Here is a 72,089-nt window from a genome sequence, read left to right on the forward strand (position 1 = left end):
AGGGATTAGCTTTATACTCAGAGAAGTCACATTAGTAATATGAATATGTTGCTCTGGGAGCTGGAGCAGCATTAATCCATCCGGAATGTGTGCAACTCAATATTAGGAAAGTGTTCCTACTGTTTGGCATACACAGTGTATTTTACAATCTTATATCAGCTGGTATGTACCATAGTTGTCTAATATAATATGTTGTATGTATCCATGGATCATTTTTGATTCTTACTTAGTTTAATTAACAAATTAAATAATTTTATCCTCTCAATTTATTTATCCCCTCCAATACACATATCCTCTCAATGTATTTATCCCCTCCAATACACATATCCTCTCAATTTATTTATCCCCTCCAATACACATATCCTCTCAATTTATTTATCCCCTCCAATACACATATCCTCTCAATTTATTTATCCCCTCCAATACACAAATCCTCTCAATTTATTTATCCCTTCCAATACACATATCCTCTCAATTTATTTATCCCCTCCAATACACATATCCTCTCAATTTATTTATCCCCTCCAATACACATATCCTCTCAATTTATTTATCCCTTCCAATACACATATCCTCTCAATTTATTTATCCCCTCCAATACACATATCCTCTCAATTTATTTATCCCCACCAATACACATATCCTCTCAATTTATTTATCCCCTCCAATACACATATCCTCTCAATTTATTTATCCTCTCCAATACACATATCCTCTCAATGTATGTATCCCCTCCAATACACATATCCTCTCAATTTATTTATTCCCTCCAATACACATATCATCTCAATTTATTTATCCTCTCCAATACACATATCCTCTCAATTTATTTATCCCCTCCAATACGCATATCCTCTCAATTTATTTATCCCCTCCAATACACATATCCTCTCAATTTATTTATCCTCTCCAATACACATATCCTCTCAATTTATTTATCCCCTCCAATACACATATCCTCTCAATTTATTTATCCCCTCCAATACACATATCCTCTCAATTTATTTATCCCCTCCAATACACATATCCTCTCAATTTATTTATCCCCTCCAATACACATATCCTCTCAATTTATTTATCCCCTCCGATACACGTATCCTCTCCAATACATTTATCCTCTCCAATACATGTATCCTCTCAATTTATTTATCCTCTCCAATACACGTATCCTCTCAATTTATTTATCCTCTCTAATATATTTATCCTCTCCAATACATTTATCCTCTATAATATATATGTATCCTCTCTAATACATTTATCATCTCCAATACATTTATCCTCTATAATATATGTATCCTCTCTAATATATTTATCCTTTCTAATACATTTATCCTCTATAATATATATGTATCCTCTCTAATACATTTATCATCTCCAATATATTTATCCTCTCTAGTATATTTATCCTCTCCAATATATTTAATTAATAACTTCTGCAAACTGTCTAGAACAATTTAGTGAACCATCATCGTAACATCATTGTGTAATGCTAATGTTAACATCCAAAAAGCTTGTGCCCAATGCACAAACAGCACTGTTTCCTACTGTTGAAATACTCATGTTTGTCTAATAGAGCTTCACTCTGACAAGAGGGGTTTGATGTCTACAGCTCTCATGTTTCCAGATGGATGTTCACAGAGAGAACGGGACTGTCTGTCACTCTGTAATAATCAACTCCAGTACATTTTGTTAGAGAGGCATTCTCAGTTTTAAATCATTTGTCACAGAGGTCGAATAATAAATAGCCCAGATCTGAGCCCCTTTGGGCTGTTTTCAACTCTCTGCTTAAGATGTAATATTGAGAAAGTGAGTAGGATTGTTATTCTGTTTATTTATCATTCTCTCTCTCTCTCTAAGCCCCTGTCCTACCGTGTAAGTCGACCAAACACACACACACACACACACACACACTCACCTACCTACCTATTGTGATTTCTGTCCTGGTCCCGGCCTAATTGGCAATTAAACAGTGTTCACAAAGCAATCAGACGGCGGCCAGGACAGCTGCGATGGAGGGAAAGTGAGCTTGTTAATAATTTTACAAGCTTTAACTTTCAGATATATTTTAGAGGAGCGGCATTGTAATGAGCTAAATGGCGTCATTGTGTTTTTTATTTTAATTCTGTAAAACTTTTGATTGGGCCTAAGAGGTGGTTTGATTGGGCCTAAGAGGTGGTTTGATTGGGCCTAAGAGGTGGTTTGATTGGGCCTAAGAGGTGGTTTGATTGTTCCTAAGAGGTGGTTTTCTATGCCAAAGAGCTCTCTTTTGTGTAAGTGTTTAAATGTATGTGTACATGTTTGTGTGTGTGTGGGTGGATGTGTGGGTGGATGTGTGGGTGGGTAGGTGGGTGGGTGGGTGGGTGGTTGTGGATGTGTGTGAAGGTGTGTATTTTGTGTGGGTGTGTATTGTTTGAGTGTTTGTTTTTGTTTGGGTGGGTGGGTGGGTGGGTTGGGTGGGTGTGTTGGTGATCATTCTGGTGAATAAACTGTGTGTTACCCCTGACTTTTTTTACACGGTTGAAAATAGCAATAATTATTCTTGAGTTGAAAGGGATTGTATCTTTTAGTAAACGGTGCGTGCATGTTAGCGATAGAGAATTGTTGTTGAGGGGAGGGGTGTATGTTACCACATTGAAATAAAGTGTATTTTCTGTGGATCCTGCTCTGCTTAATATATTTTCTTTGAAGTTATTTTTAATTGTGTTGCACGGATGGGGGATAATTAGGAAACAGACATTAAATGCAGACTTTAGCAGGGTTGAGTCTTAGTCATAAAGACGCTATTAGGAGAAGAAGCTTGGCATCACTGTGCTAAAGTTATATACAGTACCACTCTCCCCTCTCAATGTGGGCCATATGCTAAAGTTATATACAGTACAACTCTCCCCTCTCAATGTGGGCCATATGCTAAAGTTATAGACAGTACCACTCTCCCCTCTCAATGTGGGCCATATGCTAAAGTTATATACAGTACAACTCTCCCCTCTCAATGTGGGCCATATGCTAAAGTTATAGACAGTACCACTCTCCCCTCTCAATGTGGGCCATATGCTAAAGTTATATACAGTACCACTCTCCCCTCTCAATGTGGGCCATATGCTAAAGTTATATACAGTACAACTCTCCCCTCTCAATGTGGGCCATATGCTAAAGTTATATACAGTACCACTTTCCCTCTCAATGTGGGCCATATGCTAAAGTTATATACAGTACAACTCTCCCCTCTCAATGTGGGCCATATGCTAAAGGTATATACAGTACCACTCTCCCCTCTCAATGTGGGCCATATGCTAAAGTTATATACAGTACCACTCTCCCCTCTCAATGTGGGCCATATGTTAAAGTTATATACAGTACCACTCTCCCCTCTCAATGTGGGCCATATGCTAAAGTTATAGACAGTACCACTCTCCCCTCTCAATGTGGGCCATATGTTAAAGTTATATACAGTACCACTCTCCCCTCTCAATGTGGGCCATATGCTAAAGTAATATACAGTACAACTCTCCCCTCTCAATGTGGGCCATATGCTAAAGTTATATATAGTACCACTCTCCCCTCTCAATGTGGGCCATATGCTAAAGTTATATACAGTACAACTCTCCCCTCTCAATGTGGGCCATATGTTAAAGTTATATACAGTACCACTCTCCCCTCTCAATGTGGGCCATATGCTAAAGTTATAGACAGTACCACTGTCCCCTCTCAATGTGGGCCATATGTTTAAGTTATATACAGTACCACTCTCCCCTCTCAATGTGGGCCATATGCTACAGTCAGATTACTCTCTTCCTGCATTACATTTTGATGTCATCTTTCCTCCTTCATTATATGTCCCCAAGTTTATTGAAGCACAATGAATGCATTACTTACTGAATTCATTTATGAATTCATTAATTGATCAATCAATAGACAAATCAATCAAGCCATACTTGTATGCTATATTTTTGAATGAGAAGATACAGAAGATTGAAGTCGTTGGAAGGGTTGCCAGCTTTGCGTTCTGAGAGATAAGGCTGAAAAGAAAAGGTGGATTTCAGATGAAAAACAAACATTTCGGCAACTGTTCAGGCTTCCCTCATGTCATTTGTCATTGAGTGTAATGACTTAGGCTCTATGCCCATTCTACCTCTAAAAACCCTAATGGAACTGAATCACTGTTAGTTATATTTTATATCGTGTGCTTTGAAAGCCCATATAACTGCTCCTCTTGCCAAAGCAGTCATTTGCTAGTCACTAGAAAATAAAATGACAAATGCACTGAAACAGTCTCATTCATTTAGGGAGTTGAGCTTTTCGCCAGATACGCATTGCCTCTGAAAATATAACAAATCATTAGGTCAAAATATCCAAATCTACTGTTGCTTTTGAGGAAACATTCAAATGATCAGAGATGATTTTCTTCTCCCACATCACTTTGATATTCTTGTGACATTGATGAGAACATAGACTGTTCTACTGAAAGGGAAAGAGAACTGACTATTTAATTTCCCCTACTGCCAGATAAAAATGCTGCTAAAATACTTTGGTCTTCATTTGTGTAGGCCTTTTACAATAGACAAAATGCACCTGTATATGCCTTACAATGTCCTCATAAGCACAATGTAAATTACAAATAATGTCCCTGCCTGCCAGCTTACATCAACAAACATAGGCCGACATGTGGTTTGACATATCAGCCTGCGGTGGTTGACATTTTCATCTCTGGATGTCTACGTGGGTTAATATGGGAGTTTTACAAGGCTTTCAAATGTATGTAGTCCATATACATACCAAGGACTATGCACCAACGTCTCTCCAAGGATGTCTGCTATTTCAAATGACACATCAGCTTCACTAGACGCTTGTATATCACTGGCCCTGGGTCAAGAGTGGTGGGGAGCAGAGTGGTTTGTTGCCCTGGCAATTCACAGACAGTGTTAAAATAAACAAGGCAATCTATATTGAAAACACAAGGCAGTGTCGACAAGCAAGGCGGAGCAAACTGGTGGCAATCAGTCCCATCCTGCGGCTTTCGGTGTTAGAGTGGCCACAAATCTAATTTCCTGTTCCCACCGCTGCCGTGGCGGTGTCAAGATGCCAATTCCGACATCAAACTGTGTCCTCTTGGGCACGGCGACACTGGCAGAATTAAAATGGGTGGAAAAACAACCACAACCTAAATCAAGAAGAAAGAGCACAATGATTTTAGAATGTGATTTTAGAATGTGATCGCATAAGCAGAGTCCCTTTTTTTCTTTGATTGATTTATGGATTTACAGTTGAAAGTCAGAAGTTTAAAAACACTTAGGTTGGAGTCGTTAAAACTCGTTTTTCGACCACTCCATAAATTTTGTGTTAACAAAAGTGAAATTTACATACACTAACTTGACAGTGCCTTTAACTTCTTGAAACTCCCCAACCCGGATCCGGGTTTGTGACTAAAGCCTCAGGCTCATTAGCATAACGCAACGTTAACGATTTCTGAAAATCGCAAATAAAATTAAAATAATGCGTTTGCTCTCAAGCTTAGCCTTTTCTTAACAACACTGTCATCTCAGATTTTCAAAATATGCTTTTGAACCATAGAAATTGACTAATTTGTGTAAGAGTATGCAAAGCTAGCATAGCATTTTGTGTAGCATGTAGCACGCAACATTTTCACAAAAACCAGATAACCAAATAAATAAAATAATTTACCTTTGAAGAGCTTCTGATGTTTTCAATGAGGAGAGTCTCAGTCACATACCAAATGCGCAGTGTTTCCTGAAAGCGTCTGTGTGTAGGAGAAATCGTTCCGTTTTCTACATTGCGTCTGGCTACCAAAACGAACCGAAAATGCAGTCACCTACAACGTGAAACTTTTTCCGGATTAACTACATAATATCGACCGAAACATGGCAAACGTTGTTTGGAATCAATCCTCAAGGTGTTTTTTCACATATCTCTTCATTGACATGCAGTTCGTGGAAGCTTGCTTTCCTCTCTGTGTCCCATGGAAAAATACTGGCAGGTGACTTTTGCGCACCAATTTCGGCGCAGGACACCGGGCGGACCCGTGGTAAATGTGGTCTGTTATGGTCAATCTTCCAATGATCTACCCACAAATACGTCACAATGCTGCAGACACCTTGGGGAAACGACAGAAAGGGCAGGCTCGTTCCTCTTGCGTTCACAGCCATATAAGGAGATAATGAAAAACAGAGCCTCAAAAATCCTTGTCATTTCCTGGATGCCATCTCATCTTGGTTTTGCCTGAAGCTCACGTTAAAGGGTACGCACAGAGAAGATCTTTGTATTTCTGGACACGTCAGAGTGTTTTCTTTCGAACGGTAGCAATTATATGCATAGTCGAGCATCTTTTTGTGACAAAATATCTTGTTTAAAACGGGAACGTTTTTCATCCAAAAATGAAATTGCGCCCCCAGAGCATCAACAGGTTAAACAGCTTGGAACATTGGGGCAGCAGGGTAGCCTAGTGTTTAGAGCGTTGGACTAGTAACCGGAAGGTTGCAAAAGTAACCTGACTAAATGAATTCCTCCCCGTAGCACTCACGTCAGTAGCCATGAAGTGGTTTGAAAAGCTGGTCATGGCTCACATCAACACCATCATCCCAGAAATTATGGTGTTCCCAGAATTCCCGCCCTTGGGGAACGTGTACCATGAACAAGTTAATGAAGCCGGTGACTGAGGTGGAATACTCCTTAATACCATCGGAAGAATCCCGGGAACATATTCCAGTCTGTGCTAGCAAAACAGTCCTGTAGCGTAGCATCCGTGTCACCTGACCACTTCCGTATTGAGTGAGTCACTTGTACTTCCTACTTTCTCTTTTTGCTTGGGGCGGCAGTGTAGCCTAGTGGTTAGAGCATTGGACTAGTAACCGAAAGGTTGCAAGTTCAAATACCCGAGCTGACAAGGTACAAATCTGTTGTTCTGCCCCTGAACAGGCAGTTAACCCACTGTTCCTAGGCCATTATTGAAAATAAGAATTTGTTCTTAACTGCGACTCGTTTTACTGTGGATACAGATGCATTTGTACCTGTTTCCTCCAGCATCTTCACAAGGTCCTTTGCTTTTGTTCTGGGATTGATTTGCACTTTTCGCAAAAAGTATGTTAATCTCTAGGAGACAGAACGCTTCTCCTTCCTGAGCGGAATGACGTCTGCGTGGTCCCATGGTGTTGCCTGGTTAAATAAAGGTAAAATTAAAACAAACAAAAAAATTCCAGAAAATGATGTCATGGCTTTAGAAGCTTCTGATAGGCAAAATTAAATTACATAATTTGAGTCAATGGGAGGATGTATTTCAAGGCCGACCTTCAAACTCAGTGCACCTTTGCTTGACATCATTGGAAAATCAAATGAAATCAGCCAAGACCTCAGAAAAATAATTGTAGATCTCCACAAGTCTGGTTTATCCTTGGGAGCAATTTCAAACGCCTGAGGGTATCACGTTCATCTGTACAAACAATAGTACGCAACTATAAACACCATGGGACCATGGTGGCTTGCAAGCCAAAGAATACCATCCCAAACGAGAAGCACGGGGATGGCAGCATCATGTTGTGGGGGTGCTTTGCTGCTGGAGGGACTGGTGCACTTCACAAAATAGATGGCATCATGAGCTAGGAAAATGATGTGGATATATTGAAGCAACATATTAAGACCTGTCAGGAAGTTAAAGCTTGGTCGCAAATGGGTCTTCCAAATAGACAATGACCCCAAGCATACTTCCAAAGTTGTGGCAAAATGGCTTAAGGAAAACAAAGTCAAGGTATTGGAGTGGCCATCACAAAGCCCTGACCTCAATCCCAGAAAATGTGTGGGCAGAACTGAAAAAGTGTGTGTGAGCAAGGAGACCTGCAAACCTGACTCAGTTACACCAGCTCTGTCAGGACGAATGGGCCAAAATTCACCCAACTTATTGTGGGAAGCTTGTGGAAGGCTACCTGAAACGTTTGACCCAAGTTAAACAATTTAAAGTCAATAATACCAAATACTAATTGAGTATATGTAAACTTCTGTGCCACAGAGAATGTGATGAAAGAAATTAAAGCTGCTATAAATCATTCTCTCTTCTATTATTCTGACATTTCACATTCTTAAAATAAAGTGGTGATCCTAACTGACCTAAGACAGGGAATTCTTACTGGGATTAAATGTCAGGAATTTTGAAAAACGGAGTTCAAATGTGTTTGGCTAAGGTGTATGCAAACTTCCGACTTCAACTGTATTTGACCCAGAGGTCTGAACCGGGGAATCTCTGGATTTTTGTTATAGGCTAGAGCTGCTTATCAAAGATGTTCCTGGTCAGGTCACATTATGTCAGGAAAAACATACTTAAAAGGCAATCAATCAACATATCACAGAGTGCAACTCCTTGAGCATCATTCTGAGCTGAAATGGGTTTCGCAATCAGCTCTGATTGTTTTGAGACAGTGCTAAAGCTTGCTCAGTAAAAAGAGATATGATATCTGTGTAATGGGGGACTGCTAGTGTAAATATATGTAGATGACATTTGAAGTAGGCAGAGATAAGTCTGGAGGCGTAGATTCCAATATAGCTAATGTACGTAATGTAATGTATGTGGATGACGATCCGGGTCTATTTGTATGATGATTGCAATGGATGATATCTGGAGATGAGTAACAGTGACAGCCTAATGTATGTAGATGACAAAAGATGCAGCTGATGTATGGGAAAGAAAGATGTGCTCAAGCCAAATGTATGGAAATAGACGTTGAAGTGGCGCATGTCCAGAGACAGAAGAAGATCAGTTGGTTATTGTCCCTTTAACTTCTTCAAACCTCTTAAAGCTAGTGGGCAGAATTTTCACTTTTGGATAAATAGCGTGCCCAATTTCAACTTTCTGCTACTCATGCCAAGAATATAAGATATGTGTCAGGATTTGGCCAGGGTTGTTCCGGGTTTTGGTCAGTAGATGCCCCCATTGTGCTTTTTGTCCCTATGTTTTTCCCTTGATCCCCATTATTATTTGCACCTGTGTCTCGTTTCCCCTGATTGTATTTAAACCCTTTGTTTCCCTCAGTTCTGTGCTCTGTGTTTGTATGTTAGCACCCTGCCCTAGTGTTCTGTGTGCTCTTGTCGATTCCGGGTGACGTTCTTGTGGTATTCTGTTTTTTGTTTTTGTTTATTTTTGGTGAGTTTCTTTTGAGGTCTTTTTGTGTTTTTCCTACCACCTTTTGGATTTGCCATTTTTTGTATTTTAGGATTTTTTCTTTATTAAAAACACCGTCTTAAGTACTGCTGTGTCTGCCTCATCTTCTGGGTTCTGCTGTCTATTCGTGGCTCAGTTGGTTAAGTGACTGTTTCTCACTACGGAGACCCAGGTTCGAAACCGGGTCCTGACAGAAACACAGAGCCAAAAATGAACCCAGAGGCAGCCAGTTCCCAGGACCTTTCTGCCACGCTGTCCCACCACCAGGAGACTGTCCAACGCCACGAAGCCGCCCTGGTTCAGCAAGAGGCCTTAATGGCTAGACATTCTCATCTTCTGTCGGAGATGCTGACTTCCATTAAGCAAATATCTGATCGACTTACCCCGGCAACAGTTCCCGTCCCAGTACCTCAGGTTCACGTACCCATGGCAGTTAACCCCCTGGCTGAACCTCGTCTTCCACCTCCCCAACGGTTCTCAGGTGATCCAAGTGCTTGTAAAGGCTTTCTCACTCAATGTTCTCTCTCCTTTGAGCTGCAACCTCGTCGTTTCCCACCGACCGGTCTAAGATCGCATATATCATCACCCTGCTGTCGGAAAAAGCCCTGGCCTGGGCTACTGCTGTGTGGGATGCCCATAGTTCCTGCTGTGCCAGCTACTCTGCCTTTGCTGAGGAATTCAAACGAGTGTTTCAAGGCCCAAGCAGTGGTTCTGACTCAGCCAAACAGCTCCTGACTCTCCATCAAGGTTGGCGCAGCGTGACGGACTATGCCATCCAGTTCCGCACGGTGGCAGCAGCGAGTGGCTGGAACAACGAGGCGCTCACGGTGTGCTTTCTGAAAGGCCTTTCCGACACTATCCAAGATGAACTGGCCACTCGGGAACCACCGGACAATCTCGAGTCCCTGATCAAGTTGGCCTCACGCATTGACCAGCGTCTGAGAGAGAGAGAACTCAACCGTAGACCTCTAGCCCCTATCAGTCCCAGCTCCGAGTCCCCACCTTTATCATCGCTGGCTCCACCGGAACCCATGCAGATTGGACGCATCTCCCAGGCTGAGAGAGACCGCCGGATGAGGGAGCGACGCTGTCTATATTGCGGCAAACCGGGCCATTTCCGTTCCACGTGTCCCGGGCTCCAGGGAAACGCTCTGTCCCGTACAGACCGGGGGAACTGTAACGGGAAACATAACCTCCTCCCATCCGTCCAACTCCCGTCTGCTCATTCCAGTCACCCTCTCCTGGGACAACCACAAGCTTCACCTTCAAGCCTTGGTAGACTCTGGAGCCGCAGGTAACTTCATGGATGGTGTCTGGGCGAAGGAGAATGGCGTTCCCTCTGAACCTCTAAGTGACCCCATGAGGGTTACTACATTGGATGGAAGCCCTTTGGGATCTGGACTTGTCACTCATGTCACTACCTCCTTGAGACTTTCAGTTTCACAACACCAGGAATTGATGAACTTTCATTTGATCTCCTGTTCCGAGTTCCCTCTCGTCCTTGGATACCCCTGGCTTCACAGCCATAACCCTCACATCGACTGGTCTGTGGGCACTATCAAGCAGTGGGGTCCTACGTGCCAAGCTACTTGTATTTTCCAGAATTCCCGAGTTCTACTCCCGAGTCTTTAGAATCCATCGACCTGACCCGAGTTCCCGAGTGTTACCATGACCTCAAACTGGTGTTTAGCAAACAGAGGGCCACCATGCTACCACCCCATAGACCTTACGATTGCCCCATCGACCTGTTTCCGGGCACTTGCCCCCCAGGGGTCGGATCTTTTCCCTATCTCCACCCGAACGAGCTGCTATGGATACCTACATCAAGGACGCTCTGGAAGCAGGCCTCATGCGTCCATCCACCTCCCCGGCGGGAGCAGGGTTTTTCTTTGTGGCCAAGAAAGACGGTGGATTACGTCCTTGCATCGACTACCGGGGACTCAATGACATAACCGTCCGTAACCGTTACCCGCTACCCCTTATGGCCACAGCCTTCGAGCTGCTCCAGGAAGCAGTTGTTTTCACTAAGCTTGACCTGCGGAACGCATACCATCTTGTGCGGATCAGACCTGGTGACGAGTGGAAGACCGCTTTCAACACGCCTACTGGTCACTATGAATACTTGGTGATGCCCTTCGGCCTGACCAACGCCCCAGCGGTGTTCCAAGCGCTCATAAACGATGTGCTTAGGTATATGCTTAACATATTTGTGTTCGTTTACTTGGATGACATCCTCATCTTTTCGAGCTCCCTTCAAGAACACACTAAGCATGTCAGACACGTACTCAAACGCCTCCTGGACAGCCATCTGTACGTTAAGCCGGAAAAATGTGAATTCCATTCATCCCGAGTACAATTCCTGGATTTGTAGTGGAACCCGGTCGAGTCCAAATGGACCCTAGGAAGGTAGGGGCGGTAGCGGATTGGCCCACCCCCAAATCCGTTAAGGATGTTCAGCGTTTCCTGGGCTTCACAAACTTTTACCGCAAGTTCATCAAGAACTTCAGTTTGGTGGCAGCTCCTCTCTCAGCTTTAACCAAAGGTGGCAATGCAAGGTTTTTGTGGGGAAGAGAAGCTGAGACGGCCTTCCAAGGACTCAAGCAGCGCGTCCTCTCTGCTCCCATCCTGATACTACCGACTACGGATGAACCATTTGTGGTGGAGGTAGACGCATCAGAGGTTGGTGTTGGAGCTGTCCTGTCTCAGAGGGGTGAAGACAAGAAGCTTCATCCGTGCGCTTTCTTCTCACACCGGCTTACCCCGACTGAGAGGAACTACGATGTGGGGATCGTGAACTCCTAGCGGTTAAGATGGCATTGAAGGAATGGAGACACTGGCTCGAGGGGGCTTCTCACCCGTTTCAAGTGCTTACGGACCACAAAAATCTGGAGTATATCCAGCAGGCGAAGCGATTGAACTCTAGACAAGCTAGATGGCCTCTTTTCTTCAATCGATTCCAGTTTATCCTCACCTATCGGCCCGGGTCGAAGAATCTCAAACCGGATGCCCTGTCCCGAGTCTACGCTCCTGCCATTCGAGATGACACGGACATGCCTGTCCTTCCTGCTGCTAAGATTGTGGCTCCGATCTCGTGGCAAGTTGAGGATACCGTGAGACGTGCTCAAGCTAGCGAACCGGACCCTAAAGGAGGCCCTGCCAATCGGTTGTTTGTCCCCAAGGCAGTGAGGACTCAGGTCCTTCTGTGGGGGCACTCCTCTCGCCTCACCTGTCATCCGGGCGTAGGTCGCACCTTGGAGTTCATCCAGCGTAAGTTCTGGTGGCCTACCATAAGAGAAGACGTTGCCACTTTCGTCAATGCCTGCCCCGTGTGCTGCCAGGGCAAATCTTCTCACCTCCGCCCTCAAGGACTCCTTCACCCTTTACCTGTTCCCCACAGACCCTGGTCCCATATCTCATTGGACTTTATTACTGGACTTCCTCCATCCCATGGCAATACTACTATCCTAGTCATAATCGACAGGTTTTCAAAGGCGGCCAGGTTCGTCCCTCTGACTAAGTTACCTTCTGCCAAGGAAACGGCTGAGTTGGTAATTAATCATGTGTTCCGAGTCTTCGGCATTCCTCAAGATGTGGTTTCTGACAGAGGTCCCCAGTTCGCCTCAAGGTTTTGGAAGGCCTTCTGCCAACTCATGGGGGCTTCTGCCAGTCTATCTTCAGGGTACCATCCGGAGTCCAACGGCCAAACAGAGAGGATGAATCAAGAGCTGGAAACCACCCTCCGATGTATGACTCGTGACAACCCGTCCACATGGTCATCCTTTATTGTTTGGGCCGAATACGCGCACAACACCTTGCGCTCCTCCTCCACTGGTATGTCCCCGCACGAGTGTCAGTTTGGCTATGCTCCTCCATTGTTCCCGGACCAGGAGGCAGAAGTCAGAGTGCCTTCAGCCTTGAGGTTCGTCAGACGCTGTCGGCTTATGTGGAGGAAGACCCGTCTTAATCTGATGCGTTCCTCACAGAGGTATCAACAACAAGCCAACAGACGTCGCCGTCCCGGGCCTACCCTGCGCCCCGGCCAGAGAGTCTGGCTTTCCACAAGAGACTTACCTCTACGGGTGGAGTCTCGCAAGCTGTCCCAAAAATACATCGGTCCCTTCAAGGTTGCCAGGAGAGTTAACCCAGTTTCTTATCGCCTACACTTACCCAGATCCCTTAAGATTAATCCCACATTTCATGTGTCATTGTTAAAACCTGTTGTTTTTTCTCCCCTTGACCCGGCAGACAGACCTCCCCCTCCGCCTCGTGTCATTGGAGGCCAGCCGGCTTATACCGTCGACCGGATACTGGATTCCCGCCGGGTGCAGCGGTCCTGGCAGTATCTGGTGGACTGGGAAGGCTACGGTCCTGAGGAGCGCTCCTGGGTTCCTGCCAAAGACATCCTGGACCCTGAACTCATTCGTCAGTTCAGGGTCCTCCACCCTGAGAGAGCTGGTAGGAACGTCAGGAGCCGTTCCTAGGGGGGGGATTCTGTCAGGATTTGGCCAGGGTTGTTCCGGGTTTTGGTCAGTAGATGCCCCCATTGTGCTTTTTGTCCCTATGTTTTTCCCTTGATCCCCATTATTATTTGCACCTGTGTCTCGTTTCCCCTGATTGTATTTAAACCCTTTGTTTCCCTCAGTTCTGTGCTCTGTGTTTGTATGTTAGCACCCTGCCCTAGTGTTCTGTGTGCTCTTGTCGATTCCGGGTGACGTTCTTGTGGTATTCTGTTTTTTGTTTTTGTTTATTTTTGGTGAGTTTCTTTTGAGGTCTTTTTGTGTTTTTCCTACCACCTTTTGGATTTGCCATTTTTTGTATTTTAGGATTTTTTCTTTATTAAATACACCGTCTTAAGTACTGCTGTGTCTGCCTCATCTTCTGGGTTCTGCTGTCTATTCGTGGCTCAGTTGGTTAAGTGACTGTTTCTCACTCCGGAGACCCAGGTACGAAGCCGGGTCCTGACAATATGCATATTATTCATAGATTTGGATAGAAAACACTCTGAAGTTTCTAAAACTGTTTGTATCATGTCTGTGAGTATAAAATAACTTATGTAGCAGGCAAAACCCCGAGGACTAACAATTCAGATTTTTTTTTTTAGGTCTCTGTGTTCTTTGAAATCTCATTGGGAAACAATATTTCTTAGGCACTTGTTTGCAGTTCCTACCGCTTCCACTGGATGTCACTAGTCTTTGGAATTTGGTTGAGGTTATTCCTTTGTGCAATGAAGAAGTACAGCCATCTAGGAACTGGGTAACACTGTTGAGAGTTGCGCAAGACTTGAAAAGTAGCATTGGATTGTTGTCTTCCTGTATTGAACACAGATAGACCCGTCTTCAATTTGCTCGATTATTAATGTTTAAAAATAATGTTCAAAAAAACTGTTTCTAAAACTGTTAGCGTGGGGTGGGGTGTGGCTCTCCGTGGGTGGCTTTTGACAATTTCAGTGTATTTCTCATGTTTAGAAACAAGTTTGGTTCAAATAGGATGTTAACCTGTTGGAACTCTAGGGGCGCAATTTCATTTTTGGATGAAAAACGTTCCCGTTTTAAACAAAATATTTTGTCACAAAAAGATGCTCGACTATGCATATAATTGCTACTGTTCGAAAGAAAACACTCTGACGTGTCCAGAAATACAAAGATCTTCTCTGTGCGTGCCCTTTAACGTGAGCTTCAGGCAAAACCAAGATGAGATGGCATCCAGGAAATGACAAGGATTTTTGAGGCTCTGTTTGTCATGATCTCCTTATATGGCTGTGAACGCAAGAGGAATGAGTCTGCCCTTTCTGTTGTTTCCCCAAGGTGTCTGCAGCATTGTGATGTATTTGTAGGCAGATCATTGGAAGATTGACCATAAGAGACCACATTTACCACGTGTCCGCCCGGTGTCCTGCGCCGAAATTGGTGCGCAAAAGTCACCTGCCAGTATTTTTCCAAACAATACAGAGAGTAAAGCAAGCTTCCACGAACTGCATGTCAATGAAGAGATATGTGAAAAAACACCTTGAGGACTGATTCCAAACAACGTTTGCCATGTTTCGGTCGATATTATGTAGTTAATCCGGAAAAAGTTTTACGTTGTAGGTGACTGCATTTTCGGTTCGTTTCAGTAGCCAGGCGCAATGTAGAAAACGGAACGATTTCTCCTACACACAGACGCTTTCAGGAAACACTGCGCATTTGGTGTGTAACTGAGAGTCTCCTCATTGAAAACATCAGAAGCTCTTCAAAGGTAAATGATTTTATTTATTTGGTTATCTGGTTTTTGTGAAAATGTTGCGTGCTACATGTTATTCAAAATGCATTGCTAGCTTTGCATACTCTTACACAAATTAGTCAATTTCTATGGTTCAAAAGCATATTTTGAAAATCTGAGATGACAGTGTTGTTAAGAAAAGGCTAAGCTTGAGAGCAGATGCATTATTTTCATTTTATTTGCGATTTTCAGAAATCGTTAACGTTACATTATGCTAATGAGCTTCAGGCTATAACTGTATACAGGGTTTTTTCATAGCCAAACGTGAACAAAACGGAGCGATTTGTCTTACACAAATAATATTTTTTTGAAAAACTGCACATTTGCTATGTAACTGAGAGTCTCCTCATTGAAAACATCCGAAGCTCTTCAAAGTTAATGATTTTATTTATTTGGCTATCTGGCTTTTGTGAAAATGTTGCGTGCTACATGCTACACAAAATGCTATGCTAGCTTTGCATACTCTTACACAAATTAGTCAATTTCTATGGTTCAAAAGCATATTTTGAAAATCTGAGATGACAGTGTTGTTAAGAAAAGGCTAAGCTTGAGAGCAAACGCATTATTTTAATTTTTTTTGCGATTTTCAGAAATCGTTAACGTTGCGTTATGCTAATGAGCCTGAGGCTTTAGTCACGATCCCGGATCCGGGATGGGGAGTTTCAAGAAGTTAAGTGCTACATTTATTGAATAGTATATGAATCCAATCAATTTAAATTGGCAATTTGGGTGTAATCAGTTATCTTAATTTCTCATCGATTAAATTATATTTCAACAAAATTGTATTGCAGGAACGCTAATCTTATCTGTTTCTAACAGCATAAACAATATCACTATCAAAATCATATTTCTTGTGCTTTTTGAAGTGGAATGACCCAAAGGATAAACAGTGAGAAATAATGTAGAAAAAAATAGGGTATTGTGTTCGGGAATGCAAAAGTTAGTATTTCCTCTCATTTTGAGATTGACTTCCTCTATGTTTAGGCTAATCCGATTCCAGAGATGTGTGTATGAAGGGGACAGAGCTCCTCAACTTGGACTCTCCAACACTTGTCTGTGACACTCGTCTCCAAAGCCATCCAGAACAACAGCACCCTCCTGTCTACTGAACTGAGGAAGAGCGGCGATCCCCGGAGAAAACAGTTTGACAAACCCCTCACTCAAGGTTCAGTACATAGAAGTTTTATATTATTTACATGAGCGTTCAAAAGTTTGTGGTCACTTTGAAATGTCCTTGTTTTTGAAAGAAAATCAATTTTTTTCTCCATTAAAATAACATCAAATTGATCATAAATACAAATGAGACATTGTTAATGTTGTAAACGACTATATTAGCTGGAAACAGAGGCCCATTATCAGCAGTCTTCACTCATGTGTTCCAAAAACATGTTGTGTTTGCTAATCTAAGTTTACCATTTTAAAATGCTAATTGATCATTAGAAAACCCTTTTGCAATAATGTTAGCACAGTTGACAACTTTTGAATGGTTAGTGTATGTATTATAATTATTTTTTTATTTAGGGGGTAGATTAGTTTTAATACTAGTTTTAATACTGCAGATAGATTGTCGCAAACACAGTATTTATAAAATAAAATTAACTGAAATAGTACATTAACATACAGTAAGTATTCAGACACTTTACTGGGTATTTTGTTGAAGCACCTTCGCAGCAATTACAGCCTTGAGTCTTCTTGGGTATGATGCTACACATCAAATCAAATCAAATCAAATGTATTTATATAGCCCTTCGTACATTAGCTGATATCTCAAAGTGCTGTACAGAAACCCAGCCTAAAACCCCAAACAGCAAGCAATGCAGGTGTAGAAGCACGGTGGCAAGGAAAAACTCCCTAGAAAGGCCAAAACCTACAAAGAAACCTAGAGAGGAACCAGGCTATGTGGTGTGGCCAGTCCTCTTCTGGCTGTGCCGGGTGGAGATTATAACAGAACATGGCCAAGATGTTCAAATGTTCATAAATTACCAGCATGGTCCAATAATAATAAGGCAGAACAGTTGAAACTGGAGCAGCAGCATGGCCAGGTGGACTGGGGACAGCAAGGAGTCATCATGTCAGGTAGTCCTGAGGCATGGTCCTAGGGCTCAGGTCTCCGAGAGAGAGAAAGAAAGAGAGAATTAGAGAGAGCACACTTAACCTCTTGATACTCCCCACCCCGGATCCGGTATCGTGAATAAAGCCTCAGGCTCATTAGCATAACGCAACGTTAACGATTTCTGAAAATCGCAAATAAAATGAAAATAATGCACCTGCTCTCAAGCTTAGCCTTTTCTTAACACTGTCATCTCAGATTTTCAAAATATGCTTTTAAAACTTCATGTGGATGTTGATCCCCACTTGGGAACTTTCCCTAACACCCTCAGCTGGAATGTGGCGCATGGAACGCAAAAAATATTCTCAAAAATATTTAACCTCCACACATTAACAAGTCCAATAGCTTAAATGAAAGATAAACACCTTGTTTATCTACCCAGCAAGTCAGATTTCTAAAATGTTTTACGGCGAAAACATAGCACATACCACCACCAAAGACACAGCTACCACCAAAGACACAGCTAATTTGCATAGCCAAGTTGAACAAAATATGCAATCAACAAACGCAGGATTAAAAGAAAAATAAATCACTAACCTTTTGAAATCTTCATCAGATGACAGTAATATAACATGTTACACAGTACATTTATGTTTTTTTCAATAATATGCTATATATATCCATAAATCTCTGTTTACAATTACGCATTGTTCAAAAAATGCTACTCAAATGTCCGGAGAAATGACGATAGCTCCGGCAGATAACGTCAGATAACAAGCAATACACATCATAAACTTTAACTAAATATGCATGTTCTACATATATATAGAAAGATATACTTCTTCTAAATGCAATCTCTGTGTTACATTTATTTTTAACGTTACAGAATTCGTTCACTAGGCTATAATATGAGTCGGCGCTCAGAAATTAGCATGATGGCTCCTCTATCTTGGAGTCCACAGAAACCCAAATTTAACACATAAATATTCCTTTACTTTTGCTGTTCTTCCATCAGAAGACCTGGAAGGAATTATAATCACCAAAAACATTGTTTAGTTGTGAAGTCTGTGTCTTTCGGTTATCAAACACGGCATATTTCGGTTGAAATGCAGCCAAAAGTCAAGCGGATGCGCACCAAAACGTCGAATTTGCATATTATATGTCGACTAAACTTGTCAAACTATGTTCATAACCAAGCTTTAGCATGTTATAAAGGTGCACAACAATTCTCAGGACGAACAGAAACACACGCGTCGTTTAATTAGTCTAGGAAAAGAGTGAGCATCGGCGGAGGGCGCGCATGAATGTGACCTTTTTTTCGCGTGACCGAAAGGTTTCGGGCGGCCAAAACTCTCGTGAGCGCGCTATTCTCACAATGAGAAGCCCCATTGAAAGCAGACATCGCGCTGAAGACATAGAAACTGTTCCCAGGTCTGTAGGCGATTGGGAAGGGTGGGGGCGATGACGTCAAATTTGGGCCAACTTTTATGATGACAAGAGAGAGTTTGGGAGAATGACTGCCCTGAGAGTTCTGCTTTACATGCAGACATAATTTCAACGGTTTTAGAAAGTTTAGAGTGTTTTCTATTCAATAATATTTTTATATGCATATATTAGCAATTTTTGAAAGATTTTTTTTCTGTTTAATATGGGCACGCAATTACTCCAAAGGGGGCAGCAGACAGCCCTATCCTTAACAGGTTTAACAGGACGCAACAATTTCGACGGAGGACACCGGGCGGACACCTGGAAAATGTAGTCTCTTATGGTCAATCTTCCAATGATATGCCTACAAATACGTCACAATGCTGCAGACACCTTGGGGAAACGACAGAAAGGGCAGGCTCATTCCTCTCGCATTCACAGCCATATAAGGAGACAATGGAAAACGGAGCCTCAAAAATCCTGCTGGTTTCCTGGATGCCGTTTCATCTTGGTTTTGCCTGTAGCTCCCGTTCTAGGGCACCCACAGAGAATATCTTTGCAGTTCTGGAAACATCAGAGTGTTTTCTTTCCAAAGCTATCAATTATATGCATAGTCGAGCATCTTTTTGTGACAAAATATTGCGCTTAAAACGGGCACGTCTTTTTATCCAAAAATGAAATAGTGCCCCCATAGCATCAAGAGGTTAAATTCACACAGGACACTGAATAGGACAGGAGAAGTACTCCAGATATAACAAACTGACCCTAGCCCCCCAACACATAACCACTGCAGCATAAATACTGGAGGCTGAGACAGGAGGAGACACTGTGGCCCCACCCGAGGACACCCCCGGACAGGGCCAAACAGGAAGGATATAACCCCACACACTTTGCCAAAGCACAGCCCCCACACCACTAGAGGGATATCTTCAACCACCAACTTACTATCCTGAGACAAGGCTGAGTATAGCCCACAAAGATCTACGCCACGGAGGGGAGACCACATCAGTGACTCAACCCACTCAAGTGACGCACCCCTCCCAGGGGGGAGCTTGGCACACCTGTATTTGGAGAGTTTCTCCCATTCTTCCCGGCAAATCATCTCAAGCTCTGTCAGGTTGGATGGGGAGTGTTGCTGCACAGCTATGTTCAGGTCTCTTCAGAGATGTTCGATTGTGTTCAAGCCCGGGCTCTGGCTAGGCCACTCAAGGACATTCAGAGACCTGTCCCGAAGGCACTTCTGTGTTGTCTTGGCTTTGTGCTTAGGGTTGTTGTCCTGTTAGAAGGTGAACCCTGCCCCAGTCTGAGGTCTTGAGCATTCTGGAGCAAGTTTTCATCAAGCATCTCTCTATACTTCTCTCTGTTCCGTCTTTGCCTCAGTCCTGACTAGTCTTCCAGTCCCTGCTGCTGAAAAACATCCTCACAGCCAGATGACGCCATCAACATGCTTCACTGTAGGGATGGTGCCAGGTTTCCACTAGAACTGACGCTTGGCATTCAGGCCAAAGAGTTCAATCTTTGTTTCATCAGACTAGAGAATCTTGTTTCCAACAGTCTGAGTCTTTCGTTGAATTTTACTGGGGGGTGGCCTTCTGTCTGGCCACTCTACCATAAAGGGCTGATTGTTGGAGTGCAGCAGAGATGTTTGTCCTTCTGGAAGGTTATCCCACCTCCACAGAGGAACTCTAGTGCTCTGTCACACTGAATGAAGACCCAGAGTTAACTCTGCTGCAGAGGATAAGTTCATTTGAGTTAACAGCCTCAGATAGGGCACCCCAAATAATGCTTCACAGAGTTCAACTAACAGACACATCTCAGCATCAACTATTCAGAGGAGACTGCAGCAATATTCCATTCCATCTGGTTTGAGCTTAGTGGGACCTTCATTTGTTTTTCAACAGGACAATGACACAACACACCTCCAGGCTCTGTAAGGGCTATTTGACCAAGAAGGAGAGTGATGGAGTGCTGCATCAGATGACCTGGCCTCCACAATCACCTGCGATGGTTGGGAAGAGTTGGACAGCAGAGTGAAGGAAAAGCAGCCAACAAGTGCTCAGCATGTGTGGGAACTCCTCCAAGACTGTTGGAAAAGCATTCCAGGTGAAGTTGGTTTTATAGAATGCCGAGAGTGTGGAAAGCTGTCATCAAGGCAAAGAATCTCAAATATTTCATATATTTTGATTTGTTTAACACTTTTTTGGTTACTACATGATTCCATAAGTGTTCTTTCATAATTGTGATGTCTTTACTATTATTCTACAATATAGAAAATAGTACAAATAAAAAGAATAAACTTGAATGAGTAGGTGTGTCCAAACTTTTGACTGGTAATGTATGTGTAGAGAAAGTTATTGGTAGCAATTTGGTGGCAGCACCGCCTTGCAGACACCTCCTGATTCAGAGTTAAATTAATAAAACAAATGTGTTTTGCTGAGATAAAGCACTTTAAAGGAGGTACCAGGACAGATTCACTTTCCTTCCCCTCCCTCCCTCCGTCTTTATCATTTTTCTTATAGCTTGTGTATGTGAATGTATTGTGTGTGTGTGTGTATGTGTATGTGTATGTGTGTGTGTGTGTGTGTCTGTACATGGGTGTGCGTGCGTGCATGCATATGTGTGTGTCTGCGTCAGCATCACAGAGCCCAAATCCTCGAAAACCTTCCCAGTGTGACTGGGTGTGACTCTAGGTTTCTTCCTAGGTTTTGGCCTTTCTATGGAGTTTTTCCTAGCCACTGTGCTTCTACACCTACATTGCTTGCTGTTTGGGGTTTTAGGCTGGGTTTCTGTACATCACTTTGAGATATCAGCTGATGTACGAAGGGCTATATAAATACATTTGATTTGATTTGATTTAGAGACCAGGGTTGGAAGAGGACCATCACATACCTCCCTACTTTGGTGTGTGGTAGAGACCAGGGTTGGAACAAGACCAACACATACCTCCCTACTTCTGTGTGTGGTAGAGACCAGGGTTGGAACAAGACCAACACACACCTCCCTACTTCTGTGTGTGGTAGAGACCAGGGTTGGAACAAGACCAACACACACCTCCCTACTTCTGTGTGTGGTAGAGACCAGGGTTGGAACAAGACCAACACACACCTCCCTAGTTCTGTGTGTGGTAGAGACCAGGGTTGGAACAAGACCAACACACACCTCCCTACTTCTGTGTGTGGTTGAGATCAGGGTTGGAACAAGACCAACACACACCTCCCTAATTCTGTGTGTGGTAGAGACCAGGGTTAGAACACGACCAACACACACCTCCCTACTTCTGTGTGTGGTAGAGATCAGGGTTGGAACAAGACCAACACACACCTCCCTACTTCTGTGTGTGGTAGAGACCAGGGTTGGAACAAGACCAACACACACCTCCCTACTTCTGTGTGTGGTAGAGACCAGGGTTGGAACAAGACCAACACACACCTCCCTACTTCTGTGTGTGGTTGAGATCAGGGTTGGAACAAGACCAACACACACCTCCCTAATTCTGTGTGTGGTAGAGACCAGGGTTAGAACACGACCAACACACACCTCCCTACTTCTGTGTGTGGTAGAGATCAGGGTTGGAAGAAGACCAACACACACCTCCCTACTTCTGTGTGTGGTAGAGACCAGGGTTGGAACAAGACCAACACACACGTCACTCTGTGTTTCATAAATTTCCTTCAATTTGCAAGACGCTGAATGTATCTCACAGGAAATTATCCGTGTGATTGAACCAGCTTCCCTCTGTCTCTCTGTGTAGACCATCTATCTGATGCTGTCTGGTCCAAGTGAGAATGACATTGTTGCCGCCCATAGCATTGAAGGCAAGGGAAGCCAGTGAGCATCTGGCCTCCCTTGACAAAAAAAACGTTTTTAAAACTACCAATCAACGTTGAGCTAGGCTGAGTGAGCTCAACTGTGAATGGTCCTTACCATGTCTAGGGAAGACAACTTAGATTGGGTGTCACTTCTATCAAATCCCAATGAGATCATACATCTTTGACAGAAAAATGAATTGAATTGTTGCATCTCGTTGTGTTGTTGTCCTCCGGTGGCTATTTAGCCAGCTAGCTAACATTGGCCCTTTCCTAAATTAGCCATGGATGGAGACAGGGATTTGAACTTGGGGTTTTACTTAATTATCCGTACTGACCAATGATTATAACGGCGATCCTTATCCAACCATTAATTCATACATGTTGTGCCCCTGGCCTAAGTGTGTGTGTGTGTGTGTGTGTGTGTGTGAGAGAGAGAGAGAGAGAGAGAGAGTCGACAGTCAAAGCCTGGCAATTATTTCTTCCCCTGGCACAATGTCTGGGAGAATGTCTATCTCTCTCTCTCACACACCCTTTGTTTGTGTCCACTCCCAAAACATCCAAATAAACTCAGAGTAGACAATTACTACAATGGTGCGTTTTTACAGCAATTATTGTAAATTGTATAAAAAAAAAAAATTGAATTCACGGGTGGCCAATTGAGACCAGGATCTCATTCTCAATGGTTACCTGAAAACAAACACATCAACATATTTAATAAAACAGCAAGAACATCATCTACAAGACAAAACCGATACACTACATTTCAACTCAAATACTTCTTACAATCAACCAAAACACTCAAAAACCTCAAATTCATTCCTCATCAGCGTTTCAAACTGCCGTGTTGACACCAGGGATTCAAGATGTAATGAGGATTGTGATTTATGGTCCCTCACATTTTTGGACTTAACAGAGAAGTGAGATATGTTGGAAGAGTTTTGTAAACAAAAATGGTGAACTTCTGATAATGGTATGTATGTAGTATGTACAGTACCAGTCAACAGTTTGGACACACATACTCATTCAAGGGTTTTTCTTTATTTTTACTATTTTATACATTGTAGAATAACAGTGAAGACATCAAAACTATGAAATAACACATGGAATCATGTAGTAAACTGTAATTAACTTGAGGAGAGAGAGAGCTGGTTTCAAGTGCAGGGCGCAGCAGGTGTTATTGCAAAGGACCACAGGAGGAGGCAGGTAGCTGGGTCCAGCGGCAGGTAGAAGGTCATACACAGGAGGAGGCAGGTAGCTGGGTCCAAGGGCAGGTAGAAGGTCATACACAGCAGGAGGCAGGTAGCTGGTTCCAGGGGCAGGTAGAAGGTCATACACAGGAGGAGGCAGGTAGCTGTTTCCAGGGGCAGGTAGAAGGTCATACACAGGAGGGGGCAGGTAGTTGTTTCCAGGGGCAGGTAGAAGGTCATACACAGGAGGAGGCAGGTAGCTGGGTCCAGCGGCGGGTAGAAGGTCATACACATGAGGAGGCAGGTAGCTGGTTCCAGGGGCAGGTAGAAGGTCATACACAGGAGGGGGCAGGTAGTTGTTTCCAGGGGCAGGTAGAAGGTCATACACAGGAGGAGGCAGGTAGCTGGGTCCAGCGGCGGGTAGAAGGTCATACACAGGAGGAGGCAGGTAGCTGGTTCCAGGGGCAGGTAAAAGGTCATATACAGGAGGAGGCAGGTAGCTGGTTCCAAAGGGCAGGTAGAAGGTCATACACAGGAGGGGGCAGGTAGCTGTTTCCAGGGGCAGGTAGAAGGTCGTACACAGGAGGAGGCAGGTAGCTGGTTCCAAGGGCAGGTAGAATGTCATATACAGGAGGAGGCAGGTAGCTGGTTCCAGGGGCAGGTAGAAGGTCATACACAGGAGGGGGCAGGTAGCTGGATCCAGGGGCAGGTAGAAGGTCATACACAGGAGGAGGCAGGTATAGCTGGGTCCAGGGGCAGGGAGAAGGTCATACACAGGAGGAGGCAGGTAGATGTTTCCAGGGGCAGGTAGAAGGTCATACACAGGAGGAGGCAGGTAGCTGGTTCCAGGGGCAGGTAGAAGGTCATACACAGGAGGAGGCAGGTAGCTGGGTCCAAGGGCAGGTAGAATGTCATACACAGCAGGAGGCAGGTAGCTGGTTCCAGGGGCAGGTAGAAGTTCATACACAGGAGGAGGCAGGTAGCTGTTTCCAGGGGCAGGTAGAAGGTCATACACAGGAGGGGGCAGGTAGCTGTTTCCAGGGGCAGGTAGAAGGTCATACACAGGAGGAGGCAGGTAGCTGGGTCCAGCAACAGGTAGAAGGTCATATACAGGAGGAGGCAGGTAGCTGGGTCCAGCGGCAGGTAGAAGGTCATATACAGGAGGAGGCAGGTAGCTGGGTCCAGGGGCAGGTAGAAGGTCATACACAGGAGGAGGCAGGTAGCTGGTTCCAGGGGCAGGTAGAAGGTCATATACAAGGTCATATACAGGAGGAGGCAGGTAGCTGATTCCAAAGGGCAGGTAGAAGGTCATACACAGGAAGGGGCAGGTAGCTGTTTCCAGGGGCAGGTAGAAGGTCGTACACAGGAGGAGGCAGGTAGCTGGTTCCAGGGGCAGGTAGAATGTCATATACAGGAGGAGGCAGGTAGCTGGTTCCAGGGGCAGGTAGAAGGTCATACACAGGAGGGGGCAGGTAGCTGTTTCCAGCGGCAGGTAGAAGGTCATACACAGGAGGAGGCAGGTAGCTGGATCCAGGGGCAGGTAGAAGGTCATACACAAGGAGTCCAAAAGGACAACAGTACAGGCAGGGAAAAGGGTAGTAAAAAATGGCTCGTAACGTAGTCCAGGAGATCAGACAATAGGTAGACAACAGGAATAGTTAGACAACAGGAAGGGAATATGCAATAGGTACAGGCAGGGAATAGGCAACAGGCGTCGTTGTTGAGGCAGGCAAAAACTATCATACACGGGAGGAGTAAATTCAGGGCAAAAACAGAGCTCTGAAAGACATGTGTCACAAAACCATCAATACCTCACAGTGATGGGGTGCAAAGAACTCAACTAAATAGTGTATGCTAATGAATTACTGGTGTGTTAACAGGTGATTAGAATTCAGGTGATTGGGATCTGGAGAGTGAGCTGCATTCAGGGGATGTAGGTGTTTGAGAGTGTGAGCTGGAAAGTGAGCTGGAAAGTGAGCTGCGTTCAGGTGATATACGTGTTTGATTGTGTGAGTTGGAAGCAGACATTACAGTAACCAAAAAGTGTTAAACAAATCCAAATATAATTCATATTTGAGATTATTCAAAGTAGCTACACTTTGCCTTGATGACAGCTTTGCACAATCTTGGTATTCTCTCAACCAGCTTCATAAGTTAGTCACCTGGAATGCATTTCAATTAGCAGGTGTGCCTTGATAACCGTTAATTTGTGGAATTGATTTCCTTCTTAATGCATTTGAGGCAATCAGTGGTGACAAGGTAGGGGTGGTATACAGAAGATAGCCCTATTTGGTAAAATACCAAGTCCATATTATGGCAAGAACAGCTCAAATAAGCAAGGATAAACAACAGTCAATCATTACTTTAAAACATGAAGGTCAGTCAATCTGGAAAATTTCAAAAACTTTGAACTTTTCTTTAAGTGCGGTCAGACTTGAAGCATTATGATGGTACTGGCTCTTATGAAGACTTCCACAGGAAAGAAAGACCCAGAGTTACCACTGCTGCATTGGATAAGTTCATTAGAGTTAACTGAACCTCAGATTGCAGCCAAAATAAATGCTTCAAAGAGTTCATGTAACAGACACATCTCAAGATCAACTGTTCAGATACTGCATGAATCAGCCCTTCAAATCAAATCAAATCAAATTTTATTTGTCACATACACATGGTTAGCAGATGTTAATGCGAGTGTAGCGAAATGCTTGTGCTTCTAGTTCCGACAATGCAGTAATAACCAACAAGTAATCTAACTAACAATTCCTAATCTACTGTCTTATACATAGTGTAAGGGGATAAATAATATGTACAAAAGGATATATGAATGAGTGATGATACAGAGCAGCATAGGCAAGATACAGTAGATGGTATCGAGTACAGTATATACATGTGAGATGAGTATGTAAACAAAGTGGCATAGTTAAAGTGGCTAGTGATACATGTATTACATAAGGATGCAGTCGATGATATAGAGTACAGTATATACGTATGCATATGAGATGAATAATGTAGGGTAAGTAACATTATATAAGGTAGCATTGTTTAAAGTGGCTAGTGATATATTTACAACATTTCCCATCAATTCCCATTATTAAAGTGGCTGGAGTTGAGTCAGTGTCAGTGTGTAGGCAGCAGCCACTCAATGTTAGTGGTGGCTGTTTAACAGTCTGATGGCCTTGAGATAGAAGCTGTTTTTCAGTCTCTCGGTCCCAGCTTTGATGCACCTGTACTGACCTCGCCTTCTGGATGATAGCGGGGTGAACAGGCAGTGGCTCGGGTGGTAGATGTCCTTGATGATCTTTATGGCCTTCCTGTAACATCGGGTGGTGTAGGTGTCCTGGAGGGCAGGTAGTTTGCCCCCGATGATGCATTGTGCAGACCTCACTACCCTCTGGAGAGCCTTACGGTTGTGGGCGGAGCAGTTGCCGTACCAGGCGGTGATACAGCCCGCCAGGATGCTCTCGATTGTGCCTCTGTAGAAGTTTGTAAGTGCTTTTGGTGACAAGCCGAATTTCTTCAGCCTCCTGAGGTTGAAGAGGCGCTGCTGCGCCTTCTTCACGATGCTGTCTGTGTGAGTAGACCAATTCAGTTTGTCTGTGATGTGTATGCCGAGGAACTTAAAACTTGCTACTCTCTCCAGTACTGTTCCATCGATGTGGATATTCGGGTGTTCCCTCTGCTGTTTCCTGAAGTCCACAATCATCTCCTTAGTTTTGTTGACGTTGACGTTGAGTGTGAGGTTATTTTCCTGACACCACACTCCGAGGGCCCTCACCTCCTCCCTGTAGGCCGTCTCGTCGTTGTTGGTAATCAAGCCTACCACTGTTGTGTCGTCCGCAAACTTGATGATTGAGTTGGAGGCGTGTGTGGCCACGCAGTCGTGGGTGAACAGGGAGTACAGGAGAGGGCTCAGAACGCACCCTTGTGGGGCCCCAGTGTTGAGGATCAGCGGGGAGGAGATGTTGTTACCTACCCTCACCACCTGGGGGCGGCCCGTCAGGAAGTCCAGTACCCAGTTGCACAGGGCGGGGTCGAGACCCAGGGTCTCGAGCTTGATGACGAGCTTGGAGGGTATTATGGTGTTGAATGCCGAGCTGTAGTCGATGAACAGCATTCTCACGTAGGTATTCCTCTTGTCCAGATGGGTTAGGGCAGTGTGCAGTGTGGTTGAGATTGCATCGTCTGTGGACCTATTTGAGCGGTAAGCAAATTGGAGTGGGTCTAGGGAGTCAGATAGGGTGGAGGTGATATGGTCCTTGACTAGTCTCTCAAAGCACTTCATGATGACGGAAGTGAGTGCTACGGGGCGGTAGTCGTTTAGCTCAGTTACCTTAGCTTTCTTGGGAACAGGAACAATGGTGGCCCTCTTGAAGCATGTGGGAACAGCAGACTGGTATAGGGATTGATTGAATATGTCCGTAAACACACCAGCCAGCTGGTCTGCGCATGCTCTGAGGGCGCGGCTGGGGATGCCGTCTGGGCCTGCAGCCTTGCGAGGGTTAACACGTTTAAATGTTTTACTCACCTCGGCTGCAGTGAAGGAGAGACCGCATTTTTCCGTTGCAGGCAGTGTCAGTGGCACTGTATTGTCCTCAAAGCGGGCAAAAAAGTTATTTAGTCTGCCTGGGAGCAAGACATCCTGGTCCGTGACTGGGCTGGATTTCTTCCTGTAGTCCGTGATTGACTGAAGACCCTGCCACATGCCTCTTGTGTCTGAGCCGTTGAATTGGGATTCTACTTTGTCTCTGTACTGACGCTTAGCTTGTTTGATAGCCTTACGGAGGGAATAGCTGCATTGTTTGTATTCAGTCATGTTACCAGACACCTTGCCCTGATTGAAAGCAGTGGTTTGCGCTTTCAGTTTCACACGAATGCTGCCATCAATCCAAGGTTTCTGGTTAGGGAATGTTTTAATCGTTGCTATGGGAATGACATCTTCAACACACGTTCTAATGAACTCGCACACCGAATCAGCGTATTCGTCAATGTTGTTATTTGACGCAATACGAAACATGTCCCAGTCCACGTGATGGAAGAAGTCTTGGAGTGTGGAGTCAGCTTGGTCGGACCAGCGTTGGACAGACCTCAGCGTGGGAGCTTCTTTTTTTAGCTTTTGTCTGTAGGCAGGTATCAGCAAAATGGAGTTGTGGTCAGCTTTTCCGAAAGGGGGGCGGGGCAGGGCCTTATGTGCGTCGCGGAAGTTAGAGTAACAGTGATCCAAGGTTTTTCCGCCCCTGGTTGCGCAATCGATATGCTGATCAAATTTAGGGAGTCTTGTTTTCAGATTAGCCTTGTTAAAATCCCCAACAACGATGAATGCAGCCTCCGGATAAATGGTTTCCAGTTTGCAAAGAGTTAAATAAAGTTCGTTCAGAGCCATCGATGTGTCTGCTTGGGGGGGGGATATATACGGCTGTGATTATAATCGAAGAGAATTCTCTTGGTCTACATTTGATTGTGAGGAATTCTAAATCAGGTGAACAGAAGGATTTGAATTCCTGTATGTTTCTTTCATCGCACCATGCCTCGTTAGCCATAAGGCATACACCCCCACCCCTCTTCTTACCAGAAAGGTGTTTGTTTCTGTCGGCGCGATGCGTGGAGAAACCCGTTGGCTGCACCGCATCGGATAGCGTCTCTCCAGTGAGCTATGTTTCCGTGAAGCACAGAACGTTACAGTCTCTGATGTCCCTCTGGAATGCTACCCTTGCTCGGATTTCATCAACCTTGTTGTCAAGAGACTGGACATTGGCAAGAAGAATGCTAGGAAGTGGGGCTCGATGTGCCCGTCTCCGTAGTCTGACCAGAAGACCGCTACGTTTCCCTCTTTTTCGGAGTCGTTTTTTGGGGTCGCTGCATGCGATCCAGTCCGTTGTCCTGTTTGTAAGGCAGAACACAGGATCCGCGTCGCGAAAAACATATTCTCGGTCGTACTGATGGTGAGTTGACGCTGATCTTATATACAGTAGTTCTTCTCGGCTGTATGTAATGAAACCTAAGATGACCTGAGGTACTAATGTAAGAAATAACACGTAAAAAAACAAAAAACTGCATAGTTTCCTAGGAACGCGAAGCGAGGCGGCCATCTCTGTCGGCGCCGGAAGATACACAAATGATGAAATGGTGAAAATGGTGAAATTGCTGCAAAGAAACCACTGCTAAAGGACACCAATAAGAAGAAGATACTTTTCTTGGGCCAAGAAAAGCAATGGAAGTTAGACCGGTAGAAATCTGTCCGTTGGTCTGATGAGTCCAAATTTTAGAATTTTGGTTCCAACCGCTGAGTAGGTGAATGAGTGATCTCTGCATGTATGTTTCCCACCGTGAGGCATGGAGTAGGTGTGATGGGGGTACATAGCTGGTGAAAATGCCAGTGATTTATTTAGAATTAAAGGCACACTTAACCAGTATGGCTACCACAGCACTCTGCAGCGATATGCCATCCCATCTGGTTTGCACTTAGTGGGATTTCAACAGGACAATGACCCAAAACACACCTCCAGGATGTGTAAGGGCTATATGACCAAGGAGAGTGATGGAGTGCTTCATCAGATGACCTGGCCTCCACAATCACCCCACCTTAACCCAATTGCGATGGTTTGGGATGAGTTGGACTGAGTGAAGGAAAACAGCAGACAAGTGCTCAGCATATGTGGGAACGCCTTCAAGACTGTTGGAAAAACATTCTTCATGAAGCTGGTTGAGAGAATGCCAAGAGTGTGCAAAGCTTTCATCAAGGCAAAGGGTTGCTACTTTGAAGAATCTAAAATCTAAAATATATTTTAAATCGTTTAACACGTTTTTGCTTACTACATCATTCCAAATGTGTTATTTCATAGTTTTGATGTCTTCACTATTATTCTACAATGTAGAAAATAGTGAAAATAAAGAAGAACCCTTGAATGAGTAGGTTTTTCCAAACGTTTTACAGGTACTGTGTATATGTTCTTATTTTACCAGGTAAATTGACTGAGAACGCATTCTCATTTACAGCAATGACCTGGGGAATAGTATGAGCCAATTGGAAGCTGGGGATGATTAGGTGGCCATGATGGTATGAAGGCCAGATTGTGAATTAGCCAAGACCCCAGGGTTAACACCCCTACTCATATGATATGTCCCATGGGATATTTAGTGGCCAAAGATAATTCTAACTTCTATTTAAAACTAGGCAAGACAGTTAAGAACAAATAGCTATTTACAATGAGTTAACTGCCTTGTTGAGGGGCAGCATTTCAGATTCTTACATTGTCAGCTTGGGGATTCAATCCAGCAACCTTTCGGTTAATGGCACAACGCTCTAAACACTAGGCTACATGCCGCCCCTGACTAAAGGCAGCCCCAATGACTGCCCTGGGGCATTTGGATGTATGTTTTAGACCAGAGAATAGAGTGCCTCCTACTGGCCCTCCAACATTACTTCCAACAGTATCTGGTCGCCCATCCAGGACCAACCAAGCTTAGCTTCTGAGGCAAGCCAGCATTGGGATGCATGATGGTATGCTGCACACTGCATTACTTATCCAACTAATATAAGGACCGGACATCAGACGGGAGTAGAAACTAACATGGGCATTGTGTAATGCATTTTACAGAACAAGACACTCCAAGCATTCCAATGTACTGTACGTGAGCAGGGGGGAGTTACGGGTACCCTAAAGGGACAAACTAGAAAATCAATACACAACAATGGACACTTTAGGATAGTTATTTTAAATAATTCCAGTCAATTCCTAATTACCTTCATGCTGTTTTGAATGTTATGTAATGATGTGGGTGTGTAAACACAGAATACCAAAGATAAACAAGAGTAATCTGATTTTCCAAGTAAACAGAAGAATATCGGACTCCAGAAATGATACAGCATACACATATCCATACTTCCAGCTCCTACATTCAGACTGTTGTCTCTCTCTCCTGTTGTTGTTCATATTATCCTCTCAATTCCTGCCATTGGTGTCACAGCTAACATGAATATTGTGTGATTACCTTTTGTTGACACCTACACAGAATACAAAACACAACATTTCTAAGTTCAGACGACGCACAGAAAATAAGTAGATGTAACTAAATTTAATCAGTGTTGCTCATCCGTGAGGAGACATTGAAATATGTTTGGTATTTAATCAAGCTTTTATAAGAAGAGGATTATGTGTCCCATCAAAGAACAGGTGGGCTTTATAATTGCTAGTTACTGTACTTGTATAGTTAACCCTTGTGTGGTGTTCTGGTCTGTGGAACCCATTTTCAATCTTTTCCCCAAAAAATTTTCAACCTGAGAATCATTGTTCTTGGCTCCATTTCTGTGAAGAACATGTAAAATAATGACACGACTTCCAAAGGTGGTCGTCGTCACCGGCTTTCTAGCTGTCACTGATCTATGTATATTTTTCCATTTATTTTGTCTTGATTGTACACAACTGGTTCCCATTACGTTATAATTTATTCCCTATTTAACCCTCTGGTTCCCACATGGTTTTGTGCATGTTTGTTCTTTATTTAGTTTTCAAGACTTCTGTGAGCTGGTGTGTTTTCCTGGCATGGAAATATTTGTTGTTTCTTTTCGAGTAAAGTATGTATTTTACTCAGTTCTGTGTCCTGCGCCTGACTCCATCCTAACCGCTGCACATTGACACTTGACAGAAACACGCACCCCGTATGGATTCAGCAGTTGCACCCAGTCCTACGTAACCAGTGGAGGAGCGCGTCCAGCAGCACGCTACTATGCTCCAAAATCTTGACACTGCCATGGGATCGCGTGCTGCACACCATGGAGCAATGAGAGAGAGGGGGTTTTCCCACACCCCCATCAACTTCACTCCTAACCACACCACTGTCCACCCCTCCGTCACCTGAACCAAGTGGGATTCGACTCTCGCTCCCAAGTGCATATGATGGGACGGCGGCTGGGTGCCAGGGGTTCCTAAAGCAATTGAGTGTGTCAATGCCGAATGGGGAGGAATAAACGCAGCGTTGGTCCGCTACGAGGATTTCACCCGCCGCTTCCGGGCGGTCTTCGATCATCCACCTGAAGGGAGAGCGGCGGGGGAACCCTTGTTCCATCTCAGACAGGGGATGAGGAGCGCAAAGAACTTCCCCCCGGACTTCAGGACCCTGGCTGTCAGTGCGGGATGGAATGAGAGGGCCCTGATCGACCATTACCGGTGTAGCCTACGTGAGGACGTTCGTCGGGAGCTGGCCTGCAGGGACACCATCCTTACCCTCAACCAGCTGGTGGATTTATCCATCCAGCTGGATAACCTGTTGGCCACCCGCGGACATCTGGATCTGGGTCCGTCCATTCCATCCCCCAGCACCTCCGATCCTACACCTATGGAGCTCGGAGGTGCTGGTCTAAGGGGGACCGGAGGGGAGGCCGTTTCCTGCACCACCTGTGGCCGCAGAGGGCACACAATGACCGAGTCATTGCACGGGGCATGCTTCTTCACTAAAGTAGATCTCAGGGGCGCTTACAACCTGGTTAATTTCAAATCAAAATCAAATCAAATGTATTTATATAGCCCTTCGTACATCATCTGATATCTCAAAGTGCTGTACAGAAACCTAGCCTAAAACCCCAAACAGCAAGCAATGCAGGTGTTGAAGCACGTTGGCTGGGAAAAACTCCCTAGAAGGGCCAAAACCTAGTAAGAAACCTAGAGAGGAACCAGGCTATGAGGGGTGGCCAGTATTCTTCTGGCTGTGCCAGGTGGAGATTATAACAGAACATGGCAAAGATGTTCAAATGTTCATAAATGACCAGCATGATCAAGTAATAGGTCTGGGACAGGTAGCACGTCCGGTGAACAGGTCAGGATTCCATAGCCGCAGGCAGAACAGTTGAAACTGGAGCAGCAGCACGGCCAGGTGGACTGGGGACAGCAAGGAGTCATCATGCCAGGTAGTCTTGAGGCATGGTCCTAGGGCTCGGGTCCTCCGAGAGAGAGAAGGAAAGAGAGAAAGAGAGATCATACATAAATTCACACAGGACACCGGATAAGACAGGAGAAGTACTCCAGATATAACAAAATGACCCTAGCCCCCGACACATAAACTACTGCAGCATAAATACTGGAGGCTGAGTCAGGAGGGGTCAGGAGACACTGTGGCCCCATCCGATGATACCCCCGGACAGGGCCAAACAGGAAGGATATAACCCCACACACTTTGCCAAAGCACAGCCCCCACACCACTAGAGGGATATCTTCAACCACCAACTTACTATCCTGAGACAAGGCCGAGTAAAGCCCACAAAGACAGTATAGCCAACCCGGACAGGAAGATCACATCAGTGACACAACCCACTCAAGTGACGCACCCCTCCTAGGGACGGCATGAAAGAGCACCAGTAAGCCAGTGACTCAGCCCCTGTAATAGGGTTAGAGGAAGAGAATCCCAGTGGAAAGACGATCGGGATGAGTGGAAGACGGTATTTAGTACCAGCTCTGGGCACTATAAGTACCTCGTCATGCCGTACGGGTTGATGAATGCTCCATCAGTCTTCCAATCCTTTGTAGATTAGATTTTCAGGGACCTGCACGGGCAGTGTGTAGTGGAGTATATACTGTAGGTGACCTTGTGTGCAAGGTGCTTGGTCGACTGTTGGAGCATGACCTGTACGTCAAGGCTGAGAAATGTCTGTTCTTCCAACAGTCCGTCTCCTTCCTAGGGTACCGCCTCTCCGCATCAGGGGTGGAGATGGAGAATGACTGCATTTCAGCCTTGCGTAATTGGCCCATCACGGTAAAGGAGGTGGTGGTTCTTAGGGTTTGCCAACTACTACCGGAGGTTATTCCTGGTCTTTGGTCAGGTAGCAGCTCCCATTACCTCCTTGCTGAAGAGGGACCGGTGCGAATGCAGTGGTCAGCTGAAGGCTCTGTTTTCCTCGGCTGCCATGCTGGCTCATCCTGATCCTTCCTTGGCATTCATCGTAGAGGCGGACGAGTCCGAGGCTGATTAGGAGCTGTGCTGTCTCACCGCTCGGGTACGCCACCAAAGCTCCGCCCCTGTGCTTTCCTTTCAAAGAAGCTCAGCCTGGCGGAACGAAACTATGATGTGGGGGACCAGGAGCTGTTGGCTGTTGTCAAGGCTCTGAAGGCGTGGAGGCATTGGCTTGAGGGAGCTAAACCCTCTTTTCTCATTTGGACTGACCACCGCAATCTGGAGTACATTGGGGCGGCGAGAAGAATGAACCCTCGCCAGGCAAGGTGGGCCATGTTTTTCACACGTTTGGTTTTTCACCCTACCTACAGACCAGGTTCCCAGAACACTAAGGCAGACTCACTGTCCCGGATTTATGACACAGAGGAGCGGTCCACAAAGCCCACTCCCATAATTCCAGCTTCTTGCCTGGTGGCACCGGTGGTATGGGAGGTTGACGCGGACATCGAGCAAGTGTTACGTGCGGAGCCCACTCCCACCCAGTGTCCATTTGGGCGCCTGTACGTTCCGTCTGATGTCCTTGATCGATTGATCTGTTGGGCCCACAAATCACCCTCCTCTGGTCATCCTGGCATCGGTCGGACAGTGCACTGTCTTAGTGGGAAGTACTGGTGGCCCACTTTAGCCAAGGACGCGAGGGTACATGTTTCCACCTGCTTGGTGTGCACCAGTGCAAGGCACCTAGAAGCCTGCCCAGAGGGAAATTACAACCCCTACCCGTTCCACAACGGCCGTGGTCACACCTATCGGTGTATTTTGTGACGGATCTTCCTCAGTCACAAGGAAACACCACGATTCTGGTCGTTGTGGATAGGTTTTCTAAGTCCTGCCATCTCCTTCCTTTGCCTGGTCTCCCTACGGCCCTACAGTCTGCGAAGGCCCTTTTTACACACTTCTTCCGGCACTACGGGGTGCCTGAGGATATAGTGTCTGATCGGGGTCCCCAATTCACATCGAGGGTCTGGAGGGTGTTCATGGAACGTCTGGGGGTCTTGGTCAGCCTGACCTCAGGGTTTCACCCCGAGAGTAATGTGCAGGTGGAGAGAGTTAACCAGGATGTGGGTAGGTTTCTGCGGTCCTATTGCCAGGACCGGCTGGGGGTGTGGGCAGCTTTCACCCCTGAGCAGAGATGGCCCAAAACTCCCTCCGCCACTCCTCCACTAACCTTTCTCCCTTTCAGTGTGTTCTAGGTTATCAGCCGGTCCTGGCACTGTGGCATCAGAGAAAGATCGAGGCTCCTGCGTTGGATGAATGGCTTCGGCACTCGGAGGAGACATAGGACGCTGCCCATGTGCACCTGCAATGGGCCATCAGGCGACAGAAGGCGAGCGCCGACCACCACCGCAGTGAGGCACTGATGTATGCAATGGGGGACCGGGTCTGGCTCTTGACCCAAAACCTGCCCCTTTGCCTGCCCTGCCGGAAGCTGGGTCCGTGGTTTGTGGGGCCATTTAAAGTCCTGAGGAGACCTGTGCGTGTGCGTGTTTGTTCTTTGTTTAGTGTTCAAGACTTTTGTGAGCTAGTGTGTTTTCCCTGAGTGGAAATATTTCTTGTTTCTTTTCGAGTAAAGTACATATTTTACTCAGTTCTGTGTCCTGCTCCTGACTCCGTCCTAACCGCTGCACATTGACACTTCACAAATAACACATTTTCATTGAGTCCACACTCTGCACTCAAAGTTCCCGCCTCAGCTGTTGAATACAAGGTTCAGGCCTATCAGTTCCTCTAAGCTTGTGTTCACGGCAAACATGTCCCTAGTGTTTTACGTGCCAAAGAAAGGCAAAAATGTGGCAATCATGAGTACGCTGCATAGAGATGGGAGAATCTGTGGCCAGGAACATCAAAAACCAGAAATCATAATGGATTACAATTCCACAAAAGGAGGGGTGGACAATTTAGATAAGCTGGTGACTGGCTGCAGCTACAAAAGAACACTTTGCTGGCCACTTGTGATATTCTTCAACATCTTGAACATCTCGCCATACAACACGTTTGTCATTTGGATGGTGTTGAACACAGCTTGGAACATGGGAGATGTCTCTTTCTCGAGGAGCTTGGCAAGGCATTGGTAAGACCTTAAATCCAGAGGAAGCAACATATCCCAAGGACCCCAGCTTCTGCAGCCATCGTGAGGAGGTTTCAGGAGGAGGATGTTGATGCCCTACCTACAGAACCAATAACTCCAATACCGGAAGTAAGTGTGAGTGATGTTGGTGCATGTGTGTGTGTGTGACTGCCATACCTTGTCCTGCTGTAAATATATGTGAATGAGTGAGATGTTAGTGTTTTCATCATTCTAGATTGCAGCCGGTAGCCACAAGAAGAAGCGCTGCGATGTGTGATGACCCAAGAAGGACAGGAAAACACAGTACACATGCATCAAGTGCAAGAATACATTTGCAACACAAACACAGTAAAACCTTGTCCCTCATGTGATGTGTCGACTGGCCTTAATTTGTGTTCAGTGGGGCTCATTTATCATTTCCATAAAATACTGTATGTAAAATGTGTCCTTCCAATTTGTTCAGTTCAAAGCAATAAACATCAATAGTGATGAAAAGCTTGTTTAATTTATATTTGTTCAAGATAACCATGATGTGTTCCATCTGTCTTCATAATGATTGATTTTTGTTTACAAAAATAACATTTTATTTAAAAAAACAAATAGCGCTTTTATTGACAATGTGATGTAGCAGAGGTAAATGGCAAATATTAACCATGTATGCTGTCTATATTAACCATGTATGCTGTCTATATTAACCATGTATGCTGTCTATATCTAGTGCGATATATATAAGTCACCATCTAAATATGAAATATTTTTACATAAATTGTTATGGCTGGGGCATATAGAATGACGAGAACCAATATAACAGAAAATAGAGTGGGCAAAAAGGAAGAATGGCTTCCTGGTTTTAACCTTGACCATGTAACCTGCCTCTCTTTCTCAGTGTTCTGTCTCTCTCTCTCTCTCTCTCTCTCTCTCTCTCTCACACACACACTACACACACACACACGCACAGACACCCAAACTCACCTTTCCTGCCCTTTCCAGTCCTCATTACACGACTCCACCTATGGAGGAATCAGCCACCCAGAGATCAGAGGCCATCCCCATTATGTGACCACTCTCTGGGGGTCCACGCTACAATCACCCCCCTGCCAGTTCCACATCCATCTATCAGAAGCAGCACCATTACTGAGATAGTAGTCATACAGATAGGCATGAACATGCTCTTGAATGTAAATGGGACTATAGGAAAACACACAAATGCTGGCACACACACACATACTCACATGCATGCACACACACACACGCACACTCATGCACATGCACACACACACGCACACACAAACGCGTTATGGCACCTGTTCCTCCCCTGAGTACATATTCCTCCTGCCTCCTAGTTATACCCCTTAGAGACTTTGTGTAAAGCCTGTCGCTGGCAGGAAGAAACTCTCCCATGATTTTAGATTCTGAGACCCCAGGTGAATCTCATAAACACTTAGGAAACCAGTCATGTTTGGAGATCCTCTCTGGTACAAAATGGTCACTTTGCATTGGCCCAGATGTGAACTAGAGGAAAAGAGGGTTTCCCAGCAAGCACATACTGTTCTGAGAGTATTTCTTCGAGCTTCGTGAGAGCGTTGTTGACCTAACATTATTTTGCATACAACATCCTCACATCTTTCTTTTACATTTTTATTTATATTTTGTACATTCTTCCACTAAAACATCTACCATTCCAGTGTTTTACTTGCTTTTTTGTATTTACTTTGCCTCCATGGCCATTTTTTGCCTTTACCTCCCTTATCTCACCTCATTTGCTCACATCGTATATAAATGTTTCTGCTGTATTATTGACTGTATTTTTGTTTTACTCTGTGTCGTTGTATGTGTCGAACTGCTTTGATATATCTTGGCCAGGTTGCAATTGTAAATGAGAACTTGTTCTCAACTTGCCTACCTGGTTAAGAAAAGGTGAAAAAAAAGAAAAATAAGTATCTTTCTCTGAATGGTGCAGGATAGTTTCTTGGCTTTGGAACATTCTTCAATTCAAATCCAAATCAAATCAAATGTATTTGTCACATACACATGGTTAGCAGATGTTAATGCGAGTGTAGCGAAATGCTTGTGCATCTAGTTCCGACAATGCAGTAATAACCAACGAGTAATCTTACCTAACAATTCCAAAACTACTACCTTATACACACAAGTGTAAAGGGATAAAGAATATGTACATAAAGATATGAATGAGTGATGGTACAGAACGGCATAGGCAAGATGCAGTAGATGGTATCGAGTACAGTATATATATATATGAGATGAGTAATGTAGGGTGTGTAAACAAAGTGGCATAGTTTAAAGTGGCTAGTGATACATGTATTACATAAAGATGCAGTAGATGGTATTGAGTACAGTATATACATATGAGATGCATAATGTAGGGTATGTAAACATTATATTAAGTAGCATTGTTTAAAGAGGCTAGTGATATATTTTCCATCAATTTCCGTCAATTCCCATTATTAAAGTGAGCTGGAGTTGAGTCAGTATGTTGGCAGCAGCCACTCAATGTTAGTGGTGGCTGTTTAACAGTCTGATGGCCTTGAGATAGAAGCTGTTTTTCAGTCTCTCGGTCCCCGCTTTGATGCACCTGTACTGAACTCGCCTTCTGGATGATAGTGGGGTGAACAGGCAGTGGCTAGGGTGGTTGTTGTCCTTGATGATCTTTATGGCCTTCCTGTGACATTGGGTGGTGTAGGTGTCCTGGAGGGCAGGTAGTTTGCCCCCGGTTATACGTTGTGCAGACCTCACTACCCTCTGGAGAGCCTTACAGTTGTGGGGGGAGCAGTTGCCGTACCAGGCGGTGATACTGCCCGACAGGATGCTCTCGATTGTACATCTGTAGAAGTTTGTGAGTGCTTTTGGTGACAAGCCAAATTTCTTCAGCCTCCTGAGGTTGAAGAGGTGCTGCAGCGCCTTCTTCACAATGCTGTCTGTGTGGGTGGACCAATTCAGTTTGTCTGTGAACTGTATGCCGAGGAACTTAAAACTTACTACCCTCTCCACTACTGCCCCATCGATGTGGATAGGGGGGTGCTCCCTCTGCTGTTTCCTGAAGTCCACAATCATCTCCTTAGTTTTGTTGACGTTGAGTGTGAGGTTATTTTCCTGACACCAGGGGTGGAGATGTTGTTGCCTACCCTCACCACCTGAGGGCGGCCCGTCAGGAAGTCCAGTACCCAGTTGCACAGGGCGGGGTTGAGACCCAGGGTCTCGAGCTTGATGACGAGTTTGGAGGGTACTATGGTGTTAAATGCTGAGCTGTAGTCAATGAACAGCATTCTCACATAGGTATTCCTCTTGAACAGATGGGTTAGGGCAGTGTGCAGTGTGGTTGAGATTGCATCGTCTGTGGACCTATTTGGGCGGTAAGCAAATTGGAGTGGGTCTAGGGTGTCAGGTAGGGTGGAGGTGATGACTAGTCTCTCAAAGCACTTCATGATGATGGAAGTGAGTGCCACGGGGCGGTAGTCATTTAGGTCAGTTACCTTAGCTTTCTTGGGAACAGGAACAGTGGTGGCCCTCTTGAAGCATGTGGTAACAGCAGGCTGGTATAAGGAATTGATGGAATATGTCCGTAAACACACCAGCCAGCTGGTCTGTGTATGCTCTGAGGTCGTGGCTGGGGATGCCGTCTGGTCCTGCAGCCTTGCGAGGGTTAACACGTTTAAATGTTTTACTCATGTCGGCTGCAGTGATGGAGAGTCCGCATGTTTGCGTTGCGGGCCGTGTCAGTGGCACTGTATTGTCCTCAAAGCGAGCAAAAAAGTTATTTAGTCTGCCTGGGACCTCGACATCCTGGTCCGTGACTGGGCTGGTTTTCTTTTTGCAATCCATGATTGACTGTAGACCCTGCCACATACCTCTTGTGTCTGAGCCGTTGAATTGAGATTCTACTTTGTCCCTATACTGACGCTTAGCTTGTTTGATTGCCTTGCGGAGGGAATAGCTGCACTGTTTGTATTCGGTCATGTTTCCAGTCACCTTGCCCTGGTTAAAAGCAGTGGTTCGCGCTTTCAGTTTCACGCGAACGCTGCCATCAATCCACGGTTTCTGGTTTGGGAATGTTTTAACCTCCCTGGCCCACCCGACACACTAGCGTCCCACCTTGCCAACAATAAATGCAAATGCGCTACGCCAAATGCTAACAGCACTCGTTAAAACTCAAACTTTCATTAAAACTCACATGCAGGGTACTCAATTCAAGCTACACTCGTTGTGAATCTAGCCAACGAGTCAGATTTGTAAAATGCTTTTCGGCGAAAGCATGAGAAGCTATTGTCTGATAGCATGCAACACCAGGAAATACCAGAAGGGGACGTAAACAAAGGAATTAGCGTAGCCGGCGCTACACAAAACACAGAAATAAAATATAAAACATTCATTACCTTTGACGAGCTTCTTTGTTGGCACTCCTATATGTCCCATAAACATCACAATTGGGTCTTTTTTTTGATTAAATCGGTCCTTGTATACCCAAAATGTCCATTTATGAAGACTGTCAGATCCAGGAAAAACACCGTTTTTAAACGCAACGTTATTTTTTTAAATTAAAAAGTTGTCTATAAACTTTGAAAAAACACTTCAAACTACTTCTGTAATCCAACTTTAGGTATTAGTAAACGTTAATAAACAATCAAATTGATCACGGAGCGATCTATATTCAATAGGCACAAGGCACAAAAACATAGCTAACTTTTCCGGTTCCATTTTTCACAGCTGTGGACCTGAAAACCGGATGTGGATATTACTCAGATGACCAAGGATTTAGTTGAATCGAAATCACAACACTGTGTCAGGACCCGGTTACGAACCTGGGTCTCCGGAGTGAGAAACAGTCACTTAACCAACTGAGCCACGAATAGTCAGCAGAACCCAGAAGATGAGGCAGACACAGCAGTACTTAAGACGGTGTATTTAATAAAGTAAAAAGGAGAAGTCCTTCAATACAAAAATGGCAAATCCAAAAGGTGGTAGGAATAGCACAAAAAAGCCTCAAGAGATACTCAAAAACAAAAACAGAATTCCACAAGAGCATCCACCGGAAACGACAAGAATACACAGAACACTAGGGCTGGGTGCTAACATACAAACACAGAGCACAGAACTGAGGGAAACCAAGGGTTTAAATACAAATAGGGCAAACGAGGCACAGGTGCAAATAATAATGGGGAACAAGGGAAAAAACATAAGGTCAAAAAGCACAATGGGGGCATCTAGTGACCAAAACCCGGAACAACCCTGGCCAAATCCTGACAGAATCCCCCCCCTAGGAACGGCTCCTGACGTTCCTACCAGCTCTCTCAGGGTGGAGGGCCCTGAACTGACGAATGAGGTCAGGGTCCAGGATGTCTTTGGCAGGAACCCAGGAGCGCTCCTCGGGACCGTAGCCTTCCCAGTCCACCAGATACTGCCAGGACCGCTGCACCCGGCGGGAATCCAGTATCCGATGGACGGTATAAGCCGGCTGGCCTCCAATGACACGAGGCGGAGGGGGAGGTCTGTCTGCCGGGACAAGGGGAGAAAAAACAACAGGTTTTAACAATGAAATGTGAAATGTGGGATTAATAATAAGGGATCTGGGTAAGTGTAGGCGATAAGAAACTGGGTTAACTCTCCTGGCAACCTTGAAGGGACCGATGTATTTTTGGGACAGCTTGCGAGACTCCACCCGTAGTGGTAAGTCTCTTGTGGAGAGCCAGACTCTCTGGCCGGGGCGCAGGGTAGGCCCGGGACGGCGACGTCTGTTGGCTTGTTGTTGGTACCTCTGTGAGTAACGCATAAGATTAAGACGGGTCTTCCTCCACATAAGCCGACAACGTCTGACGAACTTCAAGGCTGAAGGCACTCTGACTTCTGCCTCCTGGTCCGGGAACAATGGAGGAGCATAGCCAAACTGACACTCGTGCGGGGACATACCAGTGGAGGAGGAGCGCAAGGTGTTGTACGCGTATTCGGCCCAAACAATAAAGGATGACCATGTGGACGGGTTGTCACGAGTCATACGTCGGAGGGTGGTTTCCAGCTCTTGATTCATCCTCTCTGTTTGGCCGTTGGACTCCGGATGGTACCCTGAAGATAGACTGGCAGAAGCCCCCATGAGTTGGCAGAAGGCCTTCCAAAACCTTGAGGCGAACTGGGGACCTCTGTCAGAAACCATATCTTGAGGAATGCCGAAGACTCGGAACACATGATTAATTACCAACTCAGCCGTTTCCTTGGCAGAAGGTAACTTAGTCAGAGGGACGAACCTGGCCGCCTTTGAAAACCTGTCGATTATGACTAGGATAGTAGTATTGCCATGGGATGGAGGAAGTCCAGTAATAAAGTCCAATGAGATATGGGACCAGGGTCTGTGGGGAACAGGTAAAGGGTGAAGGAGTCCTTGAGGGCGGAGGTGAGAAGATTTGCCCTGGCAGCACACGGGACAGGCATTGACGAAAGTGGCAACGTCTTCTCTTATGGTAGGCCACCAGAACTTACGCTGGATGAACTCCAAGGTGCGACCTACGCCCGGATGACAGGTGAGGCGAGAGGAGTGCCCCCACAGAAGGACCTGAGTCCTCACTTCCTTGGGGACAAACAACCGATTGGCAGGACCTCCTTTCGGGTCCGGTTCGCTAGCTTGAGCACGTCTCACGGTATCCTCAACTTGCCTCGAGATCGGAGCCACAATCTTAGCAGCAGGAAGGACAGGCATGTCCGTGTCATCTCGAATGGCAGGAGCGTAGACTCGGGACAGGGCATCCGGTTTGAGATTCTTCGACCCGGGCCTATAGGTGAGGATAAACTGGAATCGATTGAAGAAAAGAGACCATCTAGCTTGTCTAGAGTTCAACCGCTTCGCCTGCTGGATATACTCCAGATTTTTGTGGTCCGTAAGCACTTGAAACGGGTGAGAAGCCCCCACGAGCCAGTGTCTCCATTCCTTCAATGCCATCTTAACCGCTAGGAGTTCACGATCCCCCACATCGTAGTTCCTCTCAGTCGGGGTAAGCCGGTGTGAGAAGAAAGCGCACGGATGAAGCTTCTTGTCTTCACCCCTCTGAGACAGGACAGCTCCAACACCAACCTCTGATGCGTCTACCTCCACCACAAATGGTTCATCCGTAGTCGGTAGTATCAGGATGGGAGCAGAGAGAACGCGCTGCTTGAGTCCTTGGAAGGCCGTCTCAGCTTCTCTTCCCCACAAAAACCTTGCATTGCCACCCTTGGTTAAAGCTGAGAGAGGGGCTGCCACCAAGCTGAAGTTCTTGATGAACTTGCGGTAAAAGTTTGTGAAGCCCAGGAAACGCTGAACTTCCTTAACGGATTTGGGGGTGGGCCAATCCGCTACCGCCCCTACCTTCCTGGGGTCCATTTGGACTCGACCGGGTTCCACTACAAATCCCAGGAATTGTACTCGGGATGAATGGAATTCACATTTTTCCGGCTTAAGTACAGATGGCTGTCCAGGAGGCGTTTGAGTACTTGTCTGACATGCTTAGTGTGTTCTTGAAGGGAGCTCGAAAAGATGAGGATGTCATCCAAGTAAACAAACACAAATATGTTAAGCATATCCCTAAGCACATCGTTTATGAGCGCTTGGAACACCGCTGGGGCGTTGGTCAGGCCGAAGGGCATCACCAAGTATTCATAGTGACCAGTAGGCGTGTTGAAAGCGGTCTTCCACTCGTCACCAGGTCTGATCCGCACAAGATGGTATGCGTTCCGCAGGTCAAGCTTAGTGAAAACAACTGCTTCCTGGAGCAGCTCGAAGGCTGTGGCCATAAGGGGTAGCGGGTAACGGTTACGGACGGTTATGGCATTGAGTCCCCGGTAGTCGATGCAAGGACGTAATCCACCGTCTTTCTTGGCCACAAAGAAAAACCCTGCTCCCACCGGGGAGGTGGATGGATGCATGAGGCCTGCTTCCAGAGCGTCCTTGATGTAGGTATCCATAGCAGCTCGTTCGGGTGGAGATAGGGAAAAGATCCGACCCCTGGTGGTGCAAGTGCCCGGAAACAGGTCGATGGGGCAATCGTAAGGTCTATGGGGTGGTAGCATGGTGGCCCTCTGTTTGCTAAACACCAGTTTTAGGTCATGGTAACACTCGGGAACTCGGGTCAGGTCGATGGATTCTAAAGACTCGGGAGTAGAAATCGGGGAATTCTGGAAAATACAAGTAGCTTGGCACGTAGGACCCCTCTGCTTGATAGTGCCCATAGACCAGTCGATGTGAGGGTTATGGCTGTGAAGCCAGGGGTATCCAAGGATGAGAGGGAACTCGGAACAGGAGATCAAATGAAAGTTCATCAATTCCTGGTGTTGTGAAACTGAAAGTCGCAAGGAGGTAGTGACATGAGTGACAAGTCCAGATCCCAAAGGGCTTCCATCCAATGTAGTGACCCTCATGGGTTCACTTAGAGGTTCAGAGGGAACGCCATTCTCCTTCGCCCAGACACCATCCATGAAGTTACCTGCGGCTCCAGAGTCTACCAAGGCTTGAAGGTGAAGCTTGTGGTTGTCCCAGGAGAGGGTGACTGGAATGAGCAGACGGGAGTTGGACGGATGGGAGGAGGTTATGTTTCCCGTTACAGTTCCCCCCGGTCTGTACGGGACAGAGCGTTTCCCTGGAGCCCGGGACACGTGGAACGGAAATGGCCCGGTTTGCCGCAATATAGACAGCGTCGCTCCCTCATCCGGCCCTCTCTCTCAGCCTGGGAGATGCGTCCAATCTGCATGGGTTCCGATGGAGCCAGCGAGGATAAAGGTGGGGACTCGGAGCTGGGACTGATAAGGGCTAGAGGTCTACGGTTGAGTTCTCTCTCTCTCAGGCGCTGGTCAATGCGTGAGGCCAACTTCATCAGGGACTCGAGATTGTCCGGTGGTTCCCGAGTGGCCAGTTCATCTTGGATAGTGTCGGAAAGGCCTTTCAGAAAGCACACCGTGAGCGCCTCGTTGTTCCAGCCACTTGCTTATGCCACCGTGCGGAACTGGATGGCATAGTCCGTCACACTGCGCCAACCTAGGTGGAGAGTCAGGAGCTGTTTGGCTGAGTTAGAACCACTGCTTGGGCCTTGAAACACTCGTTTGAATTCCTCAGCAAAGGCAGAGTAGCTGGCACAGCAGGAACTATGGGCATCCCACACAGCAGTAGCCCAGGCCAGGGCTTTTTCCGACAGCAGGGTGATGATATAAGCGATCTTAGACCGGTCGGTGGGAAACGACGAGGGTTGTAGCTCAAAGGAGAGAGAACATTGGGTGAGAAACCCTTTACAAGCACTTGGATCACCTGAGAACCGTTGGGGAGGTGGAAGACGGGGTTCAGCCAGGGGGTTAACTGCCATGGGTACGTGAATCTGAGGTACTGGGACGGGAACTGTTGCCGGGGTAAGACGATCAGATATTTGCTTAATGGAAGTCAGCATCTCCGACAGAAGATGAGAATGTCTAGCCATTAAGGCCTCTTGCTGAACCAGGGCGGCTTCGTGGCGTTGGACAGTCTCCTGGTGGTGGGACAGCATGGCAAAAAGGTCCTGGGAACTGGCTGCCTCTGGGTTCATTTTAGGCTCTGTGTTTCTGTCAGGACCCGGTTACGAACCTGGGTCTCCGGAGTGAGAAACTGTCACTTAACCAACTGAGCCACGAATAGTCAGCAGAACCCACAAGATGAGGCAGACACAGCAGTACTTAAGACGGTGTATTTAATAAAGTAAAAAGGAGAAGTCCTTCAATACAAAAATGGCAAATCCAAAAGGTGGTAGGAATAGCACAAAAAAGCCTCAAGAGATACTCAAAAACAAAAACAGAATTCCACAAGAGCATCCACCGGAAACGACAAGAATACACAGAACACTAGGGCTGGGTGCTAACATACAAACACAGAGCACAGAACTGAGGGAAACTAAGGGTTTAAATACAATCAGGGGAAACGAGGCACAGGTGCAAATAACAATGGGGAACAAGGGAAAAAACATAAGGTCAAAAAGCACAATGGGGGCATCTAGTGACCAAAACCCGGAACAACCCTGGCCAAATCCTGACACACTGGCGATATCGTGTGGAAGCTTTAGTAACTGTAATCTCACCCTTAAGTATTTTTCCTTCCAATAGACAATACATAGACTGGCGGATTAATTTTTTGTCCGTCGATTTTGTGATGCGATTTTGACCACGGAACTCGTTCTGTTATAGTCACAGACACCATTGAACCAGTTCTATGAACTTCAGAGTGTTTTCTCTGAATTTACGAACGGACAATCTGACGACTCTCTGAGATTATGAACGATTCTGACACTCCAGATTAAATTTATGAACACGCCCACGGTATAAACCAGCCATTCGTCTTGAAATCTTTGGTTGTTTAGCACATGGCCTCACATGTGAATAAGTGTGGGAATGATGCTGAATGGGTGTAGACAAATAAGAGCTCTCCAGTAGGTACCAAAAAATTAAAGTGCCAAGTTTATCAACTTTCAAAGCAGAATAAAGTTCCCACTGTTCCTCAACTGTAGTGTTGCTCTGACTCTCTACTTTTATCAATGTAAAAAACAACATTTCAAATTTTGCTACATAAGTCTGAATCGAGCCGATCGGTCAATATTTTGAGTGGCCCCAAACATAACACTTTATATTCATTTTTTGCAGGTTTACTTTAGTGCCTTATTGCAAACTGGATGCATGTATTTTAAATCTGTCATTTAGGTTAGTATTGTGGAGTACAGTAATTACAGTGTCGTTGATCCATCCTCAGTTTTCTCCTATCACAGCCATTAAACTCCGTAACTGTTTTAAAGTCACCATTGGCCTCATGGTGAAATCCCTGAGTGGTTTCCTTCCTCTTCGGCAACTGAGTTACTATGGGATGGATGCATGTATCTTTGTAGTGAGTGGGTGTATTGATATGCTATAGAAGTTGTAATTACTGTAATAACTTCACCATGCTCAAAGGGATATTCAACATGTTTTATTTCTTATTTTTACCCATCTACGAAAAGGTGCCCTTCTTCGTGAGACATTGGAAAACCTCCTATGTCTTTATGGTTGAATCTATGTTTGAAATTCTTTGTTCGACTGAGGAACCTTATGGATAATTGTTATGTGTGGGGTACAGAGATGAGGTAATCATTCAAAAAATCATGTTAAACACTATTATTGCACACAGAGTGAGTCCATATAATTTACTATGTGACATGTTAAAAAACATTTCACTCCTGAAGAAATTTAGGCTTGTCATAAAAAAAGGGTTCAATACGTAATGACTGAAAACATTTCAGATTTTCTTTTTGATTAATTTGTAAACATTTGTAAAATCTTAATTCCGCTTTGACATTATGGGGTACTGTGTGTAGGCCAGTGACACACAATCTAAATTTAATCACTTTTAAATTCAGGGTGTAAATACAGTATAAATGTGTATTCCGGACTCTGACATTGCTTGTTCTAATATTTCATACTTCCTTTATTTACATTTTGGGGATAAGTGTTAATTGGTTTGTATTGTTCGGTATTACTGCACTGTTTAGATTTTTGTTGATTTTATGGGGATCCTCATTAGCCGATGCTAATGGCAACAGCAGTTCTTCCTGGGGCCCGACACAGAGCAGAAAATACATTACAGACAAAAATATTATTATTTTAACCTTTATTTAACCAGGCAAGTCAGTTAAGAACAAATTTTTATTTTCTATGACAGCCTGGGAACAGTGGGTTAACTGCCTGTTCAGGGGCAGAATGACAGATTTTGTACCTTGTCAGCGCGGGGGTTTGAACTCTCAACCTTCCGGTTACTAGTCCAACGCTCTAACCACTAGGCTACACTGCCGCCCCAATTGACACTTTACATACATTTAAAAACATCAGCAGAGACATTACAACTAGGTCAGATAGTGGAGATCCGTTGTGTTGTGAGGTGATGTTTTATTTGTTTTTAAAGCAAATTATGTTAGTTGCTTGACTAACTTGAGAAGGGAGTTCCATGTGATGATGGCTCTATATAATACTGTTTATTTCTAGCAAGAATTCATTCATTTATTTCCATGAATTCATTCTGGGTTCGCATAAGTTATTGTGTAGTTTCATACACTATAAAGGGTAAAGAGTGCGAGAAAAGCAGGAGACAGGCAGACAGGCAGGGAGACAGACAGATTATTTGTGCTATGTTGAAACAGCAGTCCCAGAGAAGTGGAAGAGAGAGTGAAAACACACAGCAAACCTTTTTGTTAAATATTGAATTGTTTCCCGTGGACCCAAACACAACATATGTAATATATACAGTTGAAATCATAAGTTTACATACACTTATGATGGGGTCATTAAAACTTCTTAGGGCTGCCTTCCGTCAACGGGATCAATATGACAAAAGCCAGTGAAAGTGCATGGCGCCAAATTCAAAACCACAGAATTAAAATTCCTCAAACATACATGTATCTTTATACCGTTTTAAAGGTAATCTTGTTGTTAATCCCCCCACAGTGTCCGATTTCAAATAGGCTTTACAGCGAAAGCACCACAAACGATCACAAAAAGCACAAACAGAGACAAAATTAATCACTAACCTTTGATGATCTTCATCAGATGACACTCATAGGACTTTATGTTACACAATACATGTATGTTTTGTTCGATAAAGTGCATATTTATATAAAAAATCTCATTATGCATTGGCGCATTACGTTCACTAGTTCCAAAAACATCCAGTGATATTGCAGAGAGCCACATCATTTTTCAAAAATACTCATTAAAAATGTCGATGAAAATACAATTCTTAGACATGGAAATATAGATAAACCTCTCCTTAATGCAAACGCTGTGTCAGATTTCAAAAAAACTTTTCGGAAAAAGCAAACCATGCAATAATCTGAAAGGGCGCTCAGAAATAAATTATCCGCCATGTTGGAGTCAACAGAAATCAGAAATCACATTATAAAAATTCCCTTACTTTTGATGATCTTCATCAGAATGCACTCCCAGGAATCAAAGTTCCACAATAAATGTTTTATTTGTTCGACAATGTCCATTATTTATGTCCAAGTAGCTACTTTTGTTTGGGAGTTTAGTACACAAATCCAAATGCTCATGCAGGTCCAGCCAAACGTCGGCCGAAAACTTCAAAAAGTTATATTACAGGTCGAAGAAACTTGTCAAACTAAGTATAGAATCAATCTTTAGGATTTTGTTATCATAAATCTTTAATAACGTTCCAACCGTAGAATTCCATTGTCTGTAGGAAAGCCATGGAACACAGGTCGCTATCAGGTAAAATGTGCGTGACCAGGACCTACCTGGCTCTCTACCAGACCACTGACTCAAAGAGCTCCCATCTGGCACAGTAGAAGCCTCATTCAAGTTTCTGAAGATGGTTGATATCTAGTGGAAGCCCTAGGAATTGCAACTTTATCCATATCCCACTGTGTATTCAATTAGGGCTGGGTTGAAAATCGACCAACCTCAGATTTCCCACTTCCTGTTTGGATTTCTTCTCAGGTTTTTGCCTGCCATGTGAGTTCTGTTTTACTCACAGACATCATTCAAACAGTTTTAGAAACGTCAGAGGGTTTTCTATCCAATACTACTAATAATAAGCATATATTAGCAACTGGGACTGAGGAGGAGGCCATTTACTCTGGGTACCTCTAGGCACCTTTCATCCAAGCTACTCAATAATGCCCCTGCAGCCATAAGAAGTTATAAAACTCATTTTTCAACCACTCCACAAATTTCTTGTTAACTTCTCTAAGGTAGGGGGCAGCATTTGGAATTTCGGATGAAAAGCATGCCCAAATTAACTTCTTCATACTACCCTTCCCGTATCCGGGATCGTGAATACAGCCTCAGGCTCATTAGCATAATGCAACGTTAACGATTTCTGAAAATCGCAAATGAAATGAAAATAATATGCCTGCTCTCAAGCTTAGCCTTTTCTTAACAACACTGTCATCTCAGATTTGCAAAATATGCTTTTGAACCATAGCAAATCAAGCATTTGTGTAAGAGTATTGCTAAGCTAGCTTAGCATTTTGCATAGCATTTAACACGCAACATTTTCACAAAAACCAGATAACCAAATAAATAAAATCATTTACCTTTGAAGAACTTCAGTCACCAAAACGTCAAACTTTTTCCAAATTAACTCCTTAATATCGACCGAAACATGGCAAACGTTGTTTATAATCAATCCTCAATGTGTTTTTTCACATATCTCTTCATTGATATGCCGTTCGTGGAAGCCTGCTTTCGTCTCAGAATCCCATGGAAAAATACCAGCAGCTGAAAATGACGCACCAATTTCGACGGAGGACAATCTTCCAATGATATGCCTACAAATACGTCACAATGCTGCAGACACCTTGGGGAAACGATAGATAGGGCAGGCTCATTCCTGTCGCATTCACAGCCATATAAGGAGACAATGGAAAACAGAGCCTCAAAAATCCTGCTCATTTCCTGGTTGCAGTTTCATCTTGGTTTTTACCTGTAGCTCCTGTTCTGGGGCACTCACAGACAATATCTTTGCAGTTCGGGAAACTTCAGAGTGTTTTCTTTCCAAAGCTATCAATTATATGCATAGTCGAACATCTTTTTGTGACAAAATATCTTGTTTAAAACGGGAACGTTTTTCATCCAAAAATGAAATAGCGCCCCCAGAGTTTCAAGAGGTTTTAAACAGCCTGCTACTCGGGCCGAGAAGATATGATATGCATATAACTGGTATATTGGGATAGAAAATACTCCAAAGTTTCCAAAACTGTTAAAATAGTGTCTGTGAGTATAACATAACTGATTTAGCAGGCGAAACCCTTAGAAAAATCCATTCAGGAAGTAGTTTATTTTTTGGTTTTGTAGTTTTCTATTCAATGCCATTACAGTATCCATTGACTTAGGACTCAATTTGCAGTTCCTATGCCTTCCACTAGATGTCAACAGTCTATAGAAATCGTTTCAGGCTTGTATTCTTATGAATGAGGGAGTATGACCGGTCTGAACAAGTGGACCCTACCGTGTCGCAGAGCTTTTTCATGCGCATGTGCATTTCTTGTTTACCTTTCATATTGATGGCGTTATTGTCCGGTTGAAATATCATAGATCATTTAGGCTAAAAAACAACCTGAGGATTGAATATAAACATCGTTTGACATGTTTCTATGAACTTCATGGATACAATTTGGATTTTTTTGTCTGATTGTTTTGACTGCGTTTGAGCCTGTGAATTACTGAAGAAAACGCACTAACAAAACAGAGGTTTTTAGATATAAAGAGACTTCATTGAGCAAAAGGAACATTTATTGAGTACATTAATGTCTTCTGATTGCCACCATATGAAGATCATCAAAGGTAAGGGATTAATTTCATCTCTATTTCTGAGTTTTGTAACGCTTCTGCTTGGCTGGTTACTGTTTGTAATAATTTGTCAACTGGGCTATGTTCTGGGCTAGGTATGATTTCGCCAAAAAAGCATTTTATAAATATGACACTGTGGTTGGTTTAACAAGAAGTAAATCTTTAAACCTATGTAAAATATGTTTTGTTTTCTGAATTTTTATAATGAGCATTTCTGTAATTGAATTTGGCGCTCTGCAATCTCACTGGAGGTTGTTTTGACAAGTCGGTTAGGACATCTACTTTGTACATGACACAAGTCATTTTTCCAACAATTGTTTTCAGACAGATTTTTTCACTTATAATTCAGTGTATCACAATTCTAGTGGGTCAGAAGTTTACATACACTAACCTGACTGTGACATCTTGGAAAAATCCAGAAAATTATGTCATGGATTTAGAACCTTCTGGTTGGCTAATTGACATAATGTCAAGCAATTGGAGGTGTACCTGTGGATGTATTTCAAGGCCTACCTTCAAACTCAGTGCCTCTTTGCTTGACATCATGGGAAAATCGAAGACAAAAAACAGCCAAGACCTCAGAAAAACAATTGTTGACCTCCACAAGTCTGGTTCATCCTTGGGAGCAATTTCCAAATGCCTGAAGGTATGACTTTCATCTGTAAAAACAATAGCACACAAGTATAAACACCATGGGACCACACAGCCATCATACTGCTCAGGAAGGAGACGCGTTCTGTCTCCTAGAGATTAACATACTTTGGTGCGAAAAGTGCTAAACAATCCCAGAACAACAGCAAAGGACCCTGTGAAGATGCTGGATGAAAAAGGTACAAAAGTATCTATATCCATATTAAAATGAGTCCTTTATGAACCTAACCAGAAAGACCGCTCAGCAAGGAAGAAGCCACTGCTCTAAAACCGCCATAAAAAAAGCCAGACTACGGTTTGCAACTGCACATGGGGACAAAAATCGTACTTTTTGAAGACATGTCCTCCGGTCTGATGAAACAAAAATAGAACTGTTTGGCCAAAATGACCATCATTATGTTTGGAGGAAAAATTGGGAGGCTTGCAAGCCGAAGAATACCATCCCAACCTTGAAGCACGGGGGTGGCAGCATCATGTTGTTGGGGTGCTTTGTTGCAGGAGGGACTGGTCCACTTCACAAAATAGATAGCATCATGAGGAGGGAAAATTACATGGATATATTGAAGCAAAGTCTCTCATCAGTCAGGAGGAACCAGTTAAGTGTAAGGGGGCGCTATTCTAATTTTTGGATGAAAAACGTTCTAGTTTTAAACAAGATATTTTGTCACGAAATGATGCTCGACTATGCATATAATTGACAGCTTTGGATGGAAAACATGCTGACTATTCCAAAACTGCAAAGATATGGTCTGTGAGTGCAACAGAACTGATGTTACAGGCGAAACCCAGAGAAAAATCCAAACAGGAAGTGCAGCATTTTTTGAATCCGCCTCATGCCAATGATTACTTATATGGCTGTGAATGAGCTACGAATGAGCTTACGTTTTCCACGTATTCCCCAAGGTGTCTACAGCATTGTGACGTCTTTGTACACATTTCCATTGAAGAATAGCTGTAAGGGACCATATTTAGCAAGTGGTCACATGGTGTCTCCCGCAGAAAATCTTGCGTAAAATACTGAGGTAGCCATTTTTCCAATTGCTTCTTATGAGAAACCAATTGCCTCGACGGATATATTATAGAATATATATGTTAAAAACACCTTGAGGATTGATCCTAAACAACGTTTGCCGTGTTTCTGTTGATATTATGGAGCTAATTTTGAAAAAAGTTTGGCGTTGTAGTGGTAGCATTTTGTGGTCGATTTCTCAGCCAAGCATGATGAACAAACGGGAGCTATTTCGGCTACAAAAATAATATTTTGGGAAAAAAGGAACATTTGCTATCTAACTGGGAGTCTCCTGAGTGAAAGCATCTGAAGTTCTTCAAAGGTAAATTATTTAATTTGGTTGCTTTTCTTATTTTCGTGAAAATGTTGCCTGCTGCCAGCAGAGCCTAGCATAGCATTATGTCATGATTAACTTACACAAATGCTTGTCTAGCGTTGGCTGTAACACATTTTTTTTTAAATCTGAGATGACAGTGTGATGATCAAAAGGCTAAGCTTGTGTTTGAATATATTTCATTTGCGATTTTCATGAATAGGAAAAAGATTCTAGGGGTATTTATGTCCGCTGCGTTATGCTAATTCATTTGAGGCTGTTATTACGCTCCCGGATCCGGGATTGCTCGTCGCAAGAAGTTAAAGCTTGGTCACAAATGGGTCTTCCAAATGGACAATTATCCAAAGCTTTCTTCCAAAGTTCTAGCAATATGACATAAGGACAACAAAGTCAAGGTATTGGAGTGGCCATCACAAAGCCCTGACCTCAATCCCATAAAAGATTTGTGCAGAACTGAAAAAGCATGTGCAAGCAAGGAGGCCTACAATCCTGACTCAGTTACAACAGCTCTGTCAGGAGGAATGGGACAAAATTCACCCAACTTATTGTGGGACGCTTGTCTAATGCTACCCAAAACTTTTGACCCAAGTTAAACAATTTAAAGACAATGCTACCAAATACTAATTGAGTGTGTAAACGTCTGACCCACAGGGACTGTGATGAAAGAAATTAAAGCTGAAATAAATCATTCTCTCTACCATTATTCTGACATTTCACATTCTTAAAATAAAGTGGTGATCCTACCCGACCTATGAAAGGAAATTTTTACTAGGGTTAATTGTCAGGAACTGAGTTTAAATGTATTTGGCTAAGATGTATGTAAACTTCCGACTTCAACTGTATGTCTAGGGGGGTGCACAGTATACACTCAATGAAAATATGTTTTTTTACATGTTCACAGAAAATGAGTGAAGACCAATCAGCCTCAGGTTGAAAAAATAATTAATTGTATCCTTTTTCTTTTAGTAAACATTGAAAACGGGTCCCACAGACCCGATCACAACACAAGACTTGTAAAAATTACTGAAATATCAGATTTACAGTAAGTATTCAGAACCTTTACTCAGTACTTTGTTGACGCACATTAGGCAGTGATTACAGCCTCGAGTGTTCTTGGGCATGATGGTACAAGCATGGCACACCTGTATTTGGGAAGTTTCTCCCATTCTTCTCTGCAGATCCTGTCAAGCTATTTCAGGTTGGATGGGGAGCATCACTGCACAACTATTTTCAGGTGTCTCCAGAGATGTTTGATCGGGTTCAAGTCCAGGCTTTGGCTGTGCCACATTCAGAGACTTGTCCCAATGCCACTCGTGTGTTGTCTTGGCTGTTTGTTTAGGCTTGTTGTCCCGTTGGAGGATGACATTTCTGCCCAGTCTGAGGTCCTGAAAAAAAATATTTTTTATTTAAAAAAAATACAAAATACAAAACTGAAACGTGGTGTGTGCATATTAATTCACCCCCTTTGCTATGAAGCCCTAAATAAGACCTGGTTCAACCAATTACCTTCAGAAGTCACATAATTAGTTAAATAAAGTCCACCTGTGTGCAATCTGAGTGTCACATGATCTGTCACATGATCTCAGTAGACATACACCTGTTCTGAAAGGCCCCAGAGTCTGCAACACCACTAAGCAATGGGCACCACCAAGCAAGCGGCACCATGAAGACCAATGAGCTCTCCAAACAGGTCAGGGACAAAGTTGTGGAGAAGTACAGATCAAATATCCGAAACTTTGAATATCCCACGGAACACCATTACATCCATTATAAAAAAATGGAAAGAATATTGCACCACAACAAACCTGTCAAGAGAGGGCCGCCCACCAAAACTCACAGACCAGGAAAGGATGGCATTAATCACAGAGGCAGCAAAGGGAGCAACGATAACCCTGAAGGAGTTGCAAAGCTCCACAGTGGAGAATGGAGTATCTGTCCATAGGACCACTTTAACCGTACTCTCCACAGAGCTAAGCTTTATGGAAGAGTGGCCAGAAAAAAAGCTATTGCTTAAAGAAAAAAATAAGCAAACACGGTTGATGTTCACTAAAAGGCATGTGGGAGACTCCCCAAACATATAGAAGAAGGTACTCTGGTCAGATGAGACTAAAATTGAGCTTTTGCCCATCAATGTTAACTCTATATCTGGCACAAACCCAACACCTCTCATCACCCCGAGAATACCATCCCCACATTGAATTATGGTGATGGCAGCAACATGCTGCAGGGATGTTTTCATCGGCAGAGACTGGGAAACTGGTCAGAATTGAAGGAATTTCGTCGTCCTAACGTAGTCTACACTGCTATCTGCCCAGCAGCTAGCTAACGTCCACCGTCTACTAGCACTGTAGAAACTATTACACTCAACTGAACGACTCGATTAGTGTAGTGTTAGCTAGCTACATAGTTGTCTTTGCTGTCTTCGTATCCAAGATAATTGTGTAGTTTAGAGTGTGTAGACTTAGAGTGATTATCTTAATTTAACGAGGTTAGCTAGCCAGCTATTTGTCGTCCTTAACGTAGGAGATACTGCTAGCTAGCTAGCCAACAGCTAGCCAACATCTACCGAATAGAACTTCAATAACCCGGTCAACATTCCGCTTCGCTCCACAGGTAGTATCACATTTTCATTTCACTTCATTACAGTACAACGGTTTGATTTGTTTGATCGTAGCTAGCTAGCTACATAGCCGTCTTTGTATCTAAGACACTTGTGTAGTCTAGAGCGATTTTCTAGGTTAGCTAGCCAGCTATTGTCGTTCTTTTAACGTAACGTAACGTAATCAACACTGCTAGCTAGCCAGCTAGCCCCCGAATAGCAGCAATGTAGAAACTATTACACTCGACGGAACGACTTGATTAGTGTAGTGTCAACAACGCAGCCACTGCCAGCTAGCCTACAAAGTCAACAACGCAGCCACTGCCAGCTAGCCTACTCCAGCAGTACTGTATCATTTCATTCATTTTAGTCAATAAGATTCTTGCTACGTAAGCTTAACTTTCTGAACATTCGAGACGTGTAGTCCACTTGTCATTCCAATCTCCTTTGCATTAGCGTAGCCTCTTCTGTAGCCTGTCAACTATGTGTCTATCTATCCCTGTTCTCTCCTCTCTGCACAGACCATACAAACGCTCCACACCGCGTGGCCGCGGCCAACCTAATCTGGTGGTCCCAGCGCGCACGACCCACGTGGAGTTCCAGGTCTCTGGTAGCCTCTGGAACTGCCGATCTGCGGCCAACAAGGCAGAGTTCATCTCAGCCTATGCCTCCCTCCAGTCCCTCGACTTCTTGGCACTGACGGAAACATGGATCACCACAGATAACACCGCTACTCCTACTGCTCTCTCTTCGTCCGCCCACGTGTTCTCGCACACCCCGAGAGCTTCTGGTCAGCGGGGTGGTGGCACCGGGATCCTCATCTCTCCCAAGTGGTCATTCTCTCTTTCTCCCCTTACCCATCTGTCTATCGCCTCCTTTGAATTCCATGCTGTCACAGTTACCAGCCCTTTCAAGCTTAACATCCTTATCATTTATCGCCCTCCAGGTTCCCTCGGAGAGTTCATCAATGAGCTTGATGCCTTGATAAGCTCCTTTCCTGAGGACGGCTCACCTCTCACAGTCCTGGGTGACTTTAACCTCCCCACGTCTACCTTTGACTCATTCCTCTCTGCCTCCTTCTTTCCACTCCTCTCCTCTTTTGACCTCACCCTCTCACCTTCCCCCTACTCACAAGGCAGGCAATACGCTCGACCTCATCTTTACTAGATGCTGTTCTTCCACTAACCTCATTGCAACTCCCCTCCAAGTCTCCGACCACTACCTTGTATCCTTTTCCCTCTCGCTCTCATCCAACACTTCCCACACTGCCCCTACTCGGATGGTATCGCGCCGTCCCAACCTTCGCTCTCTCTCCCCCGCTACTCTCTCCTCTTCCATCCTATCATCTCTTCCCTCTGCTCATACCTTCTCCAACCTATCTCCTGATTCTGCCTCCTCAACCCTCCTCTCTTCCCTTTCTGCATCCTTTGACTCTCTATGTCCCCTATCCTCCAGGCCGGCTCGGTCCTCCCCTCCCGCTCCGTGGCTCGACGACTCATTGCGAGCTCACAGAACAGGGCTCCGGGCAGCCGAGCGGAAATGGAGGAAAACTCGCCTCCCTGCGGACCTGGCATCCTTTCACTCCCTCCTCTCTACATTTTCCTCCTCTGTCTCTGCTGCTAAAGCCACTTTCTACCACTCTAAATTCCAAGCATCTGCCTCTAACCCTAGGAAGCTCTTTGCCACCTTCTCCTCCCTCCTGAATCCTCCTCCCCCTCCCCCCCCTCCTCCCTCTCTGCAGATGACTTCGTCAACCATTTTGAAAAGAAGGTCGACGACATCCGATCCTCGTTTGCTAAGTCGACACCGCTGGTTCTGCTCACACTGCCCTACCCTGTGCTCTGACCTCTTTCTCCCCTCTCTCTCCAGATGAAATCTCGCTTCTTGTGACGGCCGGCCACCCAACAACCTGCCCGCTTGACCCTATCCCCTCCTCTCTTCTCCAGACCATTTCCGGAGACCTTCTCCCTTACCTCACCTCGCTCATCAACTCATCCCTGACCGCTGGCTACGTCCCTTCCGTCTTCAAGAGAGCGAGAGTTGCACCCCTTCTGAAAAAACCTACACTCGATCCCTCCGATGTCAACAACTACAGACCAGTATCCCTTCTTTCTTTTCTCTCCAAAACTCTTGAACGTGCCGTCCTTGGCCAGCTCTCCCGCTATCTCTCTCAGAATGACCTTCTTAATCATATGCATATACTATATTCCTGGCATGAGTAGCAGGACGCTGAAATGTTGCGCGATTTTTAACAGAATGTTCTAAAAAGTAGGGGGTAGGCTTAACAGGTTTTAATTCAACCACAATGTCCGATTTCAAAAATGCTTTTCGGTGAAAGCAGAACATATCATTATGTTAGGTCAGCAACTAGTCACAGAAACCATTCAGCCATTTTCCAACCAGAGGTGTCACAAAAAGCAGAAATATAGATCAAATGAATCACTAACCTTTAACGATCTTCATCAGATGACACTCCCATGACACAATGTTAACATAATACATGTATGTTTTGTTCGATCAAGTTCATATTTATATCCAAAAACATCAGTTTACATTGGCACCATGTTCAGAAATGCCTCCAAAACATCTGGAGAAATTGCAGAGAACCACATCAAATAACATAAATACTCATCATAAACTTTGATGAAAGATACATGTTTTACATAGAAATAAAGATAAACTTGTTCTTAATGCAACCGCTGTGTCAGATTTCAAAAAAGCCTTACGGCAATAGCACAATATTCAATAATCTGTGAACAGCGTTCAGCAACAAAAGCAAGCCATACAGTTACCCGCCAAATTGTGGAGTCAACAAAAGTTATAAATAGCATTAAAAATCTTCAATTACCTTTGCTGATCTTCGTCGGAATGCACTCCCAGGACTCCCACTTCCACAATATATGTTTGTTTTGTTCTATTACATCCGTATTTATGTCCAAATACCTCAGTTTTGTTCGCACTTTTACTTCACTATTCCAAATGCACAGTGCGCGAGTGCAAAATACAGACGAAAAGTCAAAAGAATTCCATTACAGTTTGTAGAAACATGTCAAACAATGTTTATAATCAACCCTTAGGGTCTTTTTGTAATAAATCTTCAATAATATTCCAACCGGACAATAGCGTATTCATTACACGCGCAGTAAACAACTGATTGGCCTCAGCCTAGTCCATTTGTTGAAACAGCTCTTAATCTACACCCTTCGACAATGGAAGCCTCAAACAACTTTCTAAAGACTGGTGACATCTGCTGGAAGCCTTGGGAAGTTCAATCTGGCCCCATAGACACAGCATATTGGATAGGTAATCACTTAAATGAAACTACAAACCTCAGATGGGCAAAAATCCCAGGGGCTAGATGTGCCAAACTTATAGAGACATACCCCAAGAGACATGCAGCTGTAATTGCTGCAAAAGGTGGCTCTACAAAGTATTGAATGGGGGGGGGGTGAATAGTTATGCACCTTTCCAGTTTTCAGTTTTTTAGACTAATTTGTTGTTTGCTTCACAATGCTTTCACTCAGGAGACTCCCAGTTAGATAGCAAATGTTCCTTTTTTCCCAAAATATTATTTTTGTAGGTGAAATAGCTCCCGTTTGTTCATCATGCTTGGCTGAGAAATCGACCACAAAATGCTACCACTACAACGCCAAACTTTTTTCAAAATTAGCTCCATAATATCGACAGAAACATGGCAAACGTTGTTTAGGATCAATCCTCCATCACTCTCCTTCTCTCTGTCTCTCACCCTCTCTCTATCACTCTCCTTCTCTCTGTCTCTCACCCTCTCTCTATCACTCTCCTTCTCTCTGTCTCTCACCCTCTCTCCATCACTCTCCTTCTCTCTGTCTCTCACCCTCTCTATATCACTCTCCTTCTCTGTCTCTCACACTCTCTCTATCACTCTCCTTCTCTCTGTCTCTCACCCTCTCTCCATTACTCTCCTTCTCTCTCTCTCACCCTCTCTCCATCACTCTCCTTCTCTCTGTCTCTCACTCTCTCTCCATCACTCTCTTTCTCTAACCTTCTCTCCATCACTCTCCTTCTCTCTGTCTCTCACCCTCTCTCTATCACTCTCCTCCTCTCTGTCTCTCACTCTCTCTCCATCACTCTCTTTCTCACACCTTCTCTCCATCACTCTCCTTCTCTCTGTCTCCCACCCTCTCTCTATCACTCTCCTTCTCTCTGTCTCTCACACTCTCTCCATCACTCTCCTTCTCTCTGTCTCTCACCCTCTCTCCATCACTCTCCTTCTCTCTGTCTCTCACACTCTCTCTATCACTCTCCTTCTCTCTGTCTCTCACCCTCTCTCCATCACTCTCATTCTCTCTGTCTCTCACCCTCTCCCCATCACTCTCCTTCTCTCTGTCTCTCACTCTCTCTCCATCACTCTCTTTCTCTCACCTTCTCTCCATCACTCTCCTTCTCTCTGTCTCTCACCCTCTCTCTATCACTCTCCTCCTCTCTGTCTCTCACTCTCTCTCATCACTCTCTTTCTCTCACCTTCTCTCCATCACTCTCCTTCTCTCTGTCTCTCACCCTCCCTCTATCACTCTCCTTCTCTCTGTCTCTCACCCTCTCTCTATCACTCTCCTTCTCACTGTTTCTCACCCTCTCTCCATCACTCTCATTCTCTCTGTCTCTCACCCTCTCTCCATCACTCTGTCTCTCATACTCTCTCCATCACTCTCCTCTCTCTGTCTCTCACCTCCTCTCCATAACGGTCCTTCTCTCTGTCTCACACCCTCTTCCCTTCCCTATCCTTCTCTCTGTCTCTCACCCTCTCTCCATCACTCAATCACTATAAGTGGGATAGTGGTAAGAGGAGGGATGGAGGGGGTTGAGAGTAGAACTAAAAAGGTCCAAGAAGTCGCAAAAACAACAGCTAATATGTATATTACAATCCTTCCTATATCACTTTTTGTGAATCTTGTAAGAGATAAAATGATTAGGGGGCCGTGAGAGAGGGACGCAGATTGCCAAATTACACTTAGTATTGTAAATTACCTGCAACAACACTATAGGGTTGAGAAGAGACTAAGGGGGGTGATTGTGAGATAAATGGAGGGAGGGATATAAACAAAGATTGAGGAATGATAGTGAGAGGGGAAGAAGGAGGAAGGAGGAGGGATGGAGGAGGGAAGGCTGGAGGGATGGAGGGAAGGAGTAGGGAGGGAGAAGGGATGGAGAGATGGAGGGATGGAGGGAGGAGGGATGGAGGGAGAGATTTAGACAGAGATTGAGGGATGATGGTGAAAGGGATGGAAGGAGGAAGGAGGAGGGATGGAGCGAGGAGGGATGGAGGGATTGAGGGAAGAGGGATGGAGGGATGAGAGGAGGAGGGATGGAGAGATGGAGAGGAGGAGGGATGTAGAGATGGAGGGATGGAGGGAAGAGGGATGGAGCAATGGAGAGATGGAGGGAGTAGCACTATGAGGGGGATGTTTAAGTAATTTACGAAGGCAGATTCATTCTGTGAGCAGGCTTTGATGGACTGTTTGTCTGTCGCTCCAAAGACAGGTAGAGAGGTGCTAATGGGCTAAGTGGCCCGTTTGATTCGATTGGGTCAAACATGTGTTCCATTCCGCTTCATTTGACTGTGGCGTATAGCCAGACCCGTTCACTTCCACCTACACATGCACACACACATGATGATATGCTCACTAAAACTGAAAAACAACTCTCTCTCTCACACACACACACACACACACACACACACACACACACACACACACACACACACACACACACACACACACACACACACACACACACACACACACACACACACACACACACACACACTCTCATGCTGTTCCCCTTCGTCTAGTGGAGCCCATTAAATGTGTAGGATCATGAGCAGTGGAGTGTCTCTTATTCACACAATCAATCCCCCAACAGCCAGATAGCACAGAATAACATAACCAGCCAACCAGACATAGGCAGGAAGAGACTGCATATAAACCATGGGATTAAGGGTATTGGGTAATCAACCAAAAACTCAAACCAACCTATATCAGCACATGCCGTCCACAAAATAGGATGGGAGTGTAAATTCATACTAACATATGTGAACAGAGAGGGTCTACCAACCCGTTATGAAACAACACTGATTTACTGCAGTATGATCCGAGAGGGTCTACCAACCCGTTATGAAACAACACTGATTTACAGCACTATGAACAGAGAGGGTCTACCAACCCGTTATGAAACAACACTGATTTACTGCACTATGAACAGAGAGGGTCTACCAACCCGTTATGAAACAACACTGATTTACTGTAGTATGAACAGAGTGGGTCTACCTACCCATTATGAAACAACACTGATTTACAGCACTATGAACAGAGAGGGTCTACCAACCCGTTATGAAACAACACTGATTTACAGCACTATGAACAGAGAGGGTCTACCAACCCGTTATGAAACAACACTGATTTACTGTAGTATGAACAGAGAGGGTCTACCAACCCGTTATGAAACAACACTGATTTACAGCACTATGAACAGAGAGGGTCTACCAACCCGTTATGAAACAACACTGATTTACAGCACGATGAACAGAGAGGGTCTACCAACCCGTTATGAAACAACACTGATTTACTGCAGTATGAACCGAGAGGTTCTACCAACCCGTTATGAAACAACACTGATTTACAGCACTATGAACAGAGAGGGTCTACCAACCCGTTATGAAACGACACTGATTTACTGCAGTATGAACCGAGAGGTTCTACCAACCCGTTATGAAACAACACTGATTTACAGCAGTATGAACAGAGAGGTTCTACCAACCCGTTATGAAACAACACTGATTTACAGCAGTATGAACAGAGAGGGTCTACCAACCCGTTATGAAACAACACTGATTTACAGCAGTATGAACAGAGAGGGTCTACCAACCCGTTATGAAACAACACTGATTTACTGCACTATGAACAGAGAGGGTCTACCAACCCATTATGAAACAACACTGATTTACAACACTATGAACAGAGAGGGTCTACCAACCCGTTATGAAACAACACTGATTTACAGCAATAGGAACGTAATAATGGCCATGTTGATTGGATTTCTATAGTGCTGCTCTAAGTGCTTTGCATAGTAAGGGTGGAATGCACCTCGTCCCCAACAATGTGTAGCACCCACTTGAGTGATGTGTGGCAACCATTTGTGTCACCACTGGGCTTGAGGACCACACTGCCTTAAGTCATTACAGTGAACTGTTAACCCAGGCAGGTCCTGGGGATGGGACAGAGGGGGGCCATTAGGAGAGTGGCGTCAAGAGAGAAGACTGCCAGTAAAGCTCTATGTATGATCGGGAAACGGGAAATGCATTGTGTCCTGTTGAGAGGGAGGGATGCATCCCAAATGGCACCCTATTCTCTACATAGTGAACAACTTTGGACCAGAGCCATCTGGGCCCTTGTATAAAGTAGTGCACTATATAGGAACTAGGGTGCCATTTGGGACAGAGAGGGTATTTGAAGAGACACCCAGGTAATAGGTTCAGAGGCAGTGCTGTGCGTACGAGTGTTAAATCCTGTTCGGAAACACAGAGCTAGATAGTGTGTCCTCCGTTTGTTTCGCAGATACACGTACTGTGTGTACGTGTGTGTGTGTGTGTGTGTGTGTGTGTGTGTGTGTGTGTGTGTGTGTGTGTGTGTGTGTGTAGTGTGTGTGTGTGTGTGTGTGTGTGTGTTTGGTTGACTTACAAGGTGGGAGAGGGGCTTAGAGAGAGAGATAATAATAAATAAAACTATACACTGTGTGTGTGTGTGTGTGTGTGTGTGTGTGTGTGTGTGTGTGTGTGTGTGTGTGTGTGTGTGTGTGTGTGTGTGTGCGTGCGTGCGTGCGTGCGTGTGTGTGTGTGTCTAGGAGTGGGGGGAATGTAAATCTACCACATTTACAATGCCCTTCATCACCAGCCCTGCATTCTCACCAATCACGGCCCTGCAATGTCACTTCTCACCAATCAGGGCCTTGTACTATAACAGGGCGGATTGTGCGTGCGTGAATGTGTGTGTCTGTTTATGTGTGTTTGTGTGACTGTACAACATCAGGCATGTCACTAGGCTTTGGGAAACCTTGGAGACATAGATATTAAATATCTACAATTTAACATGAATAATCAGCTTGGACGCCTCAGAAACTGAAATCAAATCAATGATCCTCATTAGAAACTATGGCCTTGTGGAAGGTTGAAAGTCATAGTGACTGAGGTGAAATCAACTAAAATAACATTGACGAAACACCACTAGATTTTTAGATGATGTTCCTTGCTCTACTTTAAGCAGTAATGAATAAGAAACATCAGTAGAATAAGGAACACAAGCCATCTTGAACCAGGGACAGAGACGAATATGTATGAACTGGATCATGGAAAGATCTTGACCTTGTCAATAGGTTTTTAACATTAGACCTAGAGGTATTTAACATTAGATCTAGAGGTATTTAACATTAGATCTAGAGGTATTTAACATTAGACCTAGAGGTATTTAACATTAGACCTAGAGGTATTTAACGTTAGACCTAGAGGTATTTAAGGTTAGACCCAGAGGTATTTAACATTAGATCTAGAGGTATTTAACGTTAGACCTAGAGGTATTTAACATTAGACCTAGAGGTATTTAACATTAGACCTAGAGGTATTTAACATTAGACCTAGAGGTATTTAACATTAGATCTAGAGGTATTTAACATTAGATCTCGAGGTATTTAACATTAGATCTAGAGGTATTTAAACTTAGATCTAGAGGTATTTAACGTTATACCTAGAGGTATTTAACATTAGATCTAGAGGTATTTAACATTAGATCTCAATGTATTTAACATTAGATCTAGAGGTATTTAACATTAGACCTAAAGGTATTTAACATTAGATCTGGAGGTATTTAACGTTAGACCTAGAGGTATTTAACATTAGACCCAGAGGTATTTAACATTAGACCTAGAGGTATTTAACATTAGATCTAGAGGTATTTAACATTAGATCTCAATGTATTTAACATTAGATCTAGAGGTATTTAACATTAGACCTAAAGGTATTTAACATTAGATCTGGAGGTATTTAACGTTAGACCTAGAGGTATTTAACATTAGACCTAGAGGTATTTAACATTAGATCTAGAGGTATTTAACGTTAGATCAAACCATTCTTTCTTTATTAGTGTTTTCACTGCTTGTCCTTCTGTATCCACCAAAAACATCCATAATCAATAGCTGATACCCCCTTCATGTTTCATATGAATTGTGTTTTGTAAGTGTGTTGATCACCAATCAATGCATTTGTAGAAATACACTGTGTAGAACTGCGGTATGATGGTATTGTTGCTGTAGAAATTAGCTTACAAGAGTAGAGTGGAAACTAGGTAACAGGAATGAACAATGTTGTGTTAAATGTTTTCTGTGAACTCAAGTTACCTGCATCTTCTAAAATAGTCCCATTTTAGAGCCTATGTCCTTTCCTCTGTTATACCTTAATAAGTGTTTCATAGAATATTTGTGATGTTCTGCTGATTCATCTTACCTGCGTCATTCCTTTTTCTGCCTATGTGTTTTTGTCTTGTCTTCCGCCCTCTGTTTCAACGTGAGTACCTTCTGTTTCAACGTGAGTACCCTCTGTTTCAATGTGAGTACCCTCTGTTTCAACGTGAGTACCCTCTGTTTCAACGTGAGTACCCTCTGTTTTAACATGAGTACCATCTGTTTCAACATGAGTACCCTCTGTTTCAACGTGAGTACCCTCTGTTTTAACGTGAGTACCATCTGTTTCAACGTGAGTACCATCTGTTTCAACGTGAGTACCATCTGTTTCAACGTGAGTACCCTCTGTTTCAACGTGAGTACCCTCTGTTTCAACGTGAGTACCCTCTGTTTCAACGTGAGTACCCTCTGTTTCAACGTGAGTACCCTCTGTTTCAACATGAGTACCCTCTGTTTCAACGTGAGTACCATCTGTTTCAACGTGAGTACCATCTGTTTCAACGTGAGTACCCTCTGTTTCAACGTGAGTACCCTCTGTTTCAACGTGAGTACCCTCTGTTTCAACATGAGTACCCTCTGTTTCAACGTGAGTACCCTCTGGTAACTCATACTGGTGTTCTGTTCATTTCTGTTACCCGCATCATACAGGTTTACTTCAACACAATTCCACCAATGTCCGTCAAATTTATCTAATCTATCGTTCAACCTGCCTGTCAATGTTGGTGTTTTTCCATACATCCTTACAACAGATTGTGTCTCTGCACAAACATGTCCACAATGAAATTCTATTTTTGCTGAAAAACTCAAGCAACACAACACTAATGTACTTTTTATGCGGCTACGTTCCCTCTCATCAATGTGAATTGCTACCAGAGATGTTTAGGGAATATGACACAACTAAAGGTACCCATTTTTACACACACAGACACAGACACAATTTCACACACACTTTCACAGACAAACACACACACACACACACACACATACAGAGACACACAGATACAAATGCACACATACCTACACAGATAAACACAAACACTCACTGTTGCCCCTAGCGGCCGGTTTCCAACATCATCTCGTGATGTCCTCAGACATGGAAGGACGTCGAATAATGACTTGTATCACGTGTGACCTGGCTGCACAGGGCCGCGCTGTAGCCTTTATCTTTTAGTGTTGGTTGTGATTATTGGAGCGTGTTGTCTATGCTTTGGCACGGCGCTCAATAATAGCCTCAGCGCATATTTAGTTAAGGGCGCACTGAAGCATTGACTTAAGGCAAGGGAGAGAGAGGGAGAGAGAGAGAGAGAGAGAGAGAGAGAGAGAGAGAGAGAGATGCTAGTAATAAGAGAGAGAGAGTGCGAGAGAGATGCTAGTAATAAGAGAGAGAGAGAGAGAGAGAGAGGGGGAGAAAGGGGAGAGAGACTGAGGGAGAAAGAGGAGAGAGATATGTTAACATATGTTTCCCATGCCAATAAAGCCCTTAAATTGAATTGAATTGAGAGATAGGGAGAGAGATATAGAGAGAGAGACAGGGAGAGACAGAGAGAGAGACAAACAGAGATAGAGAGAGACAGAGAGAGAAAGAGATAGAGAGATACAACAAGAGATATACTGGTAATGCGAGAGAGAGAGAGAGTGAGAGAGAGATGCTAGTAATAAGAGAGCGAGAGAGAGAGAGATGCTGGTAATAAGACAGCGAGAGAGAGAGAGAGAGAGAGAGATAGACAGGGAGAGAAATAGAGAGACAGAGAGAGAGAGACAGAGAGAGAGAGAGAGAGAGAGATAGAGAGATACAGCAAGATATATACTGGTAATGCGAGAGAGAGAGTGAGGGAGAGAGATGCTGGTAATAAGAGAGAGAGAGAGGGTGAGAGAGAGAGAGATGCTGGTAATAAGAGAGAGAGAGTGAGAGAGAGATGCTAGTAATAAGAAAGAGAGAGTGAAAAGAGATGATAGTAATAAGAGAGAGAGAGAGAGTGAGAGAGAGAGAGATGCTAGTAATAAGAAAGAGAGAGTGAGAAAGAGAGATGCTAGTAATAAGAGAGAGAGAGAGAGAGAGAGAGATCAAATCAAACTTTATTTGTCACATACACATGGTTAGCAGATGTTAATGCGAGTGTAGCGAAATGCTTGTGCTTCTAGTTCCGACAATGCAGTAATAACCAACAAGTAATCTAGCTAACAATTCCAAAACTACTGTTTTATACACACAAGTGTAAGGGGATAAAGATTATGAACATAAAGATGTATGAATGAGTGATGGTACAGAGCAGCATAGGCAAGATACAGTAGATGGTATCAAGTACAGTATATACATATGAGATGAGTATGTAAACAAAGTGGCATAGTTGAAGTGGCTAGTGATACATGTACTACATAAAGATGCAGTAGATGATATAGAGTACAGTATATACGCATACATATGAGATGAATCATTTTGGGTATGTAAACATTATATTAGGTAGCATTGTTTAAAGTGGCTAGTGATATATTTTACATAATTTCCCATCAATTCCCATTATTAAAGGGGCTGGAGTTGAGTCAGTGTGTGGCAGCAGCCACTCAATGTTAGTGGTTGCTGTTTAACAGTCTGATGGCCTTGAGATAGAAGCTGTTTTTCAGTCTCTCGGTCCCAGCTTTGATGCACCTGTACTGACCTCGCCTTCTGGATGATAGCGGGGTGAACAGGCAGTGGCTCGGGTGGTTGTTGTCCTTGATGATCTTTATGCCCTTCCTGTAACATTGCGTGGTGTAGGTGTCCTGGAGGGCAGGTTGTTTGCCCCCGGTGATGCGTTGTGCAGACCTCACTACCCTCTGGAGAGCCTTACGGTTGTGGGCGGAGCAGTTGCCGTACCAGGCGGTGATACAGCCCACCAGGATGCTCTCTATTGTGCATATGTAGAAGTTTGTGAGTGCTTTTGTTGACAAGCCAAATTTCTTCAGCCTCCTGAGGTTGAAGAGGCACTGCTGCACCTTCTTCACAACGCTGTCTGTGTGGGTGGACCAATTCAGTTTGTCTGTGATGTGTATGCCGAGGAACATAAAACTTACTACCCTTTCCACTACTGTCCCATCGATGTGGATAGGGGGGTGTTCCCTCTGCTGTTTCCTGAAGTCCACAATCATCTCCTTAGTTTTGTTGACGTTGAGTGTGAGGTTATGTGGGACTTCAGTGGGAATGTGGGAACAGCAGACTGGTATAGGGATTGATTGAATATGTCCATAAACACACCAGCCAGCTTGTCTTCGCATGCTCTGAGGGCACAGCTGGGGATGCCGTCTGGGCCTGCAGCCTTGCGAAGGTTAACACTTTTAAATGTTTTACTCACCTCGGCTGCAGTGAAGGAGAGTCCGCATGTTTTCGTTGCAGGCCGTGTCAGTGGCACTGTATTGTCCTCAAAGCGGGCAAAAAAGTGATTTCGTCTGCCTGGGAGCAAGACATCCTGGTCCGTGACTGGGCTGGTTTTCTTTTTGTCATCTGTGATTGAGAGAGAGAGAGAGAGAGAGAGAGATAGAGAGATAGAGAGAGAGAGAGAGAGAGAGAGAGAGAGAGAGAGAGAGAGAGAGAGAGAGAGAGAGAGAGAGAGAGAGAGAGATAGAGAGAGAGAGAGAGAGAGAGAGAGAGAGAGATAGAGAGAGAGATATTGGTAATAAGAGAGATGACCATATTAGAGAGACATATTTCCCTCAGATTACACAGATCCACAAAGAATTCGAAAACCAATCCAATTTTGAAAAACTCCCAAGATTTGTGACCTGTTGCCACGAGGAAAGGGCAACCAGTGAAGAACACGCACCATTGTAAATACAACCCATATTTATGTTTATTTATTTTATCTTGTGTCCTTTACCATTTGTACATTGTTAAAACACTGTATATATATAATATGACATTTGTAATGTCTTTATTGTTTTGAAACTTCTGTATGTGTGATGTCTACTGTACATTTTTATTGTTTATTTATTTAATTAATTTTTTATTATCTACCTTACTTGCTTTGGCAATGTTAACACATGTTTACCATGCCAATAAAGCCCTTGCATTGAATTGAATTGAGATACTGGTAATAAGAGAGAGAGAGATACTGGTAATAAGAGAGAGAGAGATATACTGGTAATAAGAGAGAGAGAGATACTGGTAATAAGAGAGAGAGAGATACTGGTAATAAGAGAGAGAGAGATACTGGTAATAAGAGAGAGAGAGATACTGGTAATAAGAGAGAGAGAGAGATACTGGTAATAAGAGAGAGAGATACTGGTAATAAGAGAGAGAGATACTGGTAATAAGAGAGAGAGAGATACTGGTAATAAGAGAGAGAGATACTGGTAATAAGAGAGAGAGAGATACTGGTAATAAGAGAGAGAGAGAGAGAGAGAGACTGGTAATAAGAGAGAGAGATACTGGTAATAAGAGAGAGAGATACTGGTAATAAGAGAGAGAGATACTGGTAATAAGAGAGAGAGAGATACTGGTAATAAGAGAGAGAGAGATACTGGTAATAAGAGAGAGAGAGAGATACTGGTAATAAGAGAGAGAGAGATTCTGGTAATAAGAGAGAGAGAGAGATACTGGTAATAAGAGAGAGAGAGATACTGGTAATAAGAGAGAGAGATACTGGTAATAAGAGAGAGAGATACTGGTAATAAGAGAGAGAGAGATACTGGTAATAAGAGAGAGAGATACTGGTAATAAGAGAGAGAGATACTGGTAATAAGAGAGAGAGAGATACTGGTAATAAGAGAGAGAGAGATACTGGTAATAAGAGAGAGAGATACTGGTAATAAGAGAGAGAGAGAGAGAGAGAGACTGGTAATAAGAGAGAGAGATACTGGTAATAAGAGAGAGAGATACTGGTAATAAGAGAGAGAGATACTGGTAATAAGAGAGAGAGAGATACTGGTAATAAGAGAGAGAGAGATACTGGTAATAAGAGAGAGTGAGAGATACTGGTATAAGAGAGACAGAGTGAGAGGTATTCTGGTAATAAGACAGACAGAGAGAGAGAGGGAGAGATACTGGTAATAAGAGAGAGAGATAGACAGAGAGAGAAAGAGAGAAAATTGTAATGAGAGAGAGACATATGGGAGAGAGAGAGATACTTGTAATAAGAGAGACATAGTGAGAGATACTGGTAATAATAGAGAGATAGAGAGATAGATACTGGTGATAATAGAGAGATAAAAATATAGATACTGGTAATAATAGGGAGATAGAGAGATAGATACTGGTAATAAAAAAGTGAGAGAGAGATACTGGTAATAAGACAGACAGAGAGAGAGAGGGAGAGATACTGGTAATATAAGAGAGAGATACTGGTAATAAGATAGATAGTGAGAGATACTTGTAATAAGAGAGACAGAGTGAGAGATACTGGTAATAACACAGACAGAGAGAGAGATGCTGGTAATAAGAGAGAGATAAATACTGGTAATAAGACAGACAGAGTGAGAGAGATACTGGTAATAAGACAGACAGAAAGAGAGAGAGATACTGGTAATAAGAGAGACAGAGTGAGAGATCCTGGTAATAAGACAGACAGAGAGAGAGAGGGAGAGATACTGGTAATATAAGAGAGAGATACTGGTAATAAGAGAGACAGAGTGAGATATCCTGGTAATAAGACAGACAGATTGAGAGAGAGAAAGATACTGGTAATAAAATAGGGAGATATATACTGGTAATAAGTCATGAGAGAGAGAGAGACACCCTCAGCACACAGGGGGACAAACACCTGCCTGCAGGTGACAGCCTTCCCTCCCACATATGCCCCCCTAGGCACAGCTATGACAA

The sequence above is a fragment of the Oncorhynchus masou genome, chromosome 12 (genome assembly GCF_036934945.1).
Source record: "Oncorhynchus masou masou isolate Uvic2021 chromosome 12, UVic_Omas_1.1, whole genome shotgun sequence".
NCBI classification, from domain to species: Eukaryota; Metazoa; Chordata; class Actinopteri; order Salmoniformes; family Salmonidae; genus Oncorhynchus; species Oncorhynchus masou.